This window comes from Sciurus carolinensis, chromosome 1 (genome assembly GCF_902686445.1).
Source record: "Sciurus carolinensis chromosome 1, mSciCar1.2, whole genome shotgun sequence".
In the NCBI taxonomy this organism is placed as follows: Eukaryota; Metazoa; Chordata; class Mammalia; order Rodentia; family Sciuridae; genus Sciurus; species Sciurus carolinensis.
In genome coordinates, this window is record NC_062213.1 from 65,603,279 (window position 1) to 65,675,367 (window position 72,089).

Below are 72,089 nucleotides of genomic sequence, written 5' to 3' on the forward strand. Positions count from 1 at the left end.
GAATTTCATTTTCCATTGTTTCCCTTTGTCTTCATGTGTTTTCACTGATGAGGTAAGTATTTTGCAGATAGCTATTGTTGGGTATTTTTTTTTTTCTTAATTCAAGCAGCCAGTCTGAGTCTTTTAATTCTTTTAATTACATAATCAAGATCACTTAATTCAGGGTTATTATTTTTATTATTTTGAGAAGTATGTAGTTTTTCCTGTCATTTTTTGTTTGTTTGTTTTCCTTCTGGTTGTTTTTGAACATTCTTTGTTTCCCCTCTTCATTCTTATAGGTTTTGATGGTTTTCTCTATTTATTTATGGCTGATTCTTTACTAATTCTCATTTGCTTATCTACCCTTCTAGTGAAACTTATTTTTCTCCATGTTCTCATGGTTATGTTTATCCTCCTCTTCTGGATGTAGGATTCCTTTCAGTAACTTTTGTAATGCTGATTTTGTGGTCATGAATTTCCTCAGTTAGAATGTCCTTGCTTCTCCTATGATTCTGAAGGATAACTCTGTAACCTAAGATGGTAGATACAATCTTTCAGGGCTTTACATACATCATTCTATGCCCTTCTGTTCTTGAGAGTTTCTGTTGAGAATTTGCTGTTCTTTTGATGGGTTTGTCTTACATTGATTTGGCACTTCTCTCTCATAGTTTTTACTATTTTTTGATGTACTTTTGGAAGTTTAATTGTAATATGTCATGGAAGTGTTCTTTTCTGGTCATGTCTATTTGAGGTTCTATATGTCTTCTGTGGCTAGATGTTCATATCTTTTCAAGATTTGGGAAATTTTCTGCTGTTAATTCATGAATAGGTTTTCTATGCCTTAGCTTGCACCTCCCATCATTTTCTATACCAATTATCTATATGTTTGGTTTTTAATAATGTCCCTTAGATCTTGTATTTTCTTTTTATTCTTCTTCATTTTTTCTTTTTAAAAATTTTTTAATATATATTTTTAGGTGTCAATGGACCTTTATTTATATGTGGTGCTGAGAATCAAACCTAGTGCTCACACATGCTAGGCAAGTGCTCTACCACTGAGCCACAACCCCAGTCCATGTTTTCTTTACTACTGTCTGAATGTGATAATTCATCGACTGTGTCTTCAGACCCTGATATTATTTCTTCCACTGTGGATAATCTATTGGTGAGGCTTTCACCCATATATTTTTAACTCTGACTTATTGAGCTTTTATTTTTACGACTTCTGTTTGATTCTTTTTCAGAAAATGTATCTCTTTATTCAACTGCTTTTTTTATATCCTGAATTACCTTTCTTAATTCATTTATCTGGTTAAGTATATCCTCTTCCAATTCATTAATCTTTTTCAACAGTCAGTCCTTGAATTCCTCATCTAGCATTTCATACACTCTTATCTTTGAAATCAGTTACTCCAGAGTTATAAAGTTTAGGATGGTGTCATGTTACCTTTTTTTCCATTTAAAAAAAATGTTTATATGTTGAGATTTGACATCTGGTGGCATGAATATCTCTTTTACTTTTATGTGAGGGCCTTCTTAGTAAGCAGTCTTTTGTTGATCATGTGCCCTGGGATATTAGTTTATTGTAGTGTATTGAGTTTAATTCCAATTGGACTTTGTAGCCTAATTATTTGATTTGAATTATACAGCAGAGCCCTAACTTAGTCATAGGTCCATATAAAAAAATCCACAGATTTTGGGTCAAATGCTTTTCCAGAGGGAAAATCTGGGAATTCAGCATATCTCAAGGAAAGGTCAAATATTTCTCACTGTCTTCAAAGTCCTTAATCTGGTTCCAGTAATTAATATGTTCTCAGTCTAAATGCTTAAATGACTGCATTTATGGTCCATAACCATGCCTTAATTAATTGTGTGGAAAAATTAAACTTGCCTTAAAATTCAAGTTCATAATCACATATTTCCACAGTATTTCACAATATGAAACAATTTTCCAAAATATGAACTCGTGGTCTTTTTTGCATAGCAGACATAATATTGAATGTGACCGTATCGAAAAACAATTTCATAAATATATAACCAATTAAATAGTAATGTCCAGAGATTTAAATCTATAAATCAAACTATTAATCTGGTAAACAAGTTATGTTCTATTTTCTAACTTGAAAATAGAACAAAATAAAAATCAATGTCACAAAATCATATTATGACTGAAGTTTGGCTAGAATGTAAAGATAATTGAATTTATTTTGTGCTTGCCTAAATGTTCTGTTGATCGCCCAGTGATATTTAAATGAGTGATCAAATACATATATAATTCACAAATTATGATAATATAATCCTCAAAATTTGGTTTTTTCTTTTCTTCTTGAAAAATTACTAATTTATGTTATTCTTGGTCAAACTATGGAATTTACTTATTCAAGAGTTACTGCATTCAAGCTATTTTAGAAGGAATTGACAAATTAATTTCGTAATTTATCTTAAAGTTTCTTCTAATATACTTTTCTTCATACTTAGGAGCAGGGTCTATTTCTAACATTGTCAGAAACCCAACACTGAAAACCTCATGGCATTTGGATATAATCACCTTTTGTTTAGTAGATGTAGAGCAAGAGATATGGAGCTAGCCTCATTGTGTAGTCATAAGAGGGGATGGTTGGGGTAATGGGCGCTGGTGTGCTGGAGCTGGCTCCATTGAAGACATCTTTTCCAACTCTGATAACATCACATTGGAGGTTTGAATCAGCATGGTGGGAGTTGTTATACTTCAGTACAAATCAGTACATACTACAAAGAGAGTCCCTCCTGATCCTCTTGAGCAGGTTTTATAAAAAAAAAATTGTATTTGTTCTAATTTGTTGTACATGACAGTAGAATGCATTTATATATTTGATAGATCATACATAATGGAGTATAATCTCTCATGTTTTCTGATTATGCATAGTGTAAAAACATCAACATATCTCTGTAAGGATTGCAACGGTGTATTGAATTCTGAGTGACGGAGATGTCAAATATTCCTTTTCATACATTCCTTTGTGTATGTGTTGGTGAGAGCAATTTAATATTGAATGTGGATGCAGAACCCTCTAAAACACTGGATCCTCTTTTCCGAGTTTAAGGACAGTGCCGATTTCTCAATAAACTGGTACTTTTGAAAGTAGCATTTTCTTTAATTCTTTAAACGAAAAGAAATTTTGCAAAGATGATTTTTTTCTCTCACAGAAGATTAAATATTTTACCTATTTGGTATTCATTTTATTGGTAAATAAAGCTATGTGTTGACCACCATAGTAGAATATCCATTTTCTTAGTCAAAATTGATACAATGTTCTTAACTTGTTTTTTTCTTTTTCATGGTCACTAGAGCAGATTTATAAAATTGATACAATTATAAAACTGAAATATTTCTGGACAAAAATATCTAAGGAAGTGGTGTGTGTTACTAAAGTATCATTAATTGTTTAAACGTTTGGAAAGATGGATTTTAACCTTCCAAAGATTCTTGATTAACAAAAAGATATCAGCAAGAAGAGGGGATATTCTAGGAAAAAAGTGGGCTTTTTTCAATACACTGAAAATTAACTTTGTTCATTACACTGTTGTAGTACATAAAAAAAATAGGAAAAATATCACAATATAACTTTTGCTTTAGATATCTAAAAAAGACAAAAGGGGTTGGGTTGCCAGGAACTAAGCATGGTAATTAAGAAACTGATTTATAAAGCAGAGAGGAATTCAATGTCACTACCCAACACAAAGCAAATCTTCCAATATGGAATTATTTCCATCTTGTTCTTTATATGATAGAATGCTTAGTCCAGATCCCTGTCAGCTCATATAACTTATGCAACTATTCATCCATTCAGCTCCAAGGCAAAAGATTAGTAATTCATATTTGCTTTATGAAAATATGATTGTAAAAATATCTGGACATATGTTGACCATCAAAACCAGGTACTGTATCTTTTCCTCAGAATTACTTTAAACTGATTAAATATGTTTAATATATTGTAGCATTTACATTTATAAATTCATTTAGTTCAGGATGCTTTTTTGTGCATATTTTTTGTTTATAAAAATAAGCCTGGTTAGAATTATGCCTTGTATTAAAAAAAATTGAATTTGAAGTTTTTTCTCAGTTTTGAATTGAGAATTCATTTTCTAGTTGAACAGAAGCTATAGCATTCTATGAGAAGCAGAGTAAATTAAGAGGAATATGTATGCTAAGAAATGCAACTGAACTCTTGTTTATTCCATGCTTTTAAAGTGTGGAGGAAAACAAGGAGCTACTTAGCTCTGTTTAATAAATTCTCTGTGATGCCTATGCAGTCATGCTTCTATCTGTGGTTTTGGCCATTGTTATGTAGATGACTTGTGCTGGTGACTGGGGAGTGGAGGAAGAACTTTATGTGGGTACAGAACATGAGCTCCAATCCTAACTTAGTACATCTCCACCTGAGATTTGAGATGACCATTGTGCCAGCCCATACCTGTTAGTTTCTCCCAAAAAAGAGGAAAGGACATTGGCAGGATCTGAGGTAAGGGGCACCGTGCAGGATGAGTCAGGATCTCACAAATTACACTGCCTGTTCGTCTTCTTTTGCATTTCATTGACAACATTTCATTGTAAGCCTTTCTAGTCCTAAGTTTTTGATAGGACTGAGATAGAAAAAGGTAGCTGAATCTCAATTGGCATTGAAAAGGAAGCAGGTATTAGAGTGAAGGCATCGGACCAGTGTGTAGAAGGAAAAAGATCATAGACATGGAGCCTGCGGGTGGAGCTCAGTGGTAGAGTACTCAGCACCTGGGAGGCTCTGCTTCCGTTCAAGCCCTGTTTAAAAAAATCAACAAACACAGAACTTTAAAAAAAGTCAGGGTTTATAGTCAAGGTTTCAGAATCTGGAGAGAGATTTTTTAAAAATTATAGAAAATTCTTTAAAACATTTCAGTCTTTAGTAGAACTGTAGAAAGCAATCAGTAGGTAATCTCACAGAACACTATTTGCATATTCACACTTTCATGTCCTTTGTTGGAAATGAATTTTAAAATGTGTCCTTCCTCAATTACATCATGTATTGACTCTTTTTCTCCTGCCTATTCCAGGTAATTAAAAGCTAGAGGATATGCTTGTTATGTCCAGGTCTCTGGTAGTTGTTTGTAGGGCTGTTGTGGGGGCACTGTCCCATTAACCTTTCAGGAAGGTGCGCCTTATTTCCCTGAGCATTGGAAGCTGATGATGGTCACCTCAGTCCCTCTGTGGAAATTGCCCTAGACCAATAAGAGCCAGCTTAGCCAAGGTTCACACCAGATTTTGCCTTTTTTCCCTGCTCTATGACTCTCCCCAACACCCATATCCACTGAAGGCAAGGCCTCCTCTTGGTCTTCCAGGGACAACTCTTGAAGAGTGACTTCAGCTCCAGGGCTTCCTGTAGGTGTGGATAAGACTTTATTGAGAGTCTGTCACATTCCTGTCCCTTGCTACACCCTGTCCTATTTCCTTCCTTCCTGTAGAAATAGTGAGCCAATAAAGCAGTTGCATCCAAATCTTGTTTCAGGATCTCATTTCTTACACTATTACTGATGCAAACTTGGTCTGACATGGTGTATTCTTCTTGTTGACCAGAGCAACACTTTCAGGTCTAGTCACATGCACAGGCTACAGTGATGTTTAACCCTTGAGCTCCTAACAGTACAGGGTACAAAAAAAAAAAGTGTACCCTCTTATATAGTCACTTCTCCTGCAGTATGCATATTAATATTAAAATTTCTCCAGTTGATTATGTGATGTGTAAAACCAGCTCTTCTCCAAACTTTGGGCATACTTCCCTCAATGTTTATGGTGGGTATTTATAGTTTGGAAATGAGGTGTCCCCCAAATCTTCTCTTAATGCAGAAATATTCAGAGGTCAATGATTAAGTTATACAAGCTGTACCTAATCAGTCCTTCTAGTTTAACGGACTGACTGGATGGTACTGTACACAGATGTGATGAGGCTAGAGGAGGTGGGGTCACTGGGGCTGTGCCCTGCAAGGTGTATCTTCCTTCTCTCACTCTCTCTGCTTTCCTAATCACACTGTGAACTGAGCAGGTTTCCCTCCACGTGGCCCTTCACCCATGATGTGCTCTCTCAGTTTGGACCCAGAGAAATACTATTAGTCCTCTGTGGACTGAGACTTCTGAAACTGGGAATCAGATTAACTTTTCCTCCTCTATGTTACTCTCGTTGCGTATTTTGGTAACAGGAATACAAAAGCTGACTAAAATAATGGGTTTTACTTTGGGGTTCCTGTTTCCATTTTGCCAGCATACCTTCTATAAGACCATAAAAATCCACTACAAAGGAGTCTAACCTATGAAATCACCAAAAAAAAAAAAAAAAAAAAAAAAACCAAAAAAACCAAAAACCCCCCAAAAAACAAACAAAATAAAAACAGGCTAAAAACTTTTCTTCTGTAATGTCATTGGGATTTTATTATTTGCTTACCTACCTGCCCCTTCAAGTTTTGGAAGAAATGGTCTTTATGTTGCCACAGTGACCCTGATCCACTCTATTCAAATCAGCATAGCCAAGAGGGATCATCAAGTATTAAGGCAAAGAAGAAACTGGCAATTTCCTTTGTAATAAATAATAAAATCAGTTGATTAACAACAATAACTGAGCTGTGCTTACCAATTTTATTTATTACTATTATAAGACAAAAGGTTAAATAAAAATACTATCAAAGATGTGATTTAAATGATAGACTCACACTTTCTTCATTAGAAACCTTTGAAAATTTCTTATTTTTTTGTGTGAAAGTTATGATTTCAATACTGATGTTATCCATTGGACCTTGAATCTATCTTTTTAGAATATACAATTAGATATACCTTCTAAGAACCATACAAAATATGGAACCGCTTCACGAATTGTGTGTCATCCTTGTGCAGGGGCCAAGCTAATCTCTGCATCGGTCCAATTTGTAGTACACGTGCTGCCAAAGTGAGTACTGGAAAATTTCCTTTCTCAACAACTTTTAAGAGATCCTGGGGGTTGGGGATATATCTCAGTTGGTAGCATTTTTTTTTTCTTTTTTTTGCAATACTGGGTTCAAACTTAGGGCCTTGTGCTTGCAAGGCAAGCACTCTACCAGCTGAGCTATCTCCCCAGCCCACAGTTGGTAGCATTCTTGCCTCACAGGCACGAGGCCCTGGGTCCAATCCCCAGCACCACCAAAAAAAAAAAAAAAAAAAAATCCTTAGAAATTTTCTTTTGTTAGTAATACACATATTAAGACCTGTTTTTTTTCCCTGAGCATAGTCTTTCCCTGGGTCATACTTAATATTTTATTATTGTGGAATTGTTCATGCATATTCCTGCATCCTCCACTCTGTTCTTTGGACTACTTCCACCCTCCCTGGATTTGCTTCAGTCAGCTTCCTTACATCGCTCTCCTCTCTCTACCTCATTAGTCATTGGAGTTTACATATCGATGTTTTTTTTTTTTTTTCTGTTATATATCCTTAGGTTTAACATAGACTCTCTGCTCCTCTATCATGTATTTTGTTGTTTTCCAAATACTGGTTCCTCTTTTTGGAATTATCACCAGTAGATATGTTTCAATTTTGGCAATTGCGTGTAACTGGATCAGAATTGTTTGTGAATGTCAAAAAATGTAAAGAAGTAGATTATGTACGTGGGTATTTCACGGAGAAGGTTTTTTTTCTTTTCTTTTTTTTTTTTTAAACACATGCATGCTCTTTTTCCTCCTTTGTGCACATATTGTTAATTTTGTGTAAAATTCTCTTCCTTACTTGTGCACCTGGCAAAATAAAACTCGGTTTATATATGACTGCTTCCTTGAAGCATCCCACCACCTCTCCAGATCCTAGTTCTTACTCATTGCACCATCTCTGCACTGGGTACCGGTTTGTATAATGGCAACCACCTCTTGAATTATAATAAGAACTATTACACTCATATAGCTTTACTTATCTTTCTTCCTGGGATTCTTGAAAAGAAAATTTTCACACCTGTCATCTTCGTATTTCTAGTTTCCAGCCTAGTACGGAGCATAGATAACATGATCCATGAGTGCTGGTGGAATCTTAAGTAAGTATGTGTATTTAAAGATGGTGAATGGAAACACTTTCTGTTTATGTGGCAATTGTTCAATATTCTCATGATTGAAAGGGGCACAGAAATCACTCTGAGTTAGTTGATGATAAATGTTATTGTTTAAAAAAAAATGCCATGAAGAAAAGTTGATTGAAAAGTAGCTGTTGTACTGTTGTAAACAAATCAACATCTTTGTTCTGCATATACTATTGGGAACCCCTACTGAAAAATCTAGAAATATCTAAAAGAATGGGAAATTATAGAAGAGGTAGACAAAATTTAAAAATTCATTTTCCACATGGGACATGTTTAAATTCAGGAACTGCTTAATGGAACAGTATTCATATTTTACAGGTGTCAATTCACTCCTGTTTCCAGAAGTAATAGATTTGTGTATTTGATTTGTGCACATAATGGTTCTCATTTTCTCAGGTTTAGCTCTTTGCTTGACTTTTCTGTTCTTTCCAAGAGGAGACCTGCTCACAGCAGGAGAATTCCATGCTGAGAAACTGACAACACACGCTTATCTTTCCATGGGATTCTAATTCATTAAAAAATAAACCAGGGCTTCATTCTCATTATAATTCTCCACATGAGTCATGGACCATAAGGTGCAATCTCAAGCTTGTCTTTAATTTTGGTGAAGCAATGTCATTCTAATTCAGGAAAGGATTCAGGAGATTGTGGCTGTTAAATTATTCTAACCTGAATGATAGAATTTTGTAGCTGGAAACAACTTTTTATGTCACTAAACGGACTTCCTTGTTTTATAGATGAGCAACCAGAGGTCTGCAGACATTTCATTCCTGACTCAAGGGTAAAGAGATGGAACTGAGGTCAGGGATCTTTCTACTACAACAAGTTGATTTTATCATGCTATAGTTTGGATATAGTCCCCCTCCAACCCCCTACTTATATTTTCATGTGCTGAAAAACTTGATTCCTGGTATGAGGATGTTAAGGTGGTGGAACCTTTAAGAGATGGGGTCTAGAGGAAGGTAACCACCATGTATTCCACCCTCATGAATGCAATGAGCTGTCTTTTGAGAGTGGGTCAGGTCTCCTAGGACTGGACTAGTTCCCATATGGAATGGGTTGTTATGAGCTAAGATTCCTCAGCTTACTCTCTGGCTTCTTTACTTGCCATGTGATCTCTCTCTCTCCCCATCTCCTCTTTCTTTCATATGATCCTCCCATGCAATGCCATCTGACCCTCAACAGAGCTAAGCAGATGCCCATGGCAGGTGTTGGGACTTCCAGAACTAAACAAACTTCTTTTCTTTAAAAGAATCTAGCCTCAGGTATGTGTTCTAGCAACATAAAATGGATTAAGACAACCATACAGCTTTTGTTTCTCACTGAACTCTGTGAAAGGCTGAATACTTTAGAAGTTATGCCAAATGTATGAATTATTCCTACTGTGATTATATTTTCCTCTCCTTCTGTGTAAGCAAAATAATGGCCACCAAAGATGTCCTCGGCCTTTTCCCATGAAACTTGAGACTGTTATTATAAGGCAAAATAAACTTTACAGATGGAATTAGATGTGGACCTTAATATAGGAAATTATAGGAAAAGTATAAATACATGATCTTTAAAAAGTCGAAGAGAGGGCAGAGGAGTAAGTCAGAAAGATGAGAGGGAAGAAGAAAAGGACATCCAACAAAGACACTGTTGTTGACTTTGAAGATGGAAGAAGGAAGGCAAGGACCAAGGGATGCTGGAGCCTTCAGAAGCTTGGAAAGGAAGGTATGTTCTGGTCTGCTGGGTCCTACTGGAAACAAACAAACAAACAGTTGAGAGTCAATGGAAAGAAACCGAGACCACGAATATCTTGATCTCTCTGTCATAATTTGTCAGTGTAGCAATAGGAAAAAATATGCACTCTCCAGCTGCACTCCTGGCCCCTCCCCACCTTCACATCCTCCTTGAAGTCACCATTGCCATTGCCTTCATCATGGTCATTGCCCCTTGTGGTCATCATCACTGTCCCCTTCAGTCCTGCCAGGGGGTTCTATTAACTTTTCCTGACAACCCAGGGAATGGAGTTATAGAATAGCAAGCAACTTTTTTTGTGGGTTACATACATAGAAGTATAGGACCATCTGTCTCTGGGTTAAAAAGGATGTCAACTTTGTGGGTAGGTCATAGTCTTAAGACCTCATTGTTTATTTGGGGTATAATTTCTTTATGAGTGATCTAAAGGGACTAAAAAAAGAAGAAGAAAAACAATGCTTCTCTGCCTTGGCACACTCTGGCATGTGGGCAAGAGACCATCAACAGGGTTTAGCAACAGAGGAAGATGAAATATGTATTTATAAACAAAAAATTAGAAATATATTTTAGGCATAGACATGAAAGGAGCACAGCATTTTGAGTGAGAACATTTCAGGATAGTATGCAGTGTGGCTCAACATTCATCTACAGACTTAGAGAGTATTAAGAAGATCATATCTGAGTTAAGAAAAGCCTTTGCTCCTTAGATAAGGAGATTTTCTATTCTCTTCATTACCTGATCTAGGATGAAGTTCAGATTAGCTAAGCACTGCAGCATGCTTACATCATCTGAATAAATTGGCTGAAAATACCCATTTTGGTCTCACAGTGTAAAAGGATGCAGGGGATAGATGCTGACTAAGTACCATTTGATGGTGATTCCAAACCCATAGATGGCAGTGAGGCCCAGAGGCCAGTGAGTCTGTGCTACAACATTAGAGTGCCAGGTGGGGGGTGCTAGGCAAATACAAAAGAAATGGTGGGATTAATGGAGGTTAGAGAGGAGATATGGGAACAGTGGAGGTCAGGGAAGCTTGGAAAGCAAAAAAAATATGAATAAATAAAAAGGATAGAAAAGAGGCTCATAGAAACAAAACAGATTTTCAAGTGCATCCTGAAATCCTGAGCTGAAGCCTTTCTAAAAGTAAGAAAAAGATCAGAGGGTGATGCTCACACTCCCTGGGCAAAGGTGATGGGCTTACAGTCAGGGCTCCCCCTCTTTCTGAGAACCAGGCAACATTCTGTTCCTTGTTGTCTATAGGAAATGGAGGAGAGCAGTGTCAGGGAGACTAAAAACTGCTAACCAATATCCCAAATATATTTTAGGCATAGACATGAAAGGAGCATGTTAGTAATAGATCACTAATACAATTCTGGATGTCAAAGTTCCCATTGACAATGCTACTTTTATAGCCCTCTTGCAGTGAGGTGTGCCTAAATGATTATGCTGTAGTCTTTGAAACAAACAGGGAAACTGTGTGAGACTTCCACAAGGCTAGGAGCCTAGAGAAAGCTTGATCATCAGGCAGAGCACCATTTGGTCCTCTCCCATTACTTCTTCCTGCTCCCTGGAGCAGATGAGAAAGTAGGAGTTCTAGTAGCCATTTTATATCATGAGGTGACATTGAGAACAAAAGTTGAACTTAGGGTGGTAGAACCAAAAGATAGAAGAATTCTTAGTCACACCAGTTTTGGTGTGCTTGGGAGAAACATGGAATTCAGTGATTATTGAGACAGTGTTAGTGTGGGTTTTCTATATATTCAAGATAACATAATCCCAACCGATAACAATAGTTGCACTGGTTTGAGTTGTCATGGAAACAAACATCAAAATGGGATTAGACATGTAAGAGATTTATGAAGAGAAAAATCTGTGAAAAGAAAAGGGGAGGGAACCAGAAGAGGTGAGGGAAGTCTTGGGAAGGAGAGAGGGAAAGAAGGGTAGACAGGCAGTCTCTCAGTCTGCAGTACAGAATCTATGAAGGTTTTGGATGGGCCTATGTGAGTCCCCCAGTGGAAGCTGCCCTGAACTCTGTCAGGCATGGGTGTCCCTGCAGGCACGCAACTGCTGTGGGTCCCGGTATTTGGCTTGTACGGCAAGTGTGATAGTGGATTCAGAACACAGAAACTGGGGCCATTCATCCGTGCCATTCTCGCAGCAAGGCAACCGGTTCTGGTACATTTCCATGGCTGCCCTAGCAGCCCAATATTGTTTGTCTGGTTGTGTTCTGATTTCCCCTTTTCAAAAATATTCTTAGAGATCTCGATGGGGGCCAATTGTGCAAAACATTTTCACTGGGACAAAGCCAAACACTATGTCCCTGGTGGCCTCTGGTCACAAGTGTCCCTTGATGGTTCAGATGCCTGTTCTAGGCTGCATTCATTTTGGAAGTGAGAGTAAGAAGGTATACTTTGGTGGTTTCTCCTAGTTCAGAATGGTCAAGAGGAACTGAGGAATCTTGACATAGACCAGGTGACGCTGGCACAAGGCAGGTCGGAGAAGCCTGAGACTGGATGGTGGAGAATGCTGGTCTCACTCCTGTCCACTGCCACAATTCAGGAATGACACTCCAGCGGCATCCTGCCAGAAATGTCAGGTCCAGAAATGTACTACAAAGGCTATAAATGGAAAAATGTGCTTTTCCTATTGACTTGCTTGTATAAATAGCTTAGAGATGTTTTCCAAGTGCAAATCCCTAACACTTTTAAATTTTTATTTCACCCAGTAGGAAGAAAATACTCATTAAAGGATCCACAAACCCCAGCTTTTTGGTAGGAATTTTCAGCTCATTACATGGTAATTAATACTAATCTATATGCTAAGAAAGCAATCCCTTTTCTTTGTTCCAATTTTTATATTGCTGCTCTGCCAGACAACCAATAAAAGTAAAACAGAATCTTTTTTTCTTAAAGAGAGTATGAAGCAAATAAAAATTTTCATGCCTAGAATAAAGAGATCTATACATTTTTAGGTTCTTGATGATAAAAGTTTATGATCATTTGCAAAATTACTACCATTACTACAACACTTTGCAACAACCAGAGACCCCCCCCCCCCCGTGAAAATACAAATAGTAGGAATTGGAAAACTCTTTAAATCTACTTTTTAAATAAGCTTTCACCTGGATTTGATTACTTAACAAAGTGAACTCACTAAATGAGATGATATTCCATATTATCTCTGGTACAGAGAGGCCAGGCTCATTATGGAATTTAAAGGTGCGGTTTCTATGATTTTTCCACACTATATCATACAGAATAAAAGTGAGATAAGTAGCATGGTTCATAAGAATGTGAAATATAGAGTGTTTTAGTTTGCATTTCTACATACATATTTTTTGGAAAAATTGTAACAATTTGAAAAAGAGGATAGAGAAGATACAGCTTTCATTTTCCTAAGACCTCAGGAAATATTAATGATGATGATGCTGGTGATAAACATGAAAACCATGAAGAAATATGTAAGGATAGGCATGGGGGGACTGGTTAGAAAGGAGATGCACACTGAATACCTTCTCTAAATAAGGTATAGGACATGGACACCACATTTGTGAATTTATATAATATTGAAAGGACATGATACACATTAAATTTTCACTTCATGGAAAAATTGAATTTAGGCAAACTCTCCCAAGTTAGGAATTTATTAAAATCTTGCACATTTACAAAGATGGCAGGTCAAATGGTTGGTAAATATGTTTATGCCATTGTCAAGTGTGGCTCCACTTTAATTGGGAAAAGAAGGACCTGCCATCTTGTGTTAAGACTAGGGGTGTTGCTGTGCCAGTTCTGTGTTAGGTCAAGTCTTCAGCAATATGTCCTTGCATGCACTGTGACTGATGTCCATTGTGTTTTGGGGTTGGTATTTTGAAATACACAGACATTGCCATTTAGCCCAGTGGGGGACATAAATAAGTATATAGACACTTTGAAAAGGGAAAGATCTGCAATGAGAAAGTCATGTACAGAATGTTTACAAAGTAGAGAGAAGGGACATGTAATCCACCTTTGAAAATAGTAAGACAATCAAAAGGAACAGCCACCTCAGTCAACTTATGTAGACAAGTGGAAGTTAGCCTCAGAAACTGCTGGAGGATGTGGGTGATTATTAAAGGAAAATGATATTCAGGTAGAGGGAACAGGATATGCAAAGACATGGAAAGGAAGAAGTATTTTGGCTAGTCTGGAACACCATAAATGATAAAGCTGGAGAGATTGGCAGCCATATTATTTAGAACTGTTCTAAGGAGTGTGACCCAAGTGAGATACACATACTTCCTTCAGAGACTCTATGTCTGTGATGTGACCAAATTTCTATTTTATAAGAATCACTCTGAAAGCAATGGAGGATGATTGGCGGGATGCAGAGCAGAGGCAATGCAAGACATTACAGGGATTAAAACTGAAGCAGCAGAGGTGAAAAAGAAAAAGTTACACTGAGTGACTTTTATGCAGAAAGTGAATAAATCCTGATGACAGGTTAGTTTAGTGTTGGGGAAAGATGAGTCATGGATGAAGATGAATGTATGAATGTATCAGAATAAATAGAACTTATAAACCAATTGGATACCGGTGCTGAAGAACAGAGAAGACTTCTATAACCATTACATTTTAGACTTGAATTGTATGCAGTAAACGATTAACTCAGTAGATCTGAATTTTTTTAAACTCTTCAAATGTCAAAGAAAAATTTGACCCTTGCCCACTTTCTGGGATAGAACCCCTGATCCCTGAGATTATCCTGCCTGTTAAGATGGCCCTTGTTTACCCAAGGCCTTGGATTGTGCCAGGTAGTCTATGATAACTGTGTGATTTATGGTGGGGCCCTTAGGTCATGCAGTATCAGCTTGACCTCTGGAAGACTGGACATTAAATAACTAACGTCAGCCACGGGAGCAGTCAGCCAAGCCTATGTGACCAACTTCCAATAAAAACCCCTTGACAAGGCTCAAGGACCTCCCTCGTTGGCAATCCTTGTGTGTGCTGTCACATATTGTTACTAAGAGAATTATGCACTGTCCCTAAAAATCACTGACTGAGTACAACTGGAAGCTTGTGTCTGGTCTCATGTGTTTTCTGCTCATGTGTCTTTTACCTTTGCTGATTTTAATCTGTTTCTGGTCACTACAATAAATGGTAACAGTGAGTACAACAACTTTTCTGAATTGTCTAAATCTTTCTAGAGAATCAACCAAACTGAGGATGAAGCCTTGGGGACCCCTGAACATGAATAACCAATTGGATTATGATGAGGTCATTTGTGAATTAGTGAATAGATGAAAAGACATGGATTTGGAGGAAAAGACAAATTTGGTTTTGAACATATTGAGCTGAGGTGCTTAGGGAACACGGAAGTGGAGATGTCCAGTAAGAAATACAAGTAAACATGGAATGGAGGAGAGAGGATAAGCCACAGTTCTGAATTTCGGAACCATGCTACAGAGATATTATTTAAATACACGTGTAAGGCTAAGATTATCCTGGGAATAAGAAAGGAAAGTTAGAGAAAAATGCAGGGAAGTCCAATCTTTAAAGGAGAGAGGAAAGATGCAATCATGAAATTATTGGAATTTCAAAAGTCAAAGGGGAAAAATATTCCACGAAGGAGTTATTATCTAAAAATATGCCGAAAGGCACAGAAAGGCCAAGTAATACTGGAATTTAAAATAATGGCATTGGTCTTATTAACCCTGAGTTACAGATGAAGAAGCAGAGGCTCCTTGAGTTGTGGTAACCTAGCAAAAGTCACAAAGAAAGTGGCCGAAGGTAGACAGCCCCTGCTCTTCTGTGCCTGGTCAGTCTCACTGGTTCCAGACATGGTTCTGGGATTCCTTTCTGCACGGTGCCCTCCCTGACCACACCAACCTACTCTCTTTCCCTGTCTCATTCCTGTCACACAGTCACTGTTGCACGTCTACTATATGTGGAGGCATGCGATCTCTCAGTGAGACTGTAAGTTCTCAGAGGCAGGGAATTACATTTCAAAGTAGAGCTGTTCAAAGCCATGCGTTATGGCATAATTTCTCACTCTCTCCTCTCGTGATTTTGCTTCAGATATAAAAAGCTAAATCTCACCCCAAGGGACGTATATTCTGTAAAGGAAAAAAAGGATCAGTGTGTAGTGGTTTTAATATGGATCCAATCTGTAGCTTATGATAACATGACTTTTTTTCTCCTTCCAGATGTAAGTAGGAATGATATAGCTAGACACCAAAGCCTATATAGAAGTGAACAGTTAAAACTTCAGCTCTTTCTTGTGGGGAGATGATGGAGCTTGAGGGGCGGTGAGAGGTTTATGGGAAGTTAATTTAACTCAAAGTAAATTCATAGAGTGATCGGGGTGAGACCCTTAACAAATAAAATATTAAAAATTTGAAAAGATGGTAGTATGAATACTGCCTGGGGTATAAGTAGGGAAATTGATTCCTGAGAAATAAGAAGTTATTTTATTTTGGTGAATTTTACTTATTACTGAGCATCTTGAGTGTTTGCAGACTGAGCTGGTCAAGTCCCTCACATTAATAATGAAGGTACTTGTTCAAAAGTGGTTCCCGGGATTGAAAGTATTCTGAGCTCTGGTTGACCTCTACTTTCTTCTTTTTCTCAGGCTATTTTAAGGTTCTGAACACATCAAGAAATTGGAGGATGGGGGAAATTTTAGTCTCAATATGATACTTGTAGAATAAGTGTGTTTTGCATTTTCTGCTTTAATGACCATTCTTGTTGATTCCCTAATATGAGTGACCCTAATATGGTGGTGGTTTTGAAGTTCATGAATGAAACACCACCATGCTATTAAGCATCTCTCTCTCTGTGTCTTTTTTTTTTTTTTTTTTTTCTTTTTTGCATCTCTTTTCAGTAGTATCAGAAAGGAATGGAAATCATTTCCTAAAGCTAGTCAACTGGCTTCAGTGAAATCATTATTTATAGTCTTGGATATGAAAAGTTGATATATACATACTGATCCATTCAAGGTGTGTCCTCCTCAAAAAAAATTATAAGCAACTTGGGGCAAAATGGAGGGAATGTGAATGCATGAAAATAGTTCCAGAAATCCTCTGCAATTTCTCATGTAAATACTTTAGCAACTTACAACTATATTCCAATGACATAGTCAAAACTTCCCAGAAATGGGAGTTCCTATCCCTGCAAATGATTTATTGGCATGAATCGTACAATTACCAACTATATCATGATTTTAGGAGATAAATTAGGGTTGAAGCTTCCCAGCAGATATTAAAATCATTAATTTATAAGGAAAATTCTCTGGTGAACTTTCAATGCAGAGTAAATCCAACATAACCAAAAACCAGTCTCAAGTTTGTCTGCAGAAGATTTCTAGAGGAAATTTCTTTTGAAGTCTATTATTAAAAGATGAGGTGGACTATGATATAACTCAATGGAAAAATGAATATTTAAATAAAATGGTTTTCTTCAAGATCTTATTGCTTAGCAGTGGAGTTGGCAAAGAATAAAAACTTTTCTGTATAAAAAATTTAAAGCAAATCATAAACTCTTAGGATTATTCTAACCATCTACCTTATTGATGGGCAAACTGAGGGCCCAGAAAGAAATTTATTCAGGTCATGGAGCAAAGTTCATTTGGACAACAAGGTCCTGGTCTGCCAGAACAGTGGTCTTTTGGTTAAATAACTTAAACTTTCATGTTCTTTAGGAAGTTGAGTCCTTCCCAAATTGAATAGTTTTGTCCATCATTCTAGAAAAGCTACTTTACTGAGATTGGAAAAAGCATTCAGTTGTTCAGTCTGCCTGGGAAACAGTGTGAATTTTGATCTCTAAATCCTTACCTGGTTTCTCAGGGAGCAGGGGGAAATGACCTAGACTTAGGTTTTAGTCCTCTGCACTTATGGGTATGAATTTTATTCCACACTACCAGGTAAAAGGTATACCATCTTACTTTCAAATATGGACTAACAGAATTTATATATGGGTCATTACTGGGATACTCTTCCCCACTGGTAGGGTCAAGTGAAAGTTTTAGCCATCTTTTCTAATGGAGAATGTTCGGGAAGGATTCCCCAATTCCCCCCCATCTTCCACCTACTTGGTCTTTGAGAAGCAATGTATTAGGAGTGGTTTGGAGAGCAAGGACCCTAAAGTCAGATAGCTCATTCATGAGTTCCAGCTCCATTCTTTGACAGCAGTTGCAATGATTTGAAGGGCATCTCCCACCATCTCCCTATACTCCAATTCTATGAATGTGACTTTGAGGGTCTTTGCAAATGTCATAAAGATCTGCAGCTGAGATCATCCTGGTCTAACTTCAATGACAGGTGTCCTTAGAATAAGAGGAGAAGATACAGACAGAACTTAAGACCATATGAAGAGGCAGAGGCTGGAATGATGAAGTCAAAAGCCAGAGAACCCCTGGAACTACCAGAAGCTGGATAGTACCTTTGGGGGCTGTGTGGCCCTGCTAACACTGAGATTTTTCTATTTCTGGTTTCCAAAACTGTAAGAGAATAAAATTCTATCATTTTAAGCCTCCAGGTTGTAGTAATTTATTACAGCAGCTGGGCTAGGGGTAGGGTAGCTCAGTGATAAAGCACCTGCTTAGCATGCAAGAGGTTCTGGGTTCAATCCTCAGCACTGCAACAACAAAACAAAAGAGATAAAACACACATAACCAAACTCAGTTATCTGTTACAGCAGCTACAGAAAACGAATATGGTGAGATAGCCATGGTAAATGTATCAAAAACATTAGGTCTTGCCTTATGAGTCCATGCTGACCACTATTGATAGTGGTCTATAATGATTGTGAGCACGTGCTTCTTTGATTGTGTTATGCAAAACTTGGGGAAAGGTAGTTTGTGAACTCCAGGGCAGGTGTTACCCTGTTTTCCTAGTGGATCTTTAAGCTGTCTCCATTTGAGTAGGTAGGTTCTTGTGTTAGTCAGCTGTCACGGTTACAAAATACCTACATTAACCAACTTAATCAGGGAAAAAGTTCATTTTGGCTCACAGTATAGTTGCTTGGTCCTGTTGTTTTGGGCCTACGGTAGTGTAGTACATTATGGCAGGGGCATGTGCTAGAAGATGCCAGTTCACCTCATGGCAGTTAAGAAGCAGAGAGACAGGATGGGATGTGAGTTGCAATGTCTCCTTCAAGTGCACCCAGTGACCTACCTTCCTCCAACTAGGCTCGCTCTACCACTTAAAAGTTCCACTCAACTTCCATTACTGCCATATGCTGGTGACCAAGATTGTAACACACAGATCTTTGTAGAACATTCAATGTCCAAACAATAGTTAAGTATGCCCTCTAAAACTATTGTGTTTTTACTTCTGGTAGAAAAGTGCAACTCCTTTCTAATCTAGGTTGCTGTTTTGGACAGCTTGTTTTAACTGTGGTTGGACTGTGGACAGTGGCTCTGTCATTTATCTTTTATTACTCAAGGTGCTTTACCCGGTGTCTTTCATGCAGTAACTGTAATCCATATGCAAGATGTAGTTTGCTGAAGTAATTGTAATTTTTCAGTTCGGGAGACATAAGAAGTTTCAGGACATTCAAAATGAGAGGCAATAGAGATATGGAAGTACTTGGCATTTATTTGGCGGTAGAAGGAATGGATTTTGCTGAAGGATTACATATGGGCGATCAGAGATGAAGAATTATTTTTGGAAGTTCCTAAGTTTTGCTCTGAGAAGTGGAATTAAGGTGATACTATTTAGTGAGATGGGGAAGACCAAGAAAGTAACAGTTTTGTTTTATTTTTATTTTTATTTTTTTCTTTGTGGAGTGAAGTTGAAAATCGAAAGTTATCTTTTGGACATTTCACTTTGAGATGTATGATAAGTAAAACATTAGAAATCAGGCTTGCAACTGAGCACATCAGTTTGGAGCCCAGGAAAGGACTCAAAAGTGGGAAATTGAATTTCTGATTTGCTGGCACATACACAATATTAGAAGGTGTTTGAGGTCATCTGGGGAGGAAGCATAGACTGAGAGGAGGTGGCACACACTGAACTAAGCCTTGGGTAAGTGCCAACATGACTGACATTTATTATCAGTTATTTCCAATATGTTTCTTTTGCTTTAGCAATCACTTTTAAAAACCCGAAACTTCTATTTTATAGGATTCCCAGTCTCAGAGTGTTCAAAAGAATTACACATTCTATATAATTTAGTACTGCTTATTTTGCCAAAAAAAAAAAAAAAAATTCCGTTAAGGTGTGCAGTCATTCCTCGCCATTGCTTTATGAGAAGCCTAACTTCTTAAGAGACCTGTAATTTTCCTTTTAATTTTTGATGTGAAGAGTCTGTCGATAGGTTTTAGTCTGTTAATTACTGAAGCTTTATACTGGTTTCAACTCGTTAGAAAATGTTTAAATTTGATACCATTAGGGGAAATGCTTCAATATGTCTTTTTTACACTTTTCTGTTCTCAAAAGCATTTATAAACATAGCAGCTAAGGTTTCTTATCCAGGGAATAGCACTGATTTTATTAAATGAGGTACAATTTGACTCTCCAACCCACTATCGGTCTCTCTCTAACAGCTGGTATTGCCATGGCCTAGCAAACCCCAACCTTCTCAATCATACTGACTTCTTGTTAAGACCTGAAAATGTAGTTTAGAAAAAATTGGTTCCCCAGCACCAAGAAGGGGGATAGGAAAGGATCACAGGTCACAGTGAAATTATAGTCATTTGGGAGCAGGAGATGTAGTTCAGAGGTAGAGCCCATGCTTAGCACATGCGAGACCCTGGGTTTAATCTTGAGCAACCCCTCCCTCCATTTGGCAGAATCCTACAAGGTTTTTACCTATATTTATTTGACAGAGACCCTCTGCAGAAAACACACACCACACACACACACACACACACACACACACACAAAGCAAAAAACAAGACATACACAAATAGTTTAATGTTCTGTTTCCCATGCCTGTCCATTTACAGGACATCTTTATAAAAGGGCATACACTTGCTTAGTGGATATCCTTGACAGCTAAGCCTCCTTTGGAATTTCTGAAACCAGAAATATGTAGGAGAAGAAAGAACTGGATCTGACACTCAGTTCTCTTCTCAGCTAATACAACAGATACTTAATGCTCAGCCATGCCTTCTTTCCAGTAATAAAGGCCATGCTGGGTTTTTGCCAGTGCTATTCGCTCCCACTATAAATCTTCTAATGCCACTAGAATGCTTTATTTTTCAGGTTCCTCCTGATCTTCTTCTCACTGTGATTTAGCAGAAAAACCCACACACTGCCAGATGATCCTATACAATTACAGGATTTATGGGGTGCTAAAACAGCCCTTGGGCAAGGCCATCAAAGGAAAGGAGCTATTCAGTTATTCCGTAGTTTGTGGGTGTACAAAAGGAAATGGTCAAAATGGCAACTGTTTATTACCAAATCTAAAGAATTTAAGCAGTTACCCAGGATAATCTGCTGGGTAAGAGGAAGCATATAGGACTTATTCACAAGAATGGGGTACGGTTTAGGGTTCTTCTCTCACTGGATGAGCTTTCTAAGACATTTGGCTTATTCAAGCCAAGATATCCTTGTTCTGTAGATGAAGAACTGGTCCTTTATCCTGTCTCAAATTCTCTGCTTGGGAGAAGATGTGAATGAAATGCAGATGTTTAGAAATATAAAAATCTCATTTTGCTTTGAGTACTTAGTCTGGGAAGAAAGCCAGTAGAATCACTAATTCTGTTTTTTATTTGTTTTGTTTACTGAAAGGTTTTTGAGGTAAGAATATAAAAATTATTAAGGAAGACTTTTGATAAATGTTGAGCAAAAATTCCTGTTTTTTCCATAGTGAAATGGAAAATCATAATATTTTTTGACAAAATGTAGAGGTGTCTGATTATAGAAATCAGAATCCATGGTGATGAGAAATTGTTTTAAAAATATTTTTCCATTGAAATACCAGTGCTCTGAAAAATTTTATTCCACTTTCAGATGTGGGTAACCTAGGATTGTCATTTTGGCCATTTCCTGTGGTTTATCACAATGATGAAGAATTGCATCATTAGAACCAAATACTGCACAAATTACATGTGAAAGCATGCTCCAGTCTTGTGCATATAGTCTGTGTTCGCTGCTCTGTGCTGGAACAACATTTTGCTCTTCATTGTAACCCTCTCACTTACCATAATGCCTTGACTATGTGCAACCTTAAAGGCAACTGATACTCAAAAGCATGGTTGCTGTATGTCATGAGTCAGTATTTAAAATGGTCCCAAGATTTGCAGCATTCTTCTAGTCTACTCTGCTGGTTCCTGTTCCCTGATTCTTTTATGTTAAGAGACACCATGAAGGAGGGTATGTCAAGTACACTCAGCCCTCTACAGAAAATCCTGGGAGGAGAATGTATGGACAGGGTCTCAGGGAACACAATACACCCTAGAAACATCAGGGAATAACAATCGTGGGGAATATATTTGAAAAAGACAACAAATGATAACCCAGTCTTTATTGGATCTTTGTTGGGGGACTATATTCAAATTAGTCAAAAAAGAGATCTGCCTAGCTTTCTCATCAAAAGTCATACAGATGATTATTTCAAATCTTCACCTGTGAAAGCATTCCAATGTCTCCAATGAGTAGAATATTAAACTCCAACGTTTAATGTCCCATCCAAAGGAAATCCTGTGTCCAAGAGGCACTCATGTGTATCTTACTGTGACCTTACACATTTCTCCCCAGCCTTTGTAATGGTGAGTGATGGAGGGTGGTTGCATCCAAATGTAAAAGTGCAGGTGCTAGCTTGTGTTCATTCCCAGGATCACAGTGTCTGCCAAAGCCTGTGAGACTGCATGAAGGGGGGAGTTTTTCATGTAACTTCTATTATTCAAAAAAATGTTCTTCTTCATGCCAGTTCTCAAGCCTAAAATTGAGAGGCCTCCCAGACGTTTTTAGGTGGTTATTACAAAAGTAGCTCAAACATGTTCTTTTGTTTCCCATTTAAGTCAGTTCAGACAAAAATTACTTCAGTTCCAACTGGAAGTGAACAGTGTTTAGATCCAGAGGTTGAAGGAATTTCTCAAGCACACAGTCATCATCATGGCTTTCATTTATTAAATATTGTGCCATGTGTTTTACCTCTCAGCGGCACTCTGAGGACTAAGTGTTGTTTACTCCATTTTACAGACAAGAAAACTGATGTTCAGAGAGGTCAAGTAAATCAACCAGGCTTGCTCAGGCAGAAAATAGTACAGCCTGGATTTGATGCCAGAGCTTGTTTTCAAGTTCTTATCTCTAGGCCACATGGCCTCTGGCACTCAGTAAAAGAACCCTCTGAAATATGCAGCTAGTACCTGTTTTCTCAAAGTTCTGCTCTCTGACTCAAATTAAAATGAAACTGAAAATTGAACAAGAAAGTCAATGTGTCTAGATAATTCTAGGGAGAAAAAAATGTCGTTTTCAGATTACAAGACCCTTTTGCTTGGTTTTTGTTGGTTTAATTATCTGTATGATTCTCTAAATTCATTACTCAGTTTTGCCTGAGTAATATTCAGGCACTGGAAAAGCACTGTCCTCTCTCCTTAAGGGCATTTTGTGGTTAGCAGTGAATTCTTAATTTAAGTCACTAATTGATATTGGTTAGTGGCTTTCTGTGGTCCCATGATACTTTATATTGAATGTTTTTTTGATAACTAATGTTGTAATCTAAAGGCTTTTTAAAATTAATATATTAATACATTGAATATATATACTTGATCCTTTATCTATGTCTGTCTCTCTTTTTGTAATGGCTCTTGAAGTTTTCTGCTGAACACCAGTATTTTCAGGGATGGTTCCAGCTTCCTTTTGGGTCCCTTGGAGAATGCATAAGTTGGTCATTATCTCAGTTGTTCTCCCTCCAAAGATGGTAAAGAGTTTCAGATGAAAGAAGTCCAGACTGTGCCTCTTTGCCAAAGAAAACAAATCCAATATCTCTCCTATGGGTTTGTTGTGCCAAACTCCTAAAGGAAGACTGTATTTAAAATGGTGTCTTTTGCATTAAGTTTTCAAACACCACTGGATTTGAAGTTATCATAAAACTTTTTACATTTCTTTGGATCTCCTAACTCTTTTAGGTGATATGTGAAGAGATGTCAGAAGACTCTTCCATGACCACCTCAGTTTTACAGGCACATGCAGGCATAGATCTCTCTCCTTTATCACCCCCCTCCTCACCCCCAAGTCTCAAGAACTTCCATCTTTTAGGGAATTAGGGCTCTGAAGTCAAATGCTCTAATAGGATTCTGACAAATGTTTTAGATTTACCACAGAAAAATCTTTATCTACTTTGATTATCAGTGTTTTAGTTTTTTATTATAGTTCTTGGAAGTCAGTGGAATTTTCATGAAAACATAAAAGTGAACAGAAAAATTAGAGTCTTTAAAATCCATGCCCTCCAAGAGTTTAATCAAATGCTACATCTCCAATAAACCTTTGTTGATTGTTCCAAGAAGTATTGATGACTTTTATATTTGCTCCTATCAAGTTCTCATTAATTTCTTACATTTCTTTATTTTCCTTTCCCATACATTTATCTGTACAAAATAATTCAACAAATGTTTTCTGAATAAATGCATTTTGAATGAATATTACTGGAAATAATCATTGGTGTAAATAAGTAAAATTAATGTACTAGTAGTTGATATGTGTGGCATAAAATTATGAAATTTATCAAAAGGTACTTCGCTTTTTAAAAAGATCACAGAACTCTTCATAAATATTAATGTATGGTCAAAAGCAGGTCAACATTCATAAAAAATTAAGAATTTCAACAACTTCCAAATATCTGCATTTAAGGATTAGGAACTGAAAGTTTCAAAACACAAATTCCCAAGTTTCAATGGATTTAAGTGGCAAATGATTATGAGGTGAAAGTTGTGGAGAAATGAAAAGTAAAGTGTTTTGTCTTTGTTTTTTTAATTCCATGTATCTATCACTAAGAATTGGGTAGTAAGACATGGACTAGGGGGATTTTTCATAGATAAATTCAGGATTTGAAATTTGGGAAAAAAAGTATGTCAAATTACAGAATTTTTATAAAGATGACTATATATAATAAACTATATCTAATACTGTACTATACTATATCTAATTACTATATCTAATATACTAATGATTAGGAAATTGTAACTGTAGAAAGGAAACAACTGTTCATTGAATGGACAATGTGTGGACCTAGCACTATGGTATAGTTCCTTTACATAATCATAAAGAGTACAAAAAACATTATATAAACTTTACTGAGCATCTAACCTGTTTTGAACTTCTTTACATATATTTAATCCCTTATTCATTATCATAGTCCTATTAAGTACTGTCACCATCATCCCCATTTTACATTTGAAGAGACTGAGGTATGAAAATATAAAGAATGGTCTCAGGGTCACCAAGTTAGTAAGGAACAGAGACTGGAGTATATTGGTCTTCTAGAGTTGCTGTAACAAATTATCACAAACGGTGGGTTAAAACAACAGAAACATATTATCTCACAGTTATAGAGAATAGAAGTACAAAATAGAGGTATTGGCAGACTCGTGGGCCCTCTGAACCAAAAAGGAGGGATGTTTTCTAGCAGTCCTTGTTTCTTGGCTTATGGATGCAGCACGCCCATCAATGGCCTTGTTATTGAAGACACACCTTTGTCCTAGAGCTGTGGAAAGGCAGCCTGGTGGGCTGGAGTGCAGGTGGTGAGATGGGCTGAACCTGCAGGGAGCCTGCCATTCAACAGGTGGGCCTGAGGTGCAGACAGCCAGGGCAGAGGTCCTGTTGTCTGTGGCAGGGGAGCCTGGTCTGCACCAGTTCCAGACCAAGAACTCTCCCCTCGCATGCACAATCAACTGATCACAACCTCCTGGGATGTTGGGATTGAAAATGAGTGGCAAGAAAGTAGAAGTGGGGCAGACCTGAATGGTTGACCAACAGAGTTAGTACTTTCCAATCCCTGATTAGCACAAGTTTGAACCAGTTAACATTGACCTAAGTGCTATATAACCCCTAGATTAGCACACTCCAATGGAAAACCTGCTATTGGGTACCCTCTCACCCTGCTGTTGGGAAAGTACTGTTTCTGTTTCTGTTTCTATTCTTGAATAAATCCTACTTCTTTCACTCTCTTGCCTTCTGTCGTCCATGAATTTTATTCTTTGGATTTGCAAGACAAGAACCCAGAAAAAAGAAATTGGTGGTGAGCTGCTGGGTTCTGTTGCAACACTGGAGGTCACAGTCTGCCATTAAGAGCTACAACTCTTCTTGGCTGCAGAGATCTGTGGCTTACACAGACCCTACCTGCCAGCAAAAGGGGAGGACAAAGTCTCATCTCAAACTCCATTTCATTATAATCTGATTATATTCTCCAGGTGTGTCTCTTGCCTTTTCTGATGAGAACACAAACCATGTTGGACTAAGGGCTTATTAGCCTACTTCAGTATGACCTCATCTTAACCAATCACATCTGCAGCCACCCTATTTCTAAATAAGGTCACATTTGGACATATCTGGGTTTGCTTCAATCTATCTTTGTGGGGACACAATTCAACCCACAACAGCCCTCCATCCATGGTCTTTTTTTTTTTTTTTCATGGAATAGTTTTCCATTTCACTTATTCTTTACAAAACTTTGTTGTGCATTTTGTAATATGAAACCAGATTAGGTGGGTAAGATTTTTAAAAATATGGTTTATCCTTAAATGAAAAACAAATCAAGAACATAGTGACTCTATTATTGCTTTGTTATTCTTACAAAACTTGAAATCAATTTTCCTAGTGCTTTTCTGCTCATTTAAAACCACGTGCCAAAGTAGGTCTGGTTATTTTTTAATGCCTTTAATGTTAACCTTTTTTTTTCCACCTTAACCCACCTAATGGATATGGCATACTCCAATGAGAATAGGGCTCACTCCACAATGATTCACAACTAATCTATTATTTACCATTACCCTACTGTCTTTTTAAAAAAATTTTTTTAGATGTTGATAGACCTTTATTTTATTCATTTATTTTTACATGGAGCTCAGAATTGAACCCAGTGCTTCACACATGCTAGGCAAGTGCTCTACCACTGAGCCCCAGTCCCAGCCCCAATACTGTCTTGATTACTGTAACTTTATACGTTTGTACATTGGGTGGTGGAAATCCTCCAGTTTTGTTCTTCTTTTCCAATATTGACTTGGCTACTATGGCTCTTTTGTCTCCCCACATAAACTTTAGAATCAGTTTATTGATACTGACAAAATAAAATAACTTGCTAGGGTTTTGATGGTTTGCTTCAAACCTATAGATCAAATGAGGAAGAACTGTCATTTTGACAATACTGAGTATTCCGATCCATGAACCTTCAGTGTATTAGGTTTACACTCAAGTATTTCACTTGGGGTGGGGGTTCCATTGTAATGTTAATAATGTGATTTTAATTTCAAATTCCTCTGTTCATTCCTGGTATACAGGAGGCTATTCACTTTTGTGTATTAACCTTGTATGGTGCAACCTTGCTATCATTGCTCGTTAGTTCCAGGAGTCCTTGTTAATTCTTTCGAATTTTCCACATAGATGATTGTGTTATCTGTCAGCAAATACATTTTTATTTCTTCCTTCCTAAACTATCTCTTTTATTGTGCTATATCATTAGCTAGAAATAAACCCATATAATTTTAGATAGAAATGAGTATCAAAATGAATTTATAGTTTTTTAGAAAATTTAAAGTATCATATATATGCAAATGAAAAACTACCTATAATAAGGGCTGGGATAACAATATTATGTGAGAGAATGGCAGAAGAGTTTATTATTTAGAAAAATGCTTATAGTAGTCTGGTTCTGTAGATTCCTACTCCAGCATTTTAACTAAGTCATGCATTTAATGGAAACTTGCTATCCTAGGTGTCTTCCATCTTTGAGAGGTTTCCCTTCCTGCCCAGTAGATTATTAGCATGGACTCAGTACTATGGCTCTCCTCTCTCCTCTCCCCATCTCTTCTCTGTGCATACTTTCTCTATGTACCATCACCCTTATGTATCAGTTTCTCCCAAATAGATTCTTAGGACTTTTGCTCCCTTCTGATCACCAGATTGGTATATGGACTCCTTCTGGATATTTCCATTTGTGAACAAGCACACATTCAAACTTCATCAACATTAATAGATATTTAAAACAATCCAAGCGAGGTTCTTGCCTTCCATCCTCTCACACATGGGTTATGCCTCAAGCAGTACTATCTCAGGAAATGACCCTGCTATTCTCATCTATACAGCAGCAATGGCCCCTAACTGGTCTCCTGTTCCCAATAATGACCCTTTCTTCAATTCATTTCTTTCAAAATACTACTGAAATTGGCTTCTCTCTGCATTACATATTTAACCTCATTTCCTATCGTATTTCCCTTGTGTACTGCTCTCTAGTCCATCTCTTTTTATTCACTGAATGCTGAGCTTCTTTCTGATTATGAGCATTAATACAAGCTCTTTTGTATCCTCACTTTTGGCCCTTTTCAGTCTCTTTTGATATAAGTTCCCTCAATGTAATGCAGTCATCTTGTCACTATCACGCCACTAGGTTTGGATTCTCTGCTCAGCACTTACTGCTTGATAACTTCCTGCTTATTTACTTAGCCCTTTATTGTCTCTTTCCCACTTATCCCTGCTAGAATGGGATCTCTTCTGATTTCTTCAGTCATTGTATATCAGTTACCTGTCACAGCACCTGGTCTCAGGTATTCGGTAACTATTTGTTAACATCAGGAGCAAATTCAACAACTCTACTTCATTGAGCCTACTCTGTACCAAGTGCCTTTTTGAGGGCTGGGAATCAATGGTCAACAATATCCAGTTCTGGTTCTCCCAAGAAGTTTAGAGCTAATGAAGAGAGAGAGACAAATAAACATGTAGTAAAGCTATGGGGCATTTTGGGAAATATACTGGAAGGTAGCTTAACCCAGCTACAGAGAGGGAGTGGTCTGGAATGTCAGAAGAAATGAGATAATAAATCATGAAGAAAAAGTTTTAAAAAAATTCCAGAGCAAGCAAGGAGGGAAAGAGAGTTCTGGGAAGGAGAGATATAAAGGTCTGACTATAAAATTTTCCTCTATGAGCTCAATCTCAAAAAACATGTCACATATCAACTCTTGAAAAAAAAAGTTTACTACTTAATGAATGCAGTACATTTTTTTTTTTTTATTTTGCAAAAAGAAGTGTGGAGAATCCTCAGAAAACTTGGAATGGACCCACCTTTTGACCCAGTTATCCCATTCCTAGGTTTATACCCAAAAGACATATAATTAGCATGTTATAGTAATGCAGCCACATCAATGTTTATAGCAGCTCAATTCACAATAGCTAGATTGTGGAACCAACCTAGATGCCTTCAACTGATGAATGGATAAAGAAACTGTGGTATATATACACAATGGAATATTATTCAGCCATATAAAGAATAATATTATGGCATTTGCAGATAAATGGATGGACCTGGAGAATATCACGCTAAGTGAAATAAGTCAATCCCAAAAAACCAAAGACTGAATGTTTTTCCTGATAAGTGATGATGATATATAATGGGGGTGGGGGTGGTGGTGAGAGAAGAATGGAGGAACTTTAGGTTATGCAGAGGGAAATGAGAAGGTGGGGGGTATGAAAAATCATGGAATGAAACAGACATTATTCCCTATGTACATGTATGATTACATGAATGGTATAAATCGACATCATGCACAACCATAGAAATGAAAAGGTGTGCCCCATTTGTATGCAATGAATCCAAATGCAGTCTGTAAAGATAAAAAAAGAAAAAGAAAAAGAAAAAAATTACTTTTTAAAGAAAGAGAGTTTTAGTATTGTAGAATTCAGTCTTAATATTTTAGCATGTGGTAAATAAATTTGTATTGCATTGAATCATCCATATATAATATAATATCAATCATATCCTCTTAGAAGTCCTTATTTCTTTTAGTTTATCTTAGTATGAAAACTTTTCCATCCCATGAATCTTTAGTTATGTTTTCTAAAGTTTGTTGCATTGTATCTACCAAAATTAAATATGATGTTCCCAATTCTGATAGTATGGCTTTATATAAATATAGAATAATTTTTGATCTTTGATTTCTACTACTCTTGTAAATGGTATACCAATGGCATTGCTTTAAGTAATATGCTCTTTCCTAAGTCAAAATTATTAACCTAGACCTTGCCATCTTGTACCTGTGATTGGGAATATATTTCCCTAAATGTATTACATTGCACTTTTTCACTTTAAAACCTCCTTAGGGTATTTATACCTCCATTCATGTGTTTTGAGTTGCCTTTCTTCTTTCATTACCTAGAACTGTGGTTCTCAGTCTTGATTATATGTTGTTATCACCCAGGAAGATTAAAATAATCCTTTTACATCTTGGTTCTCACTGTGTGGTCTAGGAGTAATCAGACCCTGTATCACTTGAGTTTGTTGGAAATACAGAATCTTGGGCCCCACTAAAGAACCAGTGAATCAGAGTCTGTATATTGATGAGATTTCTTTGGTCTAGAGGAACTTAATGTTTTTATAGGTAACACTATAAATTTCCCCTTTGAAATAATTTATCTATCAGATGACATATGAGGAAAGTCTCCACCTTTGTCTTTAGGAGATCTGATTATCAACATTTCCCACCCTGAGACTTGATCTTTTCTTCCTACTGTTTGTTTACTTTCATTAAAGCAGATCTCTACTGAGCAATTTTTTTTACAATCTCAACACAACTATTTTAAAATAGGCTTTCCTATGGAACCATGTAAGCAGTTTTATGAAATTTTAAATTATTTCCAGGACCTTCATCTGATGCCTAAACGTATCTTCTCTGAAAAAACCAATGCTCTAGAAAAACAATTAAACAAATAAATTGGAAAATTGTAAGAGTGTGGTACAGGAATGTCATACACATTCTAAAATAATGAAGTTTTGAACCTCACATATATTTTAACAAAATTCCAGGGAACTATTTGGTAAGGTGTAAGAATCTATAATTTCCTGTTTTGTGTTTTAAATCCGTTATTCATAAAATTATAAATTCTATTTCTATGAGACTAAAATATTTGACTTCACTTTGGGTTTTACTTTTGTAAAATCAAATTGACAGTTATAGACTTGAGCAACTACTATGTGTCTCTCTGTTCTTAGTATTCATTTTGATCTCACCAATTAATACTCAATTCTGAAGTCCACTGAAGTATTTTCTTCTTTTTCTTTAAAGTCCAACAAGAGAGAGTTAAAATAGGACTGGCTCAAAAAGGGCCAAGGTTTTAATGTTTTAATGTTTTGTCCTCAGAAGGCGTAATTATTCAAAGCAAAAATTTTCAAGTCATGATCCATGTGGAAAGCCTGTATATTCATATACACAAATTATAAAAAATACAACCACTAAGGTACAATAAAAAAACCACATATCCTCATTAGATTTGCTTCTCCAATTGCAGAAGGGACTCAGGGAAAGAGCATCCTTAAGTGGATGTCTGTCCTTTCTGAGACATGTAGAGTTTCAGACTCTATAAATTTTAATTCTGGGTCTGAAGGTAAAGGAGTATTTATATATATAAAAAGAAAACACCTGAAAGAATGGCTGAAGCCCACAGACATTAGAAAAGGATATTAAATATCCCAGAGAAAATGATCAATAATGAGGCAGTTAAATACACTGAAAGAAACCCTGCCTCCTAAGCCTCAGGGAAGAAATTGAAACCACATCTAAAACCCACAGCAAAAAAAGTTAGCTGGGAAAAGCACCTGGCCCCAACAATGCTATGGCTGAGCTCATAAAAGCGGCAGGCAATTATGTAGCTAGTACCCTGTAAAATTTGTCAGTGCACATGGAAAAACAGAGCAATAGCCAGAAGCCTGGTACAAATCAAACGGCATAAAGACTGCTAAATAAGGGAGAACCAAGAGCAAGAAGGGACCAAAGATCAGACCTGGGAAAGCTCCCTTATTGCCCATCAATCCTGCCACATGCCTCAAATGCTTCAATAAACTATTTTAAGCATAAGATGTCCCGGGAGGCAGAAGTAGGGGGACATTTTTAGAAAGAAAGCCAAACTAGTAAGCTCTAATAATGGAGGTAGGGTTATCATGACAACATCTTGGTCTTCAAATGAAGCCCTCCACCAAGAGAACAATTTCAAAATTAAGGAGTAGTTTAGGAATTACACTGTTATGGGCCAGGTTTTATGGGCAATGACCAAACAGACTCCATTTTACCCTGAGACTCCACGTCATGTAGCTTCTCCCATGGGAACACCCCACCTCTGTATCCATCAACAGTTGCTTAGCCCAGCATTTTTGGCAACACAAAATGGCAATTCTTATACAATGTAAAATTGTTCTCTTTTTGGTTCCTATTTTTCTTGGACAATATATCCTGTCAGAGAAAAATTGTCTAGGTGTTAGTAACTGTTGTTTAACTTGTACCTGGTTAAGGTCGTTTTTGACCCACTTCTTCTGCTTTATGATTTTAGATCTCATGATGTTGGTGTGTAGTTTTGAATCATAGCAACAGCCACTTATGATTAATGTACCGACAAGCTTTACTTATGGTATAAAAAACCCTGCAACCCTACAGGATTGTTCTCCCAATAACCATTTTTGGTGATGTGTGAGACAGCTGGCCAGCTAATAAAGACTCTTAAATTTGAAGTTCTCAGTGGTGATTGGTCTGTTCTTAAGTTTGCTCCCCACAACAACACCAATTAGCCCACCCTTCCTTCTCCTACAGTGGAGCCAGTACAGAAATTGCAAATCATGAGATGTTACAATGTGAACTAACACTGATTTCATGTAGCTTGTACTGATCGTCATCACCATATTTTAACCCCTCCCTGGGTTATTAGAAACAACAGGGTAGAGAAAGTGACCAAAACCCCCCCAAACACACACACAAAAACACTATTTAATTGATTTTCTAATGACTTACTGTATGTAAAGCACAATGATAAAACTGAGATTATAAAGTTGAGTGCCTCATTTGTTTTGTCTTTATCATGAAGAAAAGAGGATTCTAGAGGTTGAGTGGATAGCTTTGGCATGTGATGAATGGAAATGGCCTTCTGGAGTCTTGACTGTGAATGTGGGTGGTGGACCAGTAGCATCAGTGTCGCCTGGTAGTTTGTTAGAGATGCAGAATTTGGAGTCACACAGTTGCTGAATCAGAATTCAGATATTAACAAGAAATTTTGAGAAAGTTGTCAAATGGTGGTTTACATCTCAGGAGGTTGATGCCCTGATCCATTAGGTGACTTGACATTGTGCTGAGGGTAAAATAACAAATCCTCAACCCTAACCCACACATAAAGGGTTCTACATTCTTTGTAAGACTGAATTCTCTCCCTACTTGCGGGCTCTTCCTTTTATTCCTTGCCTCTCGATGTGTATTTGTTCTTTGGGTTTTTTTTTATACTTAATGCCACCATCTTGGGGAGGTCTTTTGGATTACCTCCAGTCTGGATTAGGTTCTTCTGTTAACACATTCAGATCTTCTGAATTTCTGTTCCATCATTTCATATGATTTATGAGCCTGTATTTGTGTGATCATTTGTAGAATGCCTGTCTATCCTCTTAGATTTTATGCTGTAGGTCTGGGGCCTGTTTTGTTCCCCACTCTACTCCATTTTTCAATTGATTAGAAAAAAAAAAATGAATGAATTTGCCCCCAAATCTCCTCCCTGACCACCACATTTAAGATTCTATCTTAAGGATGAATTCCAAATGGCAGAATCTTTTTGAAGATTTTGCAGTATTCTCCTAAGTAAGCCTGTAATTATTAATGACCCCACAAATATCAGACATTTCCCACTCCTGTGCATCCTTGTAAATACTGCAAATGTAATAATTTGAAAAAATTTCTTTTCTTGTATGAAAATAAATAGTATTGTATTTTAAATTTAGTTTGCATTCCTTTGATTACCTGTGGAGCTAGACATTCATTTTCTATGTTAATTGGTCTTTCTATTATGGGGATAGTTCTTTCCCTTAATGATTTTTAAGTGTTCTCTATATGTATTGGAACACCCTGGAATCAAAGAATCTGTGAAGACTTTGAGGCTTCTATTAAGAAAGCAATAGCATTCATCACAACATCATCATTCACGATATCAAAGTGCATTTCTCAGGGAGTCCTGCGTTGGGCCTTGGCACAATCCAGATGAGGGCTGTTGCAATAAAACCAACCAGTTCAAATTCAGACCTAGAAAATTATGTAAATGGCATTTCATTTCTTCAGAGAAAATGTAGTTAGAATTGCAAAGAATTAGAATTATCAAGTAATTAATGAAGAGAGGCTATGGTCTTTCAGGAATCATCTTTATGAATAAACAGGAGTGAATTCAGTCAGCACACCAAGTCCTTAGTTAGAATAAGCTCTGTCTTTTACTCTTCTATTAATATCCTTAACAAGTGCTTTCATAGACGCCTCAAAGCTAAAATTCAGGATTTGGACAGAATACTGGATTAGAAAATGTGGAGGACTGACAGAATATTTATGTTTTTTTCATCCCATTGGAATTATAATTAGAAATTTAACTTGTCACTGAAAAAAGTTCTGAAAAAGCAATTATCTTAATGATTACATGATTAATTGTAATTTAATGAGTACCAAAGACATGAGACTTTATTTGCACTTCATCACTGTGGTGAATGTGTACAGGGCAATACTGATTTAAATGCATTTTTTCTCATTCTAGAACAACTAGTAGTTGATCAGATAATCTGTGAGGCAAGGTCTGCTTAAAAGGTCAGAGAAGTGCCCCACACTGATCCAAAAATGTAAATGCTAAGATGATTTAGTGATTTGTGGGATGTGATTTTAAAACAGAGATTTTCCCAAGAAGAATGCAAATAGAATGTGTTTCTTATCTTAGAATTCTCTTAAAATTTTCTGAATTCCTTTGTAGAAGAAAACTGCTAGCTCTCTGACTACACTGACGGGCCTCCATCACCTGGGATGATCAAGGTTGAATTATTTTTAGCTCTAAGATGTTCATCAATAAGAAAAGTGTCATCTTTTTGCCTTAGGCAGTGACTTTTGCTTTTTAACAAAACAATCTGTTTTTATAACCCATGGTGTGGTGAGGTTAGTACATCAGCTGCATGTACTTGTTCATCCTGGCTGGAACACTGTTTCTGCTTAGTGTGGTAGTGCAAATAGCCACGAGTAGAGGAGGTAGTTTCTAGACCCAGTTCATAGAAAAAAGAAATCTCAGATGATTTAAAAAGGCTTAAAAATATTTTATCTTCATCATGATTCTTCCTCTGTGCAAGATCTCTGTAAAATCCCATCCTCTTCTTGGACATCTCTGATAAACACCACCTGATGACACGGCCCCACTCAGTGATTCTCTCTTTTGATATTGCAGAAACAAATCAAGCCAGCCCTTATCTCTGAAGAGAGTCTGCCTGTCTCTATGAGTCTTGCCTTGTAAGCATTTCTTGTTTCGTCAGTCATCTTTCTGAGGATGTTAGAGATTGCTTACTTTGGTCGTTCTTTGAAGGCACACAAAATGATCTTTAAGCTCATCAAAGGCAATGTGCACTACCTGACGAATTAATCTGGCCACTGTTTCCCCAATGAGAAGTAGCTATATACATCATACTTTTAATAGTCTGATATCTCACTATGTTTCTTGAATATGTCATTATATTATTAAAGTTATTTGTTGCTCCAACCCTATGTATGTTTTTTTTCTTTTATATCCTTTTTTTATGAAATTACCACAGTAGTTTGCGATCAGGATGATCCCTGCTTTTGGCCACCCCCAGGACATTCGGTAATGTCTGGAGGTGTGGGAAGGGGATACTACTGGCATCCAATGGGTAGAGGTCAAAGATGTTTCTGAACATCCTACAATCCATTGGAAAGTCCCCATTATCAAATAATTATTGTTCAAAATGTCGATAGCACCAAAATTGAGAAATTCTGAGTTCATGTTTTGGATTCAAACACAGATGCTTATGTTTATAGATTAAAATTTAGTTTAGATATGGTTCATTTTTTGTCAAGTATCTGCCTCTGTTCTTAGACTACAGTCTGGCACACAGTAAGCACATGAAAATGCTGTATCATTATTGTTAAGATAATTAAAGGACAACATTAACAATAACAAAATAATATTCAGGTATTACATCAGCAATACACTTGAAAACAGTAATGGTGTTCAGTAAATAAACAAATTAGGTTTATGATAGATCTGTCAGCAAAGTTGTGAATTCTTGATGTTTGAAGCACAGAAAGAAGTGGCCAGTTTAGGACTTTAGCTAATAAAATTTTAAGCAATTAAATCTTCAGGTATGTGAGTATGTGTACATGTGAGTATCCCTATATTTCAGATTTTTTTTTTTTGTTTGAGGTCCTGGGGAATTGAACCCAGGGTCTGGCATATACCACTACCACTGATCTATGTTCCCAGACCTATTTCATCTTTTAAAAAAATAAATAAAGGGTTGTATATTTTTACTTAACTAGACTCATTCAATTGCACATGCTTAAGAAAAACTACTTCCCAAATTCTATAAAATCTTTTATAATCCAAGAACAACAGAGAATTTTGAGCTATATACTTGTTTTGGTCAACTTTATCCACTTATCTTTCCATTAAGTACCTTCCTTTCAAAAGATGTCCCGTGATCTATGCCTTCAAAACTCTTGCTTTTAACTTTCCAAAACAGTGGTTGGAGTATTAGTGCAGTGGTTTTAAGAGAATTTTTGAAAAAGTCTTTTGTTTCCAAAAAAACCAATGAAGTCCTGTTGAACAATTATTTTTTGGTTCTCAATTCTTGTATGATTACAGGTAAAGAGGTGAAACTGGTGCAAGATACTAGACCAGGTGGTGATGGATCCTTAGGTTGGGGGGTTTTTCCTGGTCAGCTCTGCCTGAGTTGTTTGAAAACCTCACAGCTCACTCAGATGTACCCAGAGGCTTCTTTTCTACTGAATTCTGTGCATTATCAGCAGTATGCTCTTCAATGCTTCATACTGATCTCAAATTCAGGTAAATGAGACTCATTAAAAAAATCTTAGATGACTGGGAGTGACTGGAGTTTCTGGAATTGACTGCAGGAAAAGGAAGCAAGGTCTGTGGACATTGATGCATTTGTGTCCCAAATTGGGAAACAATGTGTCCAAACTTTGGGAAATCTGGATTCGATTTAGAAAATTAATATAGAACCATAGGGCAAGAATAAATTTGCTCTTGGGAGTTATCAATAACATTTGCTGAATGGATGAGGATATGTGTTCTGATAGTGCCTTTTGGTCCTGCCAAACAGGAGTAAATTGGATGTAAATACCATAAAAACAGGGACCAAACCTCAATCACATCTTATTTATCTTATCACCAGTACTGGGCATAGTGCCGAATGCATACTTGATGTTTTATAAATGTTTTATAAATGACTGACTCAATGAGTAAACAAATAGTAATGGAATTCCCAACAGGTGGTATTCATCTGAGTAAAGGGACAGGTAAGGCTATGCTGTGGCTCCAATCACACCATTTGGAACGGGAGAGACATGACAGAATTCCTGTTGGTCTTTGGGAAGTTTGGAATCAATTTAGGAAATTAATATAGACACACCAGAACCTTGGCCAGTAAGATGTAACAAGTTTAAATCTATAGGTAAGCAACTTGTATGCATACAATGCATTAAGAAAATAATTACTTAAAAGGTGTACTGTCTTGTATTCATTGGGAACAAAATTGAAACAACCCATATTTCTGAGCTATTATTTTTTCCTTTTTTATTATTTTTATTTATCTTTTAATTTTTTACAGACTACATTTTGATTCATTGTACACAAATGGAGTACATCATTTCATTTCTGTGGTTGTACACAATGCAGATTCATACCATTCATGTAATCATACACGTACATAGGGCAATGATGTCTGTCTCATTCCACCATTTTTCATACCCCCCTCCCTCTCATTTTCTTCTACATATTCTAAAGTTCCCCCATTATTCTGTCATTCCCCACCCTCACCCCCATTATATATCATCCTCCACTTATAGGGAAAACATTTGGCCTTTGGTTTTTTGGGCTTGGCTTATTTCACTTAGCATGATATTCTCCAAGTCCATCCATTTATTTGCAAATGCCATAATATTATTCTTCTTTATGGCTAAATAGCATTTCATTGTGTATATATACCAGAGTTTCTTTATCCATTCATCTGTTGAAGGGCATCTAGGTTGAGTCCACAATCTAGCTATTGTGAAGTGAGCTGCTATAAACATTGTTGTGGCTGTGTTACTGTAGTTTGCTGATTTTAGGTCCTTTGGGTATCAACCGAGGAGTGGGATAACTGGGTCAAAAGGTGGGTCCGTTCCAAGTTTTCTGGGGATCCTCCACACTGCTTTCCAGAGGGGCTGCACCAATTTGCAACTCTACCAGCAATGTAAAAGTGTGCCTTTTTCCCCAATCCATGCCAACATCTATATTGTTTGTGTTCTTGATAAAAGCCATTCTAATTGGAGTAAGATGAAATCTTAGAGTTGTTTTAATTTGCATTTCTCTAATTACTAGAGATATTGAACACTTTTTCATATATTTATTCATTGCCTGCGTGTCTTCTTCCGTAAAGTGTCTATTCTTAAGCAAATCCCAAAGTGTTTTATTTCCAGAAAACTTTTATTAAAGCCTGCAAGTGTACAGAATTATAATTCTTGCAATATAAGAATTAGGTCAATCAAACAACCAGTCAGTAAATGAAAAAATAAGGTGGAGAAAGCCTTATTTTTAACTCTCACTCAGTATGTCTGAAAACAAACAGCAAGCCAAGTTGGTTCTGGATAATTCTGTGACATGCACAAAAGCAGAGAGCTCGTTTCACAGGAGAGAGAGTAGGATGGTGCAACAGCAGCTGGCCTCCGCCATAGTGCTGGCTTCACCATCCCTGTGATGACCCCTGAGGTTTCCAATCATTAGGTGAGACAGTCTCTTGGCTATCACACCCATGCGTGTTTACCAATCTACTTAGGTTATCTTTGGAGGATTTTCAATGGTTGAGTCTTGTAAAAATGGGGTGGGAGGTTCATGCTGTGGTAGAGGTTCTTGGATTTTGTAGAAAAGAAACAGTTTCATCTCAGGTATGAACTAGGAGGCAGAAGAAACTAAAAAATGTTACTTTTAAGGCATTATTTAATTAATGGTGCAATATGTAATTAGTCATTTCCATTCTGACTCCTTAATTAGGGTAAGGTCAAGAGAAAAATCTGTCAAGATACCTATGGTTTAAAAATGCCTTTTGTTTTTGTTATATTTTATAATGAACCTAATTAAGATCATTTTAAAAACCTGTATATTATGAAAAAATGAAAAAGAAAGTAAAAATCACCACTTCTAATTCTCAGGGAACTCTGCTTTTTGGGATATTTCCTTTCCAGGATATTTTATGAGCATACTCACACGGTAGGACCCAAAACACTTTTAAAAAATTGGCTCTGATTTAAGTATGCCGCTTAATTCTCTCACTTTGCTTTCTATGCTTTATATACTGATGTTTTTGTAAATCATTGTTTTTTAAAAAGCATGATTTTGAAAATATACATCAATATTGGTCTTACTTTCTGATTGTCTTCCAATCGCTAAATTATTTTCCAGATAAGTTATATTTAAATTAGCAGCCCTGGGAAATCGTACCCGTAGAGTGCTCTGATCACGATTGGATATGATGACTTAGAAAATTGATTTGTTGATGGACCCAAAGAACTGTCTTGTTCCTTAAATTTGCACTTACCAGATTATTATTAGATTGTGCTTCCTTGTGTTTGTTTGTTATTCTCCTGGATTTCCTCTTCTGTCTTGTCCTCTGCCTACTTCTTTACTATGATAGTAATGTTTTCCCTATGAACGGAATTGAGTTCTTTATACATTAACTCTTCGCTGCATTTTTGGCAAATATTTCCTCCAATTTTTTTCTTGGGAATTTGTTCAACTTTTTTTTTGGACATGTAAATTTTAAAATTTGGACATGCAAATTTTAAAATTGGTATGTAATCAAACTTATCATTCTAATTTTTTTCTAAAAACTCTTTATGATTTTATGTCTTAAAATTCTTTCCTCCTGTGAAAGTAAGATATACGTTAAACTATATTTTCTTTTAGATGTTTATGCCTTTATTATTATTTTTACTTATTCCATTTATATGGCATGAAGCAAAGTTATCAGTTGACTTAAAAATTAGTTTCTCCAGTCATCAAATAATTCTATTTTCCCAATTGATTTTTCTTCTTTAAATTATAAATAACATTAAGCTGTAATAAAGTCCATTTCTGAGCTTTTTGCTTTATTTACTAATTTATATGCATTTTCTCATATTAGCACAATACTGTCTTAATGAATGAAGATTAGTAATGTATTTTGTTTACTGACAACAGTCCTTTCTCATTAGTCTTTGGAAGGTTTTCTTCAAAATACTCATCTGTTCTTTCTTCAGAAAACTTTTACCTATTTCCAAAAATATCAAGATGCAATTTTGATTAGAATTATGTGAATACTAAAAGTTGCTTTGGGAAGCATTCAGACCTTTTTAATTTTTATTCTTTCTATCCATATATGACTGACTCTTCACTTATACTCTTATTTATTATATCTTTTAGCGAAATTTTGTACTTTCCTTTGTATAGATCCTACACATTAAAATTAGTGTCTTTTCCTAATTCTTTTACATCCTTTAATATTTTAAATGACACAGTTAATCTATTTTTATTTTTAAAACTTTAAATTATTTTTAATTGACACATAATGATTCCACATATTTATGGGGCACAGTGTAATAATAATATTTGTATACAATATTAACTATTTTATTAATTGCTTATTTTATGCTATTATCAGGAAAATTACTAATGTTTAGATGCTTTTCTAAATCCAGCCACAATATATCTTTAAATATTTCAAAATGAAATTGTTATTAAAAATGGTATAGTTTGTTTCCTTTAAAAGAAAATAGACTTATTGTTTTAAGCTACTAGTGACTTGGCTGCCTGATTTTGAATTTCCTATCACATGGAAAGTTTTATGCTGGTTACATAAAAGCTGCACAGATTTTTCCATTCTCAGCACTGTCCCATGGTAGCTATATGCCACTTCTGAATAATAAACTTTTAAGCTAGGAACACACAGCAATCCCACAGAATCCCTGCAGCAATATCTGCACAATGATAAACAAACATTTTGGTAGGAAGGAATCAAGGGCTAAAGATGGTAAAATCTTAGTGTGTAAAGCATTTTCTGTTAACATAATATATATTATGAATACAACTTGGGGCAATATGTGTTGGCTGCCCTATAAAGGTTCAGAAATTGCCTTATGCAATATGGACCATGAAATCAATGAGGGTACAAATCATTCTTATTCTCCTCAGGGTCAGTAGATGACAGATGCATAACGGCTGTATATTTGTAATAAGGATGCTGGCCTTGGTCCTAAGGGAACCCAAGGAGGTTTTGTGGGTAATCCTTGAGGCAAAGCTCAGGCTTTACATTGATATAAACTTACCTTTTATTTCCAGCTTACTTACCAATTTCATGAACTTGGTTTAACCCAGTGTGTTCCAACCTAAGGGGCAAGTTGGAGTTACCTCAAGAGCTTTAAAAATATTGTTTCTTGGGTTCCACTTCTGGAATTTTCTTTTATTTAACTTTGAGTTAAGACTTAGACACTGAAACTTTATGAGCACCCTAGTTGATTCTAATGTGCAGTCAAGGTAGGGATTCTTGGAAAGCTCTGAATCTGTTCCTTTATCAGCAAAATGAGGAGGATAATGTTGATAAGGGCATGGTGAAAATTCAGTGAGAAATAGGAATTCAGCTACTATTGCAGCTAAACACTTCTTAATAAATTCTAGATGTTACTATGATGAGAAACATAAATGATGACTTAGGGTGGTGCCCAAAGTATACTATGGTAGGAGGTATCTCCAAAATATTTAAGACCTGATGCCCTACACTTATACAGGAATAGGATGCTTTGATTTTTGAAGGAGCATGAGGATCAAATAGGAATCCCACCTACTCATGTTTTTCTGGAATTTTGCCCCACACTTCATTTTTCTGGTTATCTCACAGTGCAGTTGCATTTCAGGGTCTCAGAATTTTACTCCTTATTTGTTTCATGACTGAGAGAAAACAAGGAGAAATTATTTTTTGGTTTTTGTAGTACTTTATACTTGATGAGAACGTATTGAGCTCATTTAGGCGTAAGTCATTTATTTAATTCCAGTTCCAGCTAATCATGGCTTAAACAAAAGCTTAAACTTCTTTCATTCTTAGAAACTTGACACAAGTTGACCATAAGATTTTTGACTAAGAGGTGTATAACGAGTATCCTTCTAAATAGCAGATCTCCAACTGCTTGGTAGACCAGGGCATGTAAGAGAAAGACAGTGGCAGGTAAAGGCAGTCTGCTTCAATATTCAATACTAGCATGAAGTCTATGGCTCTCCCTTCACTTGTCATGGTCCCTGTGACCTCTCAGTACTTTAATTCTCCTGCCTTTGTGCTTATTTTAAAAATTGTTCTGCAATAATTCAAATGCAATGACTTTCTACATATATATATCTATTTATATATATATATATACATATATATATATAAAATGACAAAAGACATATTGCAGGCATCTTTTTCCATATGGTGCTAGCAATTTGGATTTTAGTAGCAGTTTTTATAACTCGTAGCTTACCACTAAAATGTCAGAACCCGTGAGAATAAAACAACTTCTATTTTAGGTTGTAGATTCATTTGCTCTGATCTTTCAACCAGAAAAACTAACTCTAAAGGCCCCTTTTATTCTGAATGAATGTAACTTTCAGTTCACTACTACCTTTTCAGTTTATTAAGGCTAAGAGTGTTCCAGTATCTCTTCTTTTTGTTCACTTACTGACATTTATTGAACATGTGCCATGAGAGGGAGGCTGTCACCACAGTTAACAAACTGACCTTTATGGCAATGGAAACCAGTGTAAGAGAAACCACATTAAAAAGAAAAAGAAATCACATTGCTAAAAGAACATGTCTCTAAGCTAAGCAAAGACGTACCTAGTTTTTTAACCTATTCAGAAAATCTGAGCAAAGGCAGTATTGATTAACTTGTTCTAAGAAAATTAATAAATTTGCCTTGGTGTTGGCTTTTGAATTAGAGCCACATTTATAATCTTAGGGTAGTTTTGAAATGCCAGGCCAAACTTACTGGAAAAACTTAACTTTCAAGTGTTTTTATATGGCAATACTTTTTTTTTTTTAATTTCAGACATGACAATGTGTCTTTTTATCACATTTCCCTACTCTGCTAAAGGGTTGGACATCATTTTTATTTTTATTTTTTTAATTAATTTTTTTTTTTTTTTTTTTTTTTTTTTTTGCTCTTGGGGATTGAACCCAGGCCCAGATATGCTTTACCACTGGACTACATCCCCAGCACTTTTTATTTTGTATTTTGAGGAAGTGTCTTGCTAAATTGCTGAGGTTGGCTTCAAATTTGCAATCCTCCTGCCTCCGCTTCCTGAGTCCCTGGGATTACAGGTGTGCGCCACTGTGCGTGAATAGGAATTGGATACCTTATTGTCATTTATACCTCTTTTTTTTTTTTTTTTTTTTTTTTTTTGGCGGTGCTGGGGATCGAACTCAGGGCCCTGTGTTTGCAAGGCAAGCACTTTACCAACTGAGCCATCTCCCCAGCCCCTATACCTCATTTTAACACACAACCCATTAATTCCAGGATAGTTGTTTTAGAAGGATACTTCATTTTAGAAACTGACCAGTTTTGATTATTTCTACTCTGAATAAAGAGAATTGCTAGCCTGAATGTTAATTTTCTATAGCAATTTCCTACCATTTATTCAGGGGGAAGTGAATATAGCCCCAAATCATCATTAAAGCATCACATTGACTTGTGGTAGTTTTTTTCAACTCAATGACATTTTGAATAATATAGAAACCAATAATAAGACTTGAAAATCTTTCTTCATTGGTTTGACTTTGGGTAAAGGAGACTTGAAAGTAGGCAGCCTGATGAGGTAATACTTGATCAGGACATGTCAGAATCTGGGCTACCCCATTTTCCTGTGATGATCCTAACTTGCTTCTCTTCTTAAGTATTATCAGAACTAAGAAGTTGGGGTGGTTGGTTTAGATTGGCTTGTAAGGAATGTCTTCCTTCTTTTTAAAGTGGGCCTATAAAGTCTTTTGTCTTTAATTCTAGGCAATTTGCTCAAACTAGGATCATTTGTGGTAATTTAGATTACATGGTGAGGATTCTTAAACCCAGGACTAGGTCAGAGCTGGGGTAGGAAATTAAAAACAACAACAAAACAACTTTGAGCTACTAGGATACATCAAGTTTCAATCAAAAGACAGTTATCTATGGATTGAGGGTTGATGATTTTTCAAGGAAATAAGAACTTTCATTCAGACAACTTAATTCATAGCACATATGTAACCAATTCTAATAATCTACAATCTATTTTTCAGAGTTCAGAAAAACTGAAATTACTGTAAATTATCCACAGTCTCAATAACACAACTATGATCTAGTGAATTTTGGTGTCTTGTTGATTTTCCACTTTATGTAAATGGAATAGTTACAGACACAGGTGTCTTCATGTCTTTCTGACAAAGGCATAAATCTGTATTTTCCTAGTTATAACTAACCAATTTATCAAGATTCTTAGAATATTTATTATGCCTAATCATAGAGTCAATTCTCATTTAATTGTGTTTTCAGTTAGTTCTAATCCTGTGTTGTTCAATATGTTAGTCACTAGGTACTTGGGACTTTTGAATAATTAGAATGTGTCTAGTCTGAACTATGATGTTCTGTAATTTGGGAGTAAAATATATTTTTGAAGATTTAGTATGAACAAAAGTATATAAAACTTATCAATAACGTTTGATTACATACTGTAACAATATCTTGGATATACTGGTTAAATCAATTATAATATTACAATCAAATTCATTTGAAAATTTTTTGAATCTGAATAATAGAAAATGCAAAATTGTGTACATGACTTACATTTGTCTCTTTCATTATATTTTTAGTGGGCTGTGCTGTTTTTACACAGGTTCTGATAGAAATTGTTTCCTTAAAGACTTAGAAAGCTGTAGATAGTCAAATGCTATTTATAAGCCAAACCAAATAGAAGATGCAATCAAAAGCATACCAACCAAGAAAAGCCTAGGACCAGACATATTCTCAGCTGAGTTCTTCAAGACCTTCAGAGAAGAATAAATACCAGTACTCCTCAAATTATTCCATGAAACAGAAAAAGAGAAAATCCTTCCAAACTCATTTTATGAAGCTAGTATCACCCTGATACCAAAATCAGACAAACACTATCAAGGAAAGAAAACTTCAGACCAAAATCCCTGAAGAACATAGATATAAAAATTCTTAATAAATTCTGGCAAATCACATACAAAAACATATTAAAAAGATAGTGCACCATGATCAAGTGGGATTCATTCTAGGGATTCAAGGTTGGTTCAACATATGAAAATCAATAAACATAATTCATCACATCAATATACTTAATGATAAGAATCATATGATCATCTCAGTAGATGCGGAAAAAACTCTTGACAAAATATAGCACCCCTTCATTTCAAAACACTGGAAAAAACAAGGATAGTAAGAACATACCTCAACATTGTAAAAGCTATATATGTTAACCCAAGGCCAACATCATTCTAAATGGAGAAAAATTGAAAGCATTCCCTCTAAAAACTGGAGCAAGACAAGGATGTCCTCTTTCACCACTTCTATTCAACATAGTCTTGGAAACTCTTGCCAGAGCAATTAGACAGGTGAAAGAAATTAAAGGGATGTGAATAAGAAAAGAATTTTGAAAATTCCTTAATTTTAATAATAGACATTAAAATTTTTGATAAAATGGAAATTTTAAAGTTAGGAATAAAATGGGTTGTTAACAATATAATTAGAGATTAAAAAATCTTGTTCATTCATACACCTAACATTTAATGAGCACCTACTCTGGATTGCCCAGCATTAGGCACATTGAGTAAATACAACAGTGAGCAGGGCTCAGATTTTACCTTTAAGGAGTTTTCAGTTGACCACAGTGTTATAAATGTTCTGAAGTGAGAACTACAGGGTGGTGAAGAAGATGGTAATATCAAGCTCAGAGCAGTGGTGGAGGATCATTTAGAGAAGGCAGTAAGCAAAGGTCCCTGGGTGGAAGTCACCTTATTTTTAAAAAATGTTTTTATTAGTGCATTGTAGTTTTGCTGCAGTCACCTTAGTTTGAGAGACAGGTTGTCTCATTCCTATCTGTTTAAATTAACTCATTTTTTATTTCACATTAAAACAGGTGGAGTTAGAATATCATCACTCGGTAATCTCTGAAAGTTTATAAATGATAAGTGAGTAGAATCTATTTACCTTCTGACAAGTTCTGTAGTTTGACGCATGGCAGATTGGTTCACGAGAATGAAAGCAGCCGGATAAACACTCCCTCTGAAATTCTTAATTTTTCTGGTTCCATTAATAATTAAAACACTACCAAATACAGAACTTATATGGCAGGACTTCTTGACAGGCTAGTTGAGAATGGTCCATTAATCACGGACTGTTAGTGACAAGGTAGAGTGGTGGAAGGAGAATGGGTTTGGGAATCAGGATTTGAGGTTTGGACGACTTTGGGAGAGTCAGTGAACTCTTGAGTCTTAGTTCCTTCATTTGTAAAATCAAGAAAATATAGTGTTCAAACCAATATATGAGGATAGAATGAAATAATATATGTAGGGTGCTCAACACAATATTATTATATAGTAAGTGGTAAATAAATCATTTACTTAATTATAACATGGGAAAACAATTATCAGAAAGGAAATGTTAAGTGAATGAAGTAAAAGTCTTGTAGAGTTTAAAAGTGTAACTATGTTTATTTAAAAAGAGCAAAATAGTAAAAAAGAAGAAGGCATAGATAGTTCTTGAGCTGAGGGTCTAGGAGTGAGCAGAAAGAGCCGGTTACTTTGATTAGTTTCAAAGGAGAATTTTTGGAACGATTCTCTCCTTTTCACCTTTCAAGGATTTATTGTCATTTCTGTCATCTGGGTCTGGAGTTTTCTTAAGTTTCAAATAATGTGTTCAATTCTTAAAATAGATATAGAACTAATGAGACTCTTTCTTACATTGTCAGTTTGGAAAGCTGTGATTTATAAGAAATTCATTTACGTTGTCAAAGACATTGACAAAGTTATTTAAGTATTATTTTATTCCCATTTGAATACCTATAATGTCTCTTGTAATTTTTTTTTTCATTCCTGATATTGGTAATTCTTTTTTTATTCTCTTTCCTTCTTGTCTCTATCATAAGATTAATAAATTGTATCATTATAAAGATCAATATTTTGGCTTTGTTGAATTCCTTTATTGTTCATATTTTTATAGCATTGCTTTCTACACTTCTTTTCATTATTTCCTTACTTCTATTTTGTGCTTCATTTGCTCTTCTTTTTTGAACTTCTGAACGAGAAGCTTTAGTTATTGATTTTAAACCTTTCTCATTATCCAGCATAAAACTTTACATATTTACATATTTCCTTACCTCAAATTGCTGTTTTGTTGTATTATATCAATTTCAATATAATGTTTTTAATTATCATTTAGCTAAAATCATTTTTATTTTGCCTTGTTATTTCCTTTTTGACACATGTATATTTAGAGGAATGTTGCTGTATTTTCAATATTAGAATATATTTCATTTCCCTTTTTAATTAATTCCTACTTTGAGGCCATTGTGGTCATAAATACTCTCTATAATTTTAGTTTATTTTAATTTATGGAGACTAGCTTTATGACCTACTATACGGTATATTTTAGTGAATGTTTCATGCCCATTTTGTAAACATGGGATTTTATATTTTTGTTGTTAGTTGGGTAAAGTTTGATGCAAATGTCGATTGGTTTAGGTGATTAATAATGTTAAATGTTCTATGGTCTTATTGATTAATTTGTGTCTTTTTTTTCCTTATCAATTACTAAGAAAAATAAGTCTTTACAATTATGTATTTTTCTATTTTCTCATTTAGTTTTAAAATTTTTGCTTTTTTATGTTTTGAAGTCATTTTCTGGCTAGGCCCATGTTTATTACTTTTTTGTCTTCCAGATGAATTAATTTTTTGATATTATGAAATATTTCACATTTTCTCTATAATTTCTCTTTTCTTAAAATTGACTTGGACTCATTAATATAGCCACATTGTCTTTTATTGATTAGTTTTTGCAGATTTTAAGCTTTTCTTTTATTTTATAAATACCAGTGTAAGTCGTAATATTTAAAGTTTTTAAAAAATTATTATACAACTGGTGACTTGTTTTTGAATTCAATCTTTCAAAAAATATTTATTCATTTATATTTAATGCAATTATTGCTGTGGTTAGAGTTAAGTCTATTATATTGCTATTTGTTTTTAGTGTTTCCCTGGGTTCTTTGAATTTGTTAGTGAGAAATTGTTTTCTCTTGTCTGAGATGTCTTTATTCTTTCTTTTGTGAAATACTCCTTAATTGGGTATAGAGTTCTAGGTTGACAGATTTTTTTGTTAGCATGCTAAAGATGCTTTCCATTATCTTCAGTTCTCATTAATTTTTTTGTAAGAATCCAGTCATCCTTATTAATGTTGTTTACCTAAGTGTAATACATGTTTGGAATTCTTCTTCATCTTTGATTCTTAGTAGTCTGAATTTGAGATGACTGCATACAGTATTTTTTGTGTTCAAACTTTCGGTGTTTGCTGAGATTCTTGATATATATACTTCCTCCATTTTGGCAAATCTTGACTTTTATGTCTTCAAATATTGCCACATTCTTTCCCATTTTTCTTTTTGAGATTCTACATACAGAATCTTGAAGTCATTTGTTGGGTTTATGTCATGTATATCTTTTAATCCTAAATTAATTTTTTAGAGTTTTATTTTTTCCTATTAAAATGTCCTCTTAAAAACCATTTCTTCTAAACTATTTTCATATCCATAAAAAATATGTCAAAATCTTTATCTGTTAATTTGAACATGTTGGTGATAGTGACTATGCTTTTATTGGTTACTTTTCACTGCTTATGGGTTGCATTATCTTGCTTTGTATTTTTTATTATGTACTAGACATTGTCTATAAAACAGTAGAAACTGAAATAGATACTAATTTTGTCTCAGGAAAACATTACCCTTTCTTTTAACAGGAAGCTAGAGTGGGAAAGTTTCCTTCGATCGAATGCAAAATTGAGCTTTCAGAGCAGAGCCATTACTTTTGTTCAGTTCACTTCTAATTTTAAGTATTTAAGGGTGGAATTAGTTATTCTCTTCAGCAAGGTTTTGGGTCCAAGCACTGAAAGACTTTGTCTTTTTTCCTCAGCTTTTTAGCTTCAGTCTCTTTCCATGATGCTGCTTGGTCAGAAAAAGTCTCAGGGGGACAATTTACAAATGACAGGGAGTCTTAAGTTTTTATGCTTCCTCAGATGTCAAACTAACTTGCCAACTTGAGGAATTTTAGTAGAGTCTCCTTTTTACAGCAAAACTTCCAGTTTTTACCTGTCTCATGGCTCTCCTTGGGATCTTAGGCTATGCTAATAGCTCTAGAGATGAAAGTGAGCCATGGTTTCTGCTTGATTAGGAAGGACTCATTGTTCTTGGAGCATAATTCATATTGACTTACTTGTATCCAAGCATTTTAACAGCTACAAAGAAAAAATTAATTTTTAGTTCATTCTAGGATTTCTCATTGTTAAGGTGGAAGTAATGACTTTATTGGTGACTTCAACATTCTAACCAGAGATGGAGTAAGAGAAATGCTTAGTTTTCCAGGAGCGTTCAAAGATCTTGAAACTCTTACTATAAGCATATACAATGTTTATTAAGAATGTAATATTTGGGAAATTAAAAAAGTTTTCCATCTTTGTAATTGTATTATTTCCTAGTACTAGCAATCTTCTTACATAAAAGAGGCTCTTATTTTATAAAATGTAGTAAAATTGGATTTGATAGATGAAAATGTCACTTAAATATCCCAGAAATAATTTCTTTTTCTCAAACTTGATGATACTGTATATGACCAACAGATTGAACATTAGATGATTCTATGGATGTCCAAACATGGTCTAAGATGCAATCCTTGAGTTGTAAAATATAACTTCTCTGTAAAATGTTGCTTCTCTGTATCTCATAGGACAGTAATAAAACCTCAGAGTCAGCATATGAGAAGTGCTTACTATAAGAGACTAAAATTATTTTTAGCTTCCTTTTGATTAATAAAATATTTTGATGGTACTCATTTCATATTTAAATACAGTTCTATTTTAGAACATTTTAAATCACTGAATGTTTCTATATTCACAAGGTGTTTTTTTTTGTTTGTATTTTTTAGTTTTAGTTTTATCAATTCAATATTGTATTTTGTAAAGTGAGGCCACTGTGTTTTGTGGACAGACTGTAAAGAGAGATTATTTGATGTGTAATCTCCAAAGAATAGAGACAAGAGATAAAGTTTGTCCCATAAATGCTTTCTGATATATTATCATATATCATATTTGAAAATAGGTTCAAGATATAAATGAATTTGAAATTTTAGTTCTTATTAAATCATTAGAGATACTTTATAAAATCTAAAAATATTTCCAATTCTAAATTTTTCTTTTGGAAAAGATTTCCTTTTCCAAATTTCTCTTCTCACCAACGACAATAATGCTGTAAAAATAGATGATGGTACTAACACTTATTGAGTATCTACATTAAATAACTATGGTATAGACATCTCATTTGTTGAGATTGAGCCTAACATAATTTTACCATGTTTTGTATTCAAAAAATAAATGATGTTATAGAAAGAACACTAATGTATCCTGAGACACAGTAAGTTATCAGCAGAAATAGAATTTGAAACCTAATTTGAAACCCAAAATGTGATACCTCAATCTTAGTTCATTTTTTGGAGGGAGAAAAACAATCCAGAAAATTGGCTTGAAGTATAATCATTATTTTCTGAATGATAGAACTTAATTGTGTCAAGTGGATAAGTTAAGAGTATGATAACATTCTTTCTGTGAATTAATTTTTCATCAAATTAGAAACTGACATGTGTTTTGTGCCATGTAGACTCACTAAATTCTGAGTGAATTAATGTATCATTATTGTTAGGACTTTCAGGCATTTATGTATGAAACAATTTTCATCTATTTATTTGTTTATTTTAATTTTCATCTTTTTAAATATCAGATTATATTAGTAAGGGTTTTCAAAGTCCAGTTGAGAATTGGAGCACCATTTCCAAAAATTTTCCTTGATATGGGGGATTTTTTTTGTATGTGAATTAAAACATAACCTCTTGAAGGTAATAGTGCATAGTAGAGTGTATCCTCACACAGAAACTTCACAGTTATTGAGTAACCCAGTCTGACCAATATACTCCTCAGGGGCTGCTATGGCTTAGATAAATGTCTCTCAAAGGTCCATGTGTTAAAGAGTTGGTTGTCAGCCTGTGGAGCTCTTGGGAGGTGGTGGAACTTTTAAGAAATGGAATTTAGTGGGAAGTAACTAGGTAACTGGGTGCATGCCTTGCAAGATATATGGGGACCTCAGTCCCTTCCTATTACTTTTTTTCTCCTGAGTGCCTTGAGGTGAGCAACTTCCTCTGTAATGCATTCCCAGCATGATGTACTGCTTCAAAGCAATAGACCCAAAGCAACAGACCAACTGATTAGGGACTAAAACCATGAGTCAAAATAAACCTTTCCTCCTCACAAGTTGTTTTTCTCAGATATTTTGTCACAGCGATGGAAAGCTGACTGACATAACTGGTAAAGAACTTGATAAGAGGAAATGTGTTTATGCCACCCTATCTTTAGAACTCAAAACAATGTGAAGGTTTTCAACAGGACTTCATTTAAAATTATATTTAGTAATAAGTATTCATTGGTTCATTAAGTTTAAGGAAATGGAGTTCATGATATTGTAAAATAAAAGAATGAATTTTAAAATATGAATAATATGAACAGTTGATATTTGTTGGAGACATATTTTTTGACAAGCTTTGGGTTCTTTTCTTCATGTGTACATTTCATAAATAACTACCATAGACATAGAAGTTCACCGATTTGTAGGAAAAGGAAAATAAGCCTTGCTCTATTCTACTTGGGTAATAAGTGACATATTTGGGACTTGAAGATTTGTCATTCTGATTACAAAATCCTCACCCTTAACTTATACTGCTAGATTTCTGGGTTCTCAGTCTTGCATTGGCTGTCACCAACTGTCAATCTTGGGACAAATCATATACTTTGGCATCATGAGTTATTTTACTTATAAAATGGAAGATCTATCTATATGCTGCAGTAAGGGTTAAAACTTAAAAATTCATCTGGAAATCTTAGGCTCGTCCTTCTAGAAGAAGTTGCTATTTTTCTATATATCATTAGTGACTGAGAAAAATAAACATGTGATCCAATTGTTACTCAATACATGTCCCTGTCTAAGATGCATTTTCAGATTCTATGGTATGGATTTTCATGTACCTTACAAACTTCCATAAAAGGAGCTACTCAAACTACATAAATTTCTGGAAACCAAAAAGGATGAATGAATTTTGGAAAATTCAAACCTAACCACCAAGAAAATATAACTATAAGGACTGGAAGATGAGATTGATAATCTAAATGAAAATGGAGAGGGCAGGATCTCCATTATTGAAGATGGAAGTATTACTTCCAAGAGCTCAAATTTAAATCCATGTAATGTTTGCCAGGAATTCTTCAAGAATTCTGTGAGAAAGAGTTTATTAAAACATTGTGCCAGAAGACTGAGGTCTCTGGGTTTTAATTTACCATCGTGGTATGTTTAGTCCCCGACCCACCACAGATTTCTATCTCTAAGAGAGAGTGCTGGGTGGTTGCTGGTAAAACAGGAAAAGTAGAGGTTGCTCCTGGGAAGAAATGATGCAGTTGAACTAAAAGAAGCCTGCCAATGGGTAACTAACCTTCTGTTTTCAGAGGAGCGGGATATTCCCATTAATGGAAAGAGCTCACCAAGGATAGCCGAGGATTGCCTCTTCTTCCTTGGTATAATTCCTCAGGTTGTTTCAAACCCAGTAATCAGTATTCCTGGAATGGCAGTGATAAAAACTTTCACTAAGATGAAAGAAGAGGAATTCTGTACGCAGTTTCCTTGTCCTCCAAACTTACCAAGGGTTATAGTCTTGAAATTGAATATGTTCATGGTGCTGTTTTGTGGTTGGGAGATACAATAAATACTCCAAGAACCTACTGCAAATTCTTTGTATAATTGATGGGGAAAGGATGCTGGAATCATCAGTGAAAAAATTAATTTCAGATCATTTGTCGACATTATTAAAAGCAGAGAGTAAATTTTTCATCCTCTGGAAAAGAAGATACAGATGTGAGAACATTAGGAAATGGGAGATCCTTCACAGTTGAGCCAATTAATCTCAAAAAGTGCATTTCTTTTCACAAGAAATAAAGGAACTTCAGCCAGAAATTAATAAGTCATAAAATAATAAAATTCATGTGGGTGACTTGCAGCTAGTCACAAGGGAAGCGATGGGAAAAATAAAGAAAATGAGAAGAAAAGACCAAGACCTATGATGCCTTCACATGGACATATTAAGCAATAGAGATGAAAAATACTGAATTCCTAAATGATATAAAGGACATAGAGATTGACCATAAAACACCTCTATAGATGGTCCTTCACCAAAGGCCTTTGGTTATGAGAACTCATATCATTTAATTCTTGGAGACATACTATATCAATGTGCATCATTTTTGCCTCTTTCTGAAGATTCAAGCTAGAACCTACATTGAAAAATTCGTACATAAAAATTTTTGGAGAACGAAGCTGAATATTGGCTCTCTGATAAATGTGGTTGCAGACAATATTGACATGAATGTTGATTCTGTAGTTATTGACTGACTGACTGGCCAACCAGTCTGAATGACACGCTTCAAATTTTGAGACAATAGGGTTTTCCTGTGGACATTTTCATTTTATTTTTATTTTTAGGTGAAAATTCACACAGCATAAACTATAAATGACTATTTATTCACCAAAATGGTATTTTGGAAACCATTTGGATTGTATTATCTGTGTATTTTTCTTTTACTTTGTTATAACATTTTAGGATCTCTGTCTATATATTTTGCATTAAGTTGTTTCAAGAATGTCTTATGTTTTTTTTTTCTCTCACCCCCACAAAACAAACTATGAATAATGAAACCATCTTCCTCTTAACTATTTCATTTAGAGGAATATGTAAATAGGAAATATTTTCTGTTAATCTAAGTTATAATTCCTTTTGGCAAGAAATTGTCTCTCCACAAAACACATATCATCTTTAAAATAATGTTCTAAATTTTTAAATTATCTGAATAAAAGTTATGGCTAAAAAACCAAAAAAACAACAACAAAGTTAATCTGTAGAAGAATATTTTAGCTTGGTTTAGGTGGGTTTGTGGAGGCGGGACTCTCTTATGGGCCCCTTATGACCTGGTGGACATATTTTCCTACTATATTATGTTTAGAGAATGTAAACTATCCAGAAAAGTCCAGTGGCATTTAGAAAAGATTGACCCAGGGTCTCTGTGACAACGACTTTGGGCTTTATCCATAATATATTCTATTATATGCAATGTTGTCCAAGAGACTGCAAGATACCTTAGATGGAAAAACAGAACCCTAAATTAAAACCACCAAGGATGAAAGAGTTATGTACTTGGGTGGGCTAGACTGCACGTCTGAGAAGTGAGGTAGAGGAAGATGTCTGTGCCCAATCATGATACCAGTGTCCCTCTCTCTTCCCCACCCAACCCTAACCCCAGCATGCATGTGTGGTCTGGGAGAATAATGGTGATTTTATAAAGAAAAGTACAATGTTACTTGTGGTCCAAACAATTCTACTGAGTAAACTGTGTATGAAACATTTTCTTACAAAATGAAAATTATTTGGGGCCACTGAGAAGCAGCAGAGAGAAGCTCAGAGTCTGAGCCCCTGCAGTGTAATGAGTGCTAACCCATGTGTCAGACAGAAAAAGTGTGTTCTATGGAGCAGAAAGATCTGGAAACTGCAGTTATATGTAAGCAATATTAACAATTATATTTTCTTACATTGGCAATAGCAAACAGTGTCTCTCCTTTCAACATCTTGCTAAGGGACTCTGCTAGAGGAGGTGCTTCCTTTAAACCAATAACCTGATGCCTTCAGTGATATCAGTGCTCCTAGAAGTTTCTCAGACAGATCAAAGAGAATTACTTAAAGACAAACATAACTTTGCAAATGAAGGATTTTGAAATGCTAAAATTTAGTGGCATTATTATAACTGTGGTCCACATTAAATCATAGAAAGGGCTTTGGTCGTATTGATTTGGGGAATTGTAATGTGCTATTTACAAGGTAAACTCGAAACATGTTACCTCAATTAATAATTTTTTCTCTATTTATCAAGCACTATACTAGACACTTAGCTACATTCTATTATTGGAGTGATGTGTATATAGATGAAGGCAAGTATTGAGATTAACCGGTATACCAGGGTAGGAGGGGTAGGTGAGCAGTTAGGGAAATTTCTAGACTGTGAGGAAAAAGGCTCCAGATGTTTCTGAATAGGAGTGAGGTAGGTGATCTAAGGAGAACACTCCAAAGAGAAGGATAAATCCATGTCAGGGTAGAGAGGGTTGAAAGCATAGGACTGTCAGGGAGGAACAAGGAGCTTGGAGTGGCCCAATGCTCTGCAAGGTCTCTAATGCCTAGCAACACTGCTGGAGATAAAGACTAAGGGCAGCAGCCAGAATGCAAACGGTTTTCTGTGCCCTATAAACTTTTCTGACATAATCTTTCAGGTAATAAGATGTCACTGGAGGATTCCAAGTAGGGGAGTTCCGTGATAAGACTGCATTTCTGAGATTTTTCACAGGGGCGTAGTGAGATTTTGCACACAGCAACACAGCTGGCCTGTGTGGCCCGTCCTCCACCCAGAGGAAGAGAAACCACCACAGAGGAACAATTGTGCCAGGGAAGAGCTCAGATGCTGTGGGATCAAGACACTCCTCCAAGGATGTCTAGCAATGTATTGCTATAAATCTGTACTAACAAGCAAATGCATGCACGAACGAGTAAGGCCATAAAAACACTTGGAAAGCAAACAATATGCACAAGAAAAGCATTAAACTGGAGAATAAAAAGAATATCTGAATGAATGATGAAAGATACCTTGTTCCTGGTTAGGAAGACACATATATAAATATTTCAATACTGAGCAGAATGATCTCTGAATCCAGTCACAGCCCCCCAAAAGTCCCTGCATGATTTCTTTATTTTGTTTTTAAAGCAAGAAAATGACTGTATGCATTTTTTATTTTTCATTGACAATGATAACCAAATGTATTTGCAGCATTTTTAGTAGTTTTGATCTATGTTTACTGCATGCCCTTTCAATGTCATACCAAAGAATTCAGGCTTACCAAGAATAATTTAATTCCCTAGGAGAATTTACCTATAATTGACTTCACTATTTACTGTTGAATAAAGCCCAGACACTGAATGTCATCAGTGACCATGCAGATTTTCATCCTGTAGAAATGGGAATTGTTTTTCCTGATAGAGAGGATAGTCTATTAATCTTTAGTTTTAGTACCATGCAGAAGATTAACCAGGTTTGCCCCTAACCTAGCAATTTTACTCCAACCTTCCTCCCCCTCCCTACCTCTCTTTCTTTCTTTCTTTCTTTCTCTTTCTTCTTTTATGCACTATTTTTGAATTCTTTTGTTTCTTTTTTTCAGTTATACATGACAGTAGAATGTATTTTGACATATAATACATACATGGAGTATAACTTCCCATTCTTGTGGGTGTACATGATATGGAGTTACATTAGTCATGTATTCATATATGATCATAGGAAAGCTATGTTTGATTCACTTTACTGTCCTTCCCATTCCCATCTCCCCTTGCTTCTCCCCATTCTCCACTGTCCAACCTGGTGAATCTCCACTCCTCCCTCCCCTCTGCCTATTGTGACTCAGCATCCTCCGTATATCAGAGAGAACATTTAACCTTTGGTTTTTGGGGATTGGCTTCTTTCACTTAGCATCATAGCCTCCAGTTCCATCCATTTATCATCAAACGCCATAATTTCATTTTTCTTCATAGCTGAGTAATATATCATTGTATGTACCACATATTTGTTATTCATTCAGCTATTGAAGGGCACCTAGATTGGTTTCATAGTTTAACAATTTTGAATTCAGCTGCTATGAACATTGATGTGGCTATGTCACTATAGTATGCTGATACCCTTGGGTATATATGCTGAGGAGTGGGACAACTCCTCAGCATATAAATGGTGGCTCCACTCCAAGTTTTCTGAGGAATCTCCATAATGCTTTCCAGAATGGTTGCATCAATTTGCAGTCCCACCAGCAATGTATGAGTGTACCTTTCCCTCCACATCCTCTCCAACATGTATTGTTAACTTCTATTCTTTTTTTTTTTTTTTTTTTTTTTTGAAGTTCATAATTTCTAGACAGAGCATGAACAGGGTGGGGAGACTAAGCTGAGCCCAGGGGTTCTTGGCGCCTGGGGGCCCAGCTACAGAAAACAAAGGGAACACAAGAGGCAGGCAATTATCAGATTTGGTCTTGAACTTGGGTGTGGATAAAGGATGATCTTAGAAAGAGGGAGCAACAGGAAGCAAGCTGGGTCTAAGAAGGCCTGGGTGCCCCAGGGTTGGGGGATAGCTCTACCTGGGGCTCTTGGTTGGGAGAAAAGGGAAACGAGGCCTCTCCCCTGAGTGCTGAGGAAAAGGCACTTGCTCAGTCTCCTCCTGCCCCCCATCCACGGAAGAGCTAGAGTCCATTTCCTGTCCCCATTTAATGACTCAGAGTCTTTTCCTGGTTGAGCCTCTGGAAGAAGCTTTTGCCAAACTCCTAAGTGCTGATCATGATAGCACAGAGGGAGGCAGCCTTGATGATCCTCGGAAGAAAGCCTGCAGAGTCCCTTGGTGCCTGATTGAGCCCGCATTCTCCGAAGCAGCAGCCAGGGGGAGTCCCGCGGGGGCTTCACTCTCACAGCCTCTACAGCTCCCAGCACAACCTGGCGCTGCGTCATTACCACATGGAAGGGTAGAGTCAAGATGTCAGCCACCGTCCCTGAGATGCCGCCAGCTGCGAAGCTAATGCCCACAGATGTCTGGTCCTTTGGTCTGGGTACATTGAGCCATCTCTTCACCAGCTCACAGTTGAACCAGTGCAGAGCTGAGAAGGGTACATCTCGAAGAGCTGTGGGGTCCCAGCCCAAGCACAGTGAGCGCCAGCCACTCTGAGCCACTGCAGCCCGGACACAGGTGCCTAGCTCACGGTATGATACATGCTGAGCCTGCAGCTTTGTCCGCACAAGTTCCAGGGGACTGATCACTGTCACAGTGCCCAAGCGAGCCAGTGCACCAGCAACCATGGGTGCATAGAAGTCAGAAGTCAGGGCTTGCCCACAGAGGAAGGTCTTGAGTTGGTCATAGGCAGTAAAGTAGATGGAGGCAGCTGGCACAGTCATCACCAGGGTGACTGGGAGGCCTCTCCACAGAGTCCTGGTGCCCTCATGCCTCACAATCTTCACAAAAGCATCCAGAGTGCCAGTGAAGCGGGTAGAATCACGAAACCAGGTGGTACAGCGGGGGCATAGGTACAGGGGCTCCAGGACACCATTGCAGTACAGGAGGCACTTCCCTGTGGATTGGAGAGAGGAGGGTGATTTGGTGTAGGAGAGGCTCCCGAGTCTGGAGGGAGGCATCAGTTCACTGGCTACTGCGGGGCGCTGAGACTGCAAGAGGACCTTCACCACGTCCAGGGTGTAGTGAAGAGGGAGGTGACCACAGCCCCAGCCCCCGAGGCCATCATTTGTTGGAGAGAGCTAATACCTCCAAGGTCCTGGTCAGCCAACTTGTTGTTTCAATCCTGGCTGTAAGCCGGTGCTCGATGGGCGCCGCACCAGGGGCCCAGCCCGCCCATAGCGGCTCCGCAGCCGGTACAGGTTGCGCGCTCGCCGCCTCACACCGTTACTTGTCTTCTTCTTGATGATTGTCATTCTGACTGTAGTGAGATGAAATCACAGTGTAGTTTTAATTTGCATTTCTCTAATTGCTAGAGACATTAAACATTTTTCATACATTTGTTGACCATTCATTTTTCTTCTTCTGTGAAATATCTGTTCAGTTCCTTTGCCCATTTATTGATTGGGTTATTTGGTTTTTTTGTTTGTTTGTTTGTTTTTGTTTTGTGATTTTGGTGTTAAGTTTTTTGAGTTTTTTACATACCTTGGAGGTTAATAATCTATCCGAGGTGCAAGTAGCAGAGATTTTCTCCCATTCTGTAGGCTCACTCTTCATATTCTTGTTTCCTTTGCTGTGAAGAAGCTTTTTAATTTGAATTCATTTCATTTATTGATTCTTTTTTTATTATTATTGTATACAAATGGGATACATGTTGTTTCTCTATTTGTACATGGAATCAAGGCATACTATTTGTGTAATCATACGTTTACATAGGGCAATGATGTTTGATTCATTATTTTTTCCCTTCCCCCTCACCCCTCCACCCCTCCCACCCCTCCTTTCTTTCTATACAGTCCTTCTTTCCTTCATTCTTACCACACTCCTTATCCCTAACCCCAAACCTAACCCTAACCCTAATGCTAACCCCTCCCACCCCCCATTATATGTCCTAATCCGCTTATCAGTGAGATCATTCGTCCTTTAGTTTTTTGAGATTGGCTTATCTCACTTAGCATGATATTCTCCAATTTCATCCATTTGCCTGCAAATGCCATAATTTTATCATTCTTCATTGCGGAGTAATATTCCGTTGTATATATATATGCCACAGTTTCTTTATCCATTCATCAACTGAAGGGCATCTAGGTTGGTTCCACAATCTGGCTATGGTGAATTGAGCAGCAATGAACATTGATGTGGCTGTATCTCTGTAATATGCTGATTTTAAGTCCTTTGGGCATAGGCCAAGGAGTGGGATAGCTGGGTAAAATGGTGGATCCATTCCAAGTTTTCTGAGGAATCTCCATACTGCTTTCCAGAGTGGCTGCACTAATTTGCAACCCCACCAGCAATGTATGAGTGTTCCTTTTTCACCACATCCTCGCCAACACCTATTGTTGCTTGTGTTCTTGATAATCACCATTCTAACTGGGGTGAGATGAAATCTTAGGGTAGTTTTGATTTGCATTTCCCTCATTACTAGAGATGTTGAACATTTTTTCATGTATCTGTTGATTGCTTGTACATCTTCTTCTGTGAAGTGTGTATTCATTTCCTTAGCCCATTTGTTGATTGGACTATTTGTATTCTTGGTGTAGAGTTTTCTGAGTACTTTATAGATTCTGGAGATTAGTGCTCTATATGAAGTATGAGTGGCAAAGATATTCTCCCACTCTGTAGGCTCTCTCTTCACATTGCTGATAGTTTCCTTTGCTGAGAGAAAGCTTTTTAGCTTGAATCTATTCCACTTATTAATTCTTGCTTTTATTTCTTGTGTTATGGGAGTCCTGTTGAGGAAGTCTGGTCCTAAGTAGACATGTTGAAACTCTGGACCTACTTTTTCTTCTATAAGATGCAAGGTCTCTGGTCTGATTCCGAGATCCTTAATCCATTTTGAGTTTAGTTTCGTGCATGGTGAGAGATATGGGTTTAGTTTCATTCTGTTGCATCTGGATTTCCAATTCTCCCAGCACCATTTGTTGAAGAGGCTATCTTTTCTCCATTGCATATTTTTGGCCCCTTTGTCTATTATGAGAAAATTGTATTTATTTGGGTTTGTATCCGCGTCCTCTATTCTGCACCATTGATCCACCTTTCTATTTTGATACCAATACCATGCCGTTTTTGTTACTATTGCTTTGTAGTAGAGTTGAAGATCTGGTATTGCGATACCCCCTGCTTCACTCTTTCTGCCAAGGATTGCTTTAGCTATTCTGGGTTTTTTATTCTTCCAGATGAATTTCATAATTGCTTGCTCTATTTCTGTAAGGTACATCATTGGGATTTTAATTGGAATTGTATTGAATCTGTATAGCACTTTAGGTAGTATGGCCATTTTGACAATATTAATTCTGCCTATCTAGGAACATAGGAGATCTTTCCATCTTCTAAGGTTTTCTTTAATTTCTTTCTTTAGTGTTCTGTAGTTCTCATTGTAGAGGTCTTTCACCTCTTTTGTGAGATTGATTCCCAAGTATTTTATTTTTTTCGATGCTATTGTGAATGGGGTAGTTTTCCTAATTTCTCTTTCTGAAGATTCATCACTTATGTATAAAAATGCATTGGATTTATGAGCATTGATCTTGTTACCTGCTACTTTACTGAATTCACTTATGAGATCTAAAAGTTTTCTGGGGGAATTTCCTGGTTCCTCTAAGTATATAATCATGTCATCAGCAAACAGGGATAGTTTGAGTTCTTCTTTTCCTATTCGTATCCCTTTAATTTCTTTGGTTTGTCTGATTGCTCTGGCTAGAGTCTCAAGGACGATGTTGAATAGAAGTGGTGAAAGAGGGCATCCCTGCCTTGTTCCAGTTTTTAGGGGGAACGCTTTCAGTTTTTCACCATTTAGAATGATATTAGCCATGGGCTTAGCGTAGAGTGCCTTTATAATGTTTAGGAATGTTCCCACTATCCCAATTTTTTCCAGTGTTTTGAGCATGAAGGGATGCTGTATTTTATTGAATGTTTTTTCTGCATCTATTGAAATAATCATGTGATTCTTAACTTTAAGTCTGTTGATATGGTGAATGACGTTTATTGATTTCCGAATGTTGAACCAACCTAGCATCCCTGGGATAAAATCCACTTGAATGTGGTACACTATCTTTTTTTTTTTTTATTGTAAACAAATGGATACATGTTGTTTCTCTGTTTGTACATGGCATAAAGGCATACCATTTGTGTAATCATAAATTTACATAGGGTAATGTTTTTTGATTCATTCTGTTATTTTTTTCCCTTCCCCCCCACCCCTCCCACCCCTCTTTTCCCTCTATACAGTCCTTCCTTCCTCCATTCTTGCCCCCCTCCCTAACCCTAACTCTAACCCTAACACTAACCCCTTCCACCCCCCATTATGTGTCATCATCCACTTGTTAGCGATATCATTCATCCTTTGGTTTTTTGGGATTGGCTTATCTCACTTAGCATGATATTTTCCAGTTTCATCCATTTGCCTACAAATGCCACAATTTTATCATTCTTTATGGCTGAGTAATATTCCATTGTATATATATACCACCGTATTTTTATCCATTCATCAATTGAAGGACATCTAGGTTAGTTCCACAATCTGGCTATTGTGAACTGAGCAGCTATGAACATTGATGTGGCTGTATCTCTGTAATATGCTGATTTTAAGTCCTTTGGGTATAGACCAAGGAGTAGGATAGCTGGGTCAAATGGTGGTTCCATTCCAAGTTTTCTAAGGAGTCTCCACACTGCTTTCCAGAGTGATTGCACTAATTTGCAGCCCCACCAGCAATGTATGAGTGTACCTTTCTCCCCACATCCTTGTCAACACCTGTTGTTGCTTGTATTCCTGATAATTGCCATTCTAATTGGGGTGAGATGGAATCTTAGGGGAGTTTTGATTTGCATTTCTCTTATTACTAGAGATGTTGAACATTTTTCCATATGTTTGTTGATTGCTTGTAGATCTTCTTCTGTGAGGTGTCTATTCATTTCCTTAGCCCATTTGTTGATTGGATTTTTTGTATTCTTGGTGTAGAATTTTTTGAGTTCTTTATAGATTCTGGAGTATGATTGGCAAAGATTTTCTCCCACTCTGTAGGCTCTTTCTTCACATTCCTGATAGTTTCCTTTGCTGAGAGAAAGCTTTTTAGCTTGAATCTATTCCACTTATTAATTCTTGCTTTTATTTCTTGTGTTATGGGAGTCCTGTTGAGGAAGTCTGGTCCTAAGTAGACATGTTGAAGCTCTGAACCTACTTTTTCTTCTATAAGATGCAAGGTCTCTGGTCTGATTCCGAGATCCTTAATCCATTTTGAGTTTAGTTTCGTGCATGGTGAGAGATATGGGTTTAGTTTCATTCTGTTGCATCTGTATTTCCAATTCTCCCAGCACCATTTGTTGAAGAGGCTATCTTTTCTCCATTGCATATTTTTGGCCCTTTTGTCTATTATGAGAAAATTGTATTTATTTGGGTTTGTATCCGTGTCCTCTATTCTGTACCATTGATCCACCTTTCTATTTTGGTACCAATACCATGCCGTTTTTGTTACTATTGCTTTGTAGTAGAGTTGAAGATCTGGTATTGTGATACCCCCTGCTTCACTCTTTCTGCCAAGGATTGCTTTAGCTATTCTGGGTTTTTTATTCTTCCAGATGAATTTCATAATTGCTTGCTCTATTTCCGTAATGTACATCATTGGGATTTTAGTTGGAATTGCATTGAATCTGTATAGCACTTTTGGTAGTATGGCCATTTTGACAATATTAATTCTTCCTATCCAAGAACATGGGAGATCTTTCCATCTTCTGAGGTTTTCTTTAATTTCTTTCTTTAGTGTTCTGTAGTTCTCATTGTAGAGGTCTTTCACCTTTTTGTAAGATTGATTCCCAAGTATTTTATTTTTTTCGAAGCTATTGTGAATGGGGTAGTTTTCCTAATTTCTCTTTCTGAAGATTCATCGCTTATGTATAAAAATGCCTTAGATTTATGTGCATTGATCTTATATCCTGCTACTTTACTGAATTCACTAATGAGATCTAAAAGTTTTCTGGGGGAATTTCCTGGTTCTTCTAATTATACAATCATATCATCAGCAAATAGGGATAGTTAGAGTTCTTCTTTTCCTATTCGTATCCCTTTAATTTCTTTGGTCTGTCTAATTGCTCTGGCTAGAGTTTCAAGGACGATATTGAAAAGAAGTGGTGAAAGAGGGCATTCCTGCCTTGTTCCAGTTTTTAGGGGGAATGCTTTCAGTTTTTCACCATTTAGAATGATATTAGCCATGGGCTTAGCTTAGATGGCCTTTACAATGTTAAGGAATGTTCCCACTATCCCTATATTTTTTTTGTGTTTTGAGCATCAAGGGGTGCTGTATTTTATCAAATGCTTTCTCTGCATCTATCGAAATAATCATGTGATTCTTGACTTTAAGTCTATTGATATGGTGAATTACATTTATTGATTTCCTGATGTTGAACCAACCTTGCATCCCTGGGATGAAACCCACTTGATCATGGTGCACTATCTTTTTAATATGTTTTTGTATGCGATTTGCTAAAATTTTGTTGAGAATTTTTGCATCGATGTTCATTAAGGATATTGGTGTGAAAATTCTTTCCTCGATGTGTCTCTCTCTGCTTTAGGTATCAGGGTGATATTGGCTTCATAGAATGAGTTTGAGAGGGTTCCTTTCTCTTCTATTTTATGGAATACTTTGAGAAGTATTGGAATGAGCTCTTCTTTAAAGGTTTTGTAGAATTCGGCTGAGAACCCATCTGGTCCCGGACTTTTCTTTGTTGGTAGGCTTTTGATGACTTCTTCTATTTCATTACTTGAAATTGGTCTATTTAAATTTTATATGTCCTCCTCGTTCAGTTTAGGCAATTCATATGTCTCTAGAAACTTGTTGATGTCTTCGAAATTTTCAATTTTGTTGGAGTATAGATTTTCAAAATAGCTTCTAATTATGTTTTGTATTTCAGTCGTGTCTGTTGTGATATTTCCTTGTTCATTTCAAATTTTAGTGATTTGGGTTTTCTCTCGTCTTCTCTTTGTTAGTGTGGCTAAAGGTTTATCAATTTTGTTTATTTTTTCGAAGAACCAACTATTTATTTTGTCAACTTTTTGTATTGTTTCTTTCATTTCAATTTCGTTGATTTCAGCTCTGAGTTTAACTATTTCCAGTCTTCTACTACTTTTGGTGTTGGTCTGTTCTTCTTTTTCTAGGGCTTTGAGCTGTAGTGTTAGGTCGTTTATTTTTTGAGTTTTACTTCATTAAATGCGCTCCATGAAATAAATCTTCCTCTAAGTACTGCTTTCATAGTGTCCCAGAGATATTGATATGATGTTTCTTTGTTCTCATTTACCTCTAAGAATTTTTTAATTTCCTTCCTAATATCTTTTGTTATCCATTCATCATATAATAGCATATTGTTTAATCTCCAGGTGTTGGAGTAGTTTCTGTTTTTTACTCTTTCATTTATTTCTAACTTCAATCCATTATGATCTGATAGAATACAACTTAGTGTCTCTATCTTCTTGTATTTGCTGACATTAGCTTTGTGGCATAATATATGGTCTATTTTAGAGAAGGATCCATGTGCTGCTGAGAAGAAAGTGTATTTGCTCTTGGTTGGATGGTATATTCTATAAATGTCTGTTAAGTCTAAATTATTGATTGTGTTATTGAGATCTATGGTTTCTTTGTTCAATTTTTGTTTGGAAGATCTGTCCAGTGGTGAGAGAGGTGTGTTAAAATCACCTAGTATTATTGTGTTATGGTCTATTTGGTTTCTAAAATTGAGAAGGATTTGTTTGACATACATGGATGAGCCACTGTTTGGGGCATAGATGTTTATGATTGTTATATCTTGCTGATTTATGCTTCCCTTAAGCAGTATGAAATGTCCTTCTTTATCCCTTCTGACTAACATTGGCTTGAAGTCCACATTATCTGAAATGAGGATGGATACTCCAGCTTTTTTGCTGAGTCCATGTGCATGGTATGTTTTTCCCCATCCTTTCACCTTTAGTCTATGGGTATCTTTTTCTATGAGGTGAGTCTCTTGCAGGCAACATATTGTTGGATGTTTCTTTTTAATCCAATCTGCCAGTCTATGTCTTTTGATTGATGAATTCAGGCCATTAACATTCAGGGTTATTGTTGACATATGATTTGTATTCCCGGTCATTTGGTTCATATTTAAAATTTTTGACACATCTTGGTTCCTCCTTTATTTGACAGTTCCTTTAGGATAATTCCTCCCTTTGCTGAGTTGCTTCTTTGTTTTTTATCTCTTTCTCATGAAATACTTTGCTGAGAATGTTCTGTAATGCTGGCTTTCTTTTTGTAAATTCTTTTAGGTTTTTGTTTATCATGGAATGATTTTATTTCATCGTCAAATTTGAAGGTAAGTTTTGCTGGGTATAAGATTCTTGGTTGGCATCCATTTTCTTTCAGAGCTTGAAAAATGTTGTTCCAGGCCCTTCTAGCTTTTAGGGTCTGGATTGAAAAATCTGCTGATATCCGTATTGGTTTCCCCCTGAATGTAATTTGGTTCTTTTCTCTCACAGCCTTTAAAATTCTGTCTTTATTTTGTATGTTAGGTATTTTCATTATAATGTGCCTTGGTGTGGGTCTGTTGTAATTTTGTGTATTTGGAGTCCTATAAACCTCTTGGACTTGATTTTCCATTTCATTCTTCAGATTTGGGAAATTTTCTGATATTATTTCATTGAATAGATTGTTCATTCCTTTGGTTTGTTTCTCTAAGCCTTCCTGAATCCCAATAATTCTCAAATTTGGCCTTTTCATGATATCCCATAGTTCTTGCAGATTTTGTTCATGATTTCTTACCATCTTCTCTGTTTGTTCAACTTTGCTTTCGAGGTTAAATATTTTGTCTTCAATATCTGAAGTTCTGTCTTCCAGGTGTTCTATCCTATTGGTTATGCTTTCTATGGAGTTCTTAATTTGGTTTATTGTTTCCTTCATTTCAAGGATTTCTGTTTGGTTTTTTTCAATATCTCTAACTCTTTATTGAAATGATCTTTTGCTTCCTGTATTTGCTCTGTTAACTGTCGATTGGTGCGATCATTCAATGCCTGCATTTGCTCTTTCATCTCATCGTTTGCTTCCCTAATCATTTTAATTATGTACATTCTGAACTCCCTTTCTGTCATTTCTTCTGCCATGCTGTCATTGGATTTTATTGATGTAGTATCTAGGTTTGTTTGGGGCATTTTCTTCCCTTGTTTTCTCATATTATTCAGGAATCAGTGGGTCATTAAGATATTGCAGATTTCCTCTACCGACTCATAAAGTCCCTGAAGATTACTAGTATATCCCCTCTTATCCTTCAGTAGCCTGAAGTCTTGGAGGAAGTTGATAATGCGGAGCTCCACGAAGAAGCTGCCTCTCTAGGGGTGGTGACCCTCAGGTGGGGTATATTCCCTGCTAGTGGGCAGAGGTGCCTCCACTTGTTGACCAATGGTCATCCAATGGGGAACTAGGCTGTGGGCTGAGGTAAGTCCTGTTTGTGCCTGTGTCTCTGGTTTTTCTGTCCCTGTGGGGAAACCTCACCTGGCAGGAAAGACTCACCCGGTGGGGAGGTCTCGCTGGTCAGTTCCCCTTCTAGAGGTTCCCCTCAATCTACAACTACCGCTTGGGCTGGGCTGTCTTCCTCTGCAATGTTCCCAGGGGCCCGGACCTATCTCCTGGGCCTGGGAGGCTCACCCTTTGCAGGCGAGTCTCCTTAGGCTACCTGTCCTCAGAGAATCTGCCCACAGTCCTGGAAACTTCGCTCCACCCCTAGGCATGTCTCTGTGCCGCTCTTCCAGCAAGAAGCCTCCTAGCTCCTGGGACCCTGCTCTGCACCTAATCGCCTGGCTATGCGGCCCCTCCTCTGATCTGCCACCTGGAGCCCCGTACAATAGCTCTGAGACCCAGAGACCCGCCACACACCTCCTCCTCCGGACAGCCGTCTGGTTTCCGACACAGTCACTAGGAGTCCAAGCAACCCACTTCGCATCTCCTCCTCCCGCCAACTGCCCTTAGCCCTAGGCAGTTACTCCGAGTCCAAGTGACCGGCCCTGTTCCTCCTCCTCCTCCTCGGGGTAGCCCCCCAGGTGTTCAGGAGTGGTGACTCCGAGACCAAGTGACCCACCACGCTCCTCCTCCAGGCAGGCCACCGGTGTTCAGGAGCGGTTGCTTTTAGTCCAATCAACTCACTACTTGCCTCCTCCTCTGGCGACCGCCTGTGGCTCTGATGCAGTCACTCCTAGACCAAGCGACCCACCACGCTTCTCCTCTTCCTCCGAGCAGCCCCCTGGTGTTCAGAAGCGATCGTTCTGAGTCCAAACAGCTCGCCACGCAGCTCCTCCTCAGGCAGCCGCCCGGAGCCCCAGTGGTTGCTCCGAGTCCAAGCGCTGTGCTGAGCTACCTCCTCTACAATGATCCCAGTTGTCCATGTTTACCGCTCCAGCGGGGGGATGGGTGTCTTGCTGAGCAACTCTACTTCACAAAGTTCCCTGCGTTCTGGGGCTACCACCCCATCCGGGATGCCTCCCCAATGGGAGAGACTCACCCGGCGGCTTTGATTTGGTCCCAAGTCTCTCACTATCTCCTCTTTCGAATCTTGCGTCCTGGAGCAATGTGAAATGCAGCCGCCCTCTAGTCTGCCATCTTGAAAACCCTGCACTATCTTTTTAATATATATTTGTATGCCATTTGCTAAAATTTTGTTGAGAATTTTTGCATCGATGTTCATTAAGGATATTGGTCTGAAATTTTCTTTCCTCGATGTGTCTCTGTCTGGTTTAGGTATCAGGGTGATATTGGCTTCATAGAACGAGTTTGGGAGGGTTCCCTCCTCTTCTATTTTATGGAATACTTTGAGAAGTATTGGAATGAGCTCTTCTTTAAAGGTTTTGTAGAACTCGGCTGAGAACCCATCTGGTCCTGGACTTTTCTTTGTTGGTAGGCTTTTGATGACCTCTTCTATTTCATTGCTTGAAATTGGTTTATTTAAGTTGTGTATGTCCTCCTCGTTCAGTTTAGGTAATTCATATGTCTCTAGAAATTTGTTGATGTCTTCGAGGTTTTCTGTTTTGTTGGAGTATAGATTTTCAAAATAGCTTCTAATTATGTTTTGTATTTCACTCGTGCCTGTTGTGATGTTTCCTTGTTCATTCCGAATTTTAGTGATTTGAGTTTTCTCCCTCTTTCTCTTTGTTAGTGTGGCTAAGGGTTTATCAATTTTGTTTATTTTTTCAAAGAACCAACTATTTATTTTGTTACTTTTTCCAGTTGTTTGTTTTGTTTCAATTTCGTTGATTTCGGCTCTGATTTTAACTATTTCCTGTCTTCTACTACTTTTGGTATTGGTCTGCTCTTCTTTTTCTAGTGCTTTGAGCTGTAGTGTTAACTCGTTTATTTGTTGATTTCTACTTCTTTTTTTGAATGCACCCCATGAAATAAATCTTCCTCTAAGTACTGCTTTCATAGTGTCCCAGAGATATTGATATGATGTGTCTTTGTTCTCGTTTACTTGTAAGAATTTTTTTATTTCCCTCCTGATGTCTTCTGTTATCCATTCATCATATAATAGTGTATTATTTAATCTCCAGGTATTGGAGAAGTTTCTGTTTTTTATTCTGTCATTGATTTCTAATTTCAATCCATTATGATCTGATAGAGTACAAGGTAGTATCTCTATCTTCTTGTATTTGCTAACAGTAGCTTTGTGGCATAAAATATGTTCTATTTTAGAGATGGATCCATGTGCTGCTGAGAAGAAAGTGTATTCACTCTTGGTTGGATGGTATATTCTATATATGTTGGTTAAGTCTAAATTGTTGATTGTGTTATTGAGATCTATGGTTTCTTTATTCAATTTTTGTTTGGAAGATCTATCCAGTGGTGAGAGAGGTGTGTTAAAATCGCCTAGTATTATTGTGTTGTGGTCTATTTGATTTCTGGAATTGGAAGGATTTGTTTGACGTACGTGGATGAGCCAATGTTTGGGGCATAGATATTTATGATTGTTATGTCTTGCTGATTTATGCTTCCGTTAAGCAGCATGTAATGTCCTTCTTTATCCCTTCTGACTAGTTTTGGCTTGAAGTCCACATTATCTGAAATGAGGATGGATACTCCAGCTTTTTTGCTGAGTCCATGTGCATGGCATGTTTTTCCCCATCCTTTCACCTTTAGTCTATGGGTATCTCTTTCTATGAGATGAGTCTCTTGCAGGCAGCATATTGTTCGATTTTTATTTTTAATCCAATCTGCCAGTCTATGTCTTTTGATTGATGAGTTCAGGCCATTAACATTCAGGGTTATTATTGTGATATGATTTGTATTCCCAGTCATTTGACTCATATTTGTTTTTTGACATGATTTGGTTTCTCCTTTATTTGGCTATTCCTTTAGGCTAGCACCTCCTGTTGTTGATTTGCATCGTTGTTTTTCATCTCTTCCTCATGGAATATTTTGCTGAGAATGTTCTGTAATGCTGGCTTTCTTTTTGTAAATTCTTTTAGCTTTTGTTTATCATGGAAGGATCTTATTTCATCGTCAAATTTGAAGGTAAGTTTTGCTGGGTATAAGATTCTTGGTTGGCATCCGTTTTCTTTCAGGACTTGTTAAATGTTGTTCCCGGCCCTTCTAGCTTTTAGGGTCTGGATTGAAAAATCTGCTGATATTCTTATTGGTTTCCCCCTGAATGTAATTTGATTCTTTTCTCTCACAGCCTTTAAAATTCTGTCTTTATTTTGTATGTTAGGTATTTTCATTATAATGTGCCTTGGTGTGGGTCTGTTGTAATTTTGTATATTTGGAGTCCTATAAACCTCTTGTACTAGGTTTTCCATTTCATTCTTCAGATTTGGGAAATTTTCTGATATTATTTCATTGAATAGATTGTTCATTCCTTTGGTTTGTTTCTCTAAGCCTTCCTCAATCCCAATAATTCTTAAATTTGGCCTTTTCATGATATCCCATAATTCTTGTAGATTCTATTCATGATTTCTTACCATCTTCTCTGTTTGGCCAACTTTGTTTTCAAGATTAAATAATTTGTCTTCAATGTCTGAGGTTCTGTCTTCCAGGTGTTCTATCCTATTGGTTATCCTTTTTATGGAGTTTTTAACTTGGTTTATTGTTTCCTTCATTTCAAGGATTTCAGTTTGTTTGTTTTTTTCAGTATCTCTATCTCTTTATTAAAATGATCTCTTGCTTCCCGTATTTGGTCTTTTAACTGTTGATTGGTGCGATCATTTAATGCCTGCATTTGCTCTTTCATCTCCTCCTTCAATGCCTGCATTTACTCTTTCATCTCCTCATTTGCTTCCCTGATTGTTTTAATTATGTACATTTTGAACTCCCTTTCTGACATTTCTTCTGCTGTGCTGTCATTGGGTTTTATTGATGTAGTATCTAGGTTTGTTTGGGACATTTTCTTCCCTTGTTTTCTCATATTGTTCAGCTGTCAGTGGGACCCTGAGATATTGCAGATTTCCTCTATTGGCTTATAGTGTCTCGGTAGATTTCCAGTGTATCCCCTCCCCGCCCTTAGTAGCCTGAAGTCCTGGAGTAACTTGATAATGCAGTGCTTCCGAAGAAAGCTGACCCTAGCCCCCTACTGGTTCCAGGGCTTGGAGCTGGCTCTGTGCGGAAAGGCTCTCACTGGGGGCCTGCACCGTGCAGCTGGCCATGTGGGAGGAGCACACCGCCGGAGTGTGCAAGGCTACCTGGGGAAGTCTCGCTGCCCTGTCCTGGTCCCTGAAGCTGCTTGTGGGCTGGAGCACGCCGCGCTGGCTCCGGGACTTGGAGCTTGTTCTGATCAGAAGGGCTCTCACTAGGGGGCCTGCTCTGAGAACCTGGAGAAGCTGGCTGTGTGGGAGGGGCCCAGCGCCGGAGTCTGATTCTTAATTTTACTTCTTGCACTTTAGGATTCTTGTTGAGGAATTCAGTTCCTAAGCTGACATTATGGAGATTTGGTGCTATTTTTCCTTCTAGTAGGTTCGGGGTCTAATGCCTAGGTCTTTCATCTTTGGAGAGTTGAGTTTTGTGCAGGGTTAGAGATAGAGGCTTAATTTCTTTTTATTATATATGGATTTCTAGTTTTCCCAGCACCATGTGTTGAAGAAACTATCTTTTCTCCAATGTATGTTTATGACACCTTTGTCTAGTATAAGACAACTGTATTTATGTGGGTTCGATTCTGGGTCTTCTATTCTGTACCATTGGTCTACATGTCTGTTTTGGTGCCAATACCATGCCGTTTTTGTTACTATATGTAGCAGAGTTTAAGATCTGATATTGTGATGCCTCCTGCTTCACTTTTCTTGCTGAGGATTGCTTTGGCTATTCTGGGCCTTGTATTTTTCCAAATTAACTTTTCTATTTATCTGAAGAATATCACTTGGATTTTAATAGGAATTACATTAAATCTGTGTAGTGCTTTTAGTTGGCAATTTGGACAATATTAATTCTGCCTATCCAAGAGCATGGGAGATC

At 36.7% G+C, this 72,089-nt stretch overlaps 1 non-coding gene and 2 pseudogenes across 1 annotated transcript; 1 reads left to right on the forward strand and 2 right to left on the reverse strand.

The window, feature by feature from the left end:
* Positions 1–6,830: 6,830 nt before the first annotated feature.
* On the reverse strand, positions 6,831–6,934 carry LOC124968472 (U6 spliceosomal RNA). The gene has a single exon (XR_007105735.1). It is a non-coding gene; the product is annotated as a U6 spliceosomal RNA (small nuclear RNA).
* A 5,199-nt stretch (positions 6,935–12,133) lies between these two features.
* LOC124983327 (tRNA pseudouridine synthase Pus10-like) lies at positions 12,134–53,796 on the forward strand (annotated as a pseudogene).
* A 3,901-nt stretch (positions 53,797–57,697) lies between these two features.
* Positions 57,698–58,907, reverse strand: LOC124983390 (probable mitochondrial glutathione transporter SLC25A39; annotated as a pseudogene).
* Positions 58,908–72,089: the final 13,182 nt, after the last annotated feature.